The sequence below is a fragment of the Punica granatum genome, chromosome 7 (genome assembly GCF_007655135.1).
Source record: "Punica granatum isolate Tunisia-2019 chromosome 7, ASM765513v2, whole genome shotgun sequence".
NCBI lineage: Eukaryota > Viridiplantae > Streptophyta > Magnoliopsida > Myrtales > Lythraceae > Punica > Punica granatum.
The window spans coordinates 5,734,122-5,795,069 of record NC_045133.1 but is presented as its reverse complement, the minus strand read 5'-3'; the positions used below and the strand labels follow the sequence as shown (position 1 = coordinate 5,795,069).

General features: G+C 39.7%; 4 protein-coding genes and 1 long non-coding RNA gene across 9 annotated transcripts; 4 read left to right on the top strand and 1 right to left on the bottom strand.

The window, feature by feature from the left end:
* The first annotated feature begins 1,597 nt into the window (after nt 1-1,597).
* LOC116215623 (serine/threonine-protein kinase Aurora-1-like) lies at nt 1,598-3,997 on the top strand. 4 transcript variants are annotated; one of them, XM_031551402.1, is made up of 8 exons: nt 1,598-1,797; nt 2,062-2,135; nt 2,247-2,342; nt 2,499-2,594; nt 2,691-2,787; nt 2,921-3,038; nt 3,123-3,195; nt 3,304-3,997. In XM_031551402.1, exons 5-8 carry the CDS (start codon nt 2,751-2,753, stop codon nt 3,403-3,405), a joined length of 330 nt encoding a protein of 109 aa, XP_031407262.1. In that variant the 5' UTR covers nt 1,598-1,797; nt 2,062-2,135; nt 2,247-2,342; nt 2,499-2,594; nt 2,691-2,750; the 3' UTR covers nt 3,406-3,997. The 4 variants fall into 4 exon arrangements, with proteins under 4 accessions (XP_031407262.1, XP_031407261.1, XP_031407263.1 ...); XM_031551401.1 differs by having other exon boundaries at nt 2,062-2,151; XM_031551403.1 differs by lacking the exon at nt 2,062-2,135.
* A 2,471-nt stretch (nt 3,998-6,468) lies between these two features.
* On the top strand, nt 6,469-8,977 carry LOC116213044 (CASP-like protein 5B3). 2 transcript variants are annotated; one of them, XM_031547849.1, is made up of 4 exons: nt 6,469-7,145; nt 7,266-7,402; nt 8,313-8,433; nt 8,538-8,867. In XM_031547849.1, the coding sequence occupies exons 2-4, from the start codon at nt 7,266-7,268 to the stop codon at nt 8,733-8,735; spliced, it is 456 nt and encodes a 151-aa protein (XP_031403709.1). In that variant the 5' UTR covers nt 6,469-7,145; the 3' UTR covers nt 8,736-8,867. The 2 variants fall into 2 exon arrangements, with proteins under 2 accessions (XP_031403709.1, XP_031403708.1); XM_031547848.1 differs by having other exon boundaries at nt 6,478-7,145; nt 8,313-8,445; nt 8,538-8,977.
* Nucleotides 8,978-19,168: 10,191 nt separating this feature from the next.
* Nucleotides 19,169-21,449, bottom strand: LOC116215057 (zinc finger BED domain-containing protein RICESLEEPER 2-like). Its single transcript, XM_031550619.1, has 3 exons — nt 21,270-21,449; nt 19,371-19,683; nt 19,169-19,304 (listed from the first exon to the last, which is right to left on the bottom strand). Exons 1-3 carry the CDS (start codon nt 21,270-21,272, stop codon nt 19,204-19,206), a joined length of 417 nt encoding a protein of 138 aa, XP_031406479.1. The 5' UTR covers nt 21,273-21,449; the 3' UTR covers nt 19,169-19,203.
* A 2,771-nt stretch (nt 21,450-24,220) lies between these two features.
* LOC116213718 lies at nt 24,221-25,711 on the top strand. The gene has a single exon (XM_031548756.1). It carries the CDS (start codon nt 24,221-24,223, stop codon nt 25,709-25,711), a length of 1,491 nt encoding a protein of 496 aa, XP_031404616.1.
* An 18,730-nt stretch (nt 25,712-44,441) lies between these two features.
* Nucleotides 44,442-47,602, top strand: LOC116215722. The gene is made up of 3 exons (XR_004158543.1): nt 44,442-44,778; nt 46,039-46,106; nt 47,290-47,602. It is a non-coding gene; the product is annotated as an uncharacterized LOC116215722 (long non-coding RNA).
* The last annotated feature ends 13,346 nt before the right edge of the window (nt 47,603-60,948 follow it).

Below are 60,948 nucleotides of genomic sequence, written 5' to 3'. Positions count from 1 at the left end.
TAATAAGCTTCGATGAAGTTGGACTAATTAACTTCTTCAATATTTTTAAAAAATATATCCTCTAACAAATTCGATTCATACATTTTTATACTCAATTTCATATGTTTTAATTTCTTTTCACATGCCAATAGTTTATGATCTAGTCCTAGATTTGATCAATTAATTGTTTTTTGATATAAGTAACGTAGTAATATCCGATTAAATATCTTCGTATGATATAATTATAAATTGACCATTTTAATTCTACTAATTATAACAAAGTGGAGTCAATTTTACTATATATATATATATATGGATGGATGTATATGGATATTGACACAATTATTAGCGGGCAAGTAAATTCCTTTTGCCTTAAAAAACAAAAAATTGAGGAACTTAAAAAATACAAAAAAATCATTGCTGCTACCATATCTAATCTTACTTTCCCTAATATTTTCTTTTTGGAAACAAAATAGTACAATTGCCTCTTAAATTCTAGACTTCTTCGTATTACCTGATGGTTCCTGTTGTAATTTCCACTACTACTTATCTTCATCATCTTTGTTATGTGCCTTAGATGCTATTTCCACAGCTATATATAGGTTTTGGTTCCTATGCCTTTTGCCTTCTCTTTATCGTTGGCTCGGTTTCACATATGATCCCTTTTCAATACCAGCTTCCCCCTTTTGTCTTAAATATTAATTATTGAATCGGTTCGCCTTGCCAAAGCAGCAGTTATCTAATCAAGTCCCAGCTGTAGAGTTCTTCCCATGTCCAACAGCATTTAATTGTATGGCGGTTCGATGTGTATAAAGTGTTTCATTTGACGTCAAATGAAGCTTCAGTTGCGTTGGCTCATGGTGAGGGTGACTGCCTGTCACTTTCCTTTTTATTGCTAAATGTTCATGGTAGGTCCAGAAATTAAAACCCCACATTCATAATTATCACAGTCAAGTCCGGGAGATAACATGCCACTTAAGTGCTAATTAATTACGTAAATAATCATATATGAGAATCTTCTGGATAAATCTTTCATGACTTGTTAAAGTAGTTGAGTCTCATATAGAGATCATGTTTTGGACTAATCTCTTCTTCAGTAAGTGGCACCAGAGTAGGTGTAAGAATTACTGACTACGTTGGGCGAATCTTTATACCGTGTCCATGGTTTTATCCAAGCTAATTGTTCATCTTTGCCCCATTTATCGATCAAGGTGTCCCTTGTTGTGGACCATTCTCATGGAGAGTGGAGAGGGAAATTGTGGTTTCATTCTACGTGGGATGAAAAACCAGAAAATTATTCTTCTATTTATCACGAGATCAAGAACTAGACCGATGGGCTTCCAACCATCTAAGGGCATGTTTGGTTCACCGGATTAGATAGGGCACGGTTTAACTATTTCGTACGTAATAGGTTTTCTGTCGTTTGGTTCAATGGAATGCGGAATAGCTATTCCGACTCGGGATCCATATCCGGTTTACATGCAGAATACGAGTGCCACCCATCACGGTCCGGATTGGCTTATCCGGATGCGGAAATGGAGGCGAATGGACAAAAATACCCTCATCTTCTTTCGATAATTACAATGCATGCCATTCCATAAAAGCCTCAGAACTTCTCAGCGATCGGACATTTCCCTCTCGGAAGAAAATTGTAAACCCTAGCAGAGCTCCAGCCGTGTTTCGTCATCGATTCGTCGAGAAAATTTCTGTCGATTCGTCCTTCTCGTAGAGGAAAACGGTTGTGGCGCCACTTCACTGCCGGTGCTTCTGAGTCGAAGGAGAGGCGGAAGCTTGCGGACCTCCTTTCAGTCGAAGCAGGTAGGGTTTGATTCCCCTTTATTCCACCATTATCGACTAAGCTTGAGTCGGAGGAGAGGCGGTAGGGTTCGATTCCCCTCTCTAGGTCTTCATCTCTTGGCCGCTTCCCTCTTTGTTGGCCTTCGCGAACTCGACGCCAGCGGCGGTGGCTGGTGGAAAAGTGGAAGCTCATGTCGATTGTCTTTGCTTGTAAAGCCTATTCTGGTGTGACTGAAGTGCTAGATACTCAAGGTTCTCTTTAAAAACCAACTGCAACAATCTCAGGTTGAGCACCAGCTTCGCCGGGAAGTTGAGATACAGAGCCATCTTCGCCATCCCAATATTTTGCGGCTCTATGGGTATTTTTATGATCAAGTACCTCACTGAAGCATAACTGGTTATAGATCTGCAATCATTGCGTATTTCTCTTGAACTGTCAATGAAATAAATGCGTACTCTCTGTATTGCAGAAACGAGTCTACTTGATCTTAGAATATGCAGCCAAAGGTGAACTATACAAGGAACTCCAGAAGTGTAAATACTTCAGTGAGAGACGCGCAGCAACTGTGAGTAGTACTTTCAATGCAATTTATTTAAAATTTCCAATACTAGCTAAATTTTGACATAGGGAATTTGGATTTAAGATGTACTTTCAAGTAGCATTCATCTCCATCAGAAAAAACTGAGTTCCAGTTCTCCTGTTTTTCTTTGTTGTCAATCAGTATGTTGCATCTTTAGCTCGGGCTCTCATATACTGTCATGGAAAGCATGTCATTCACAGAGATATTAAGCCAGAGAACTTGTTGATCGGGGCTCAGGTAACATGAATGTTCAATCTCATTTCTAGTTCAGCTGTTGAATGAAAACATGCATTGTCTTAAAAACTTAAAATTTCTTCTTTCCTGTGTCATCAGGGTGCACTCAAGATAGCCGACTTTGGGTGGTCGGTACATACATTTAATCGCAGACGGACAATGTGTGGCACACTGGATTACCTTCCACCAGAAATGGGTATATTTTCTGATCAATGAGACATTGTATTACCACAATTGGGATTCCAGCTGGGAAAACCAGTGATGGTTTCCATGCTCATAAGAATTCACTTGACCCCTTCTTTTTATACATTTCTTGCTATTAACTGCAGTGGAGAGTGTAGAGCACGATGCAAACGTAGACATTTGGAGCTTAGGAGTTCTTTGCTATGAGTTCCTTTATGGTGTCCCACCTTTTGAAGCAAAGGAACGTTCTGACACATATAGAAGGTAAACCAGTGGATATCAAGTGGAGATGGTCGATAATCTTTTGGTACTTTAGTAATTATAATCAACGATAACGTCCCTTACCAGGATTCTGCAAGTGGATCTGAAATTCCCTCCAAAGCCGATTGTATCTTCAGCTGCAAAGGACCTCATCAGTCAGGTTTGTTCGTCTCCTCACTCAAAGCAAGCAATGATGGCTAGTTTTAAGTCACTTTAGTACTGGACAAAATGGCTAACTCTCTACTCTTTGTCATTTACTCTTTTATAGATGCTTGTCAAGGACTCTTCCCTACGCCTCCCATTGCACAAGCTTCTTGAGCACCCGTGGATTATTCAAAATGCCGAGCCTTCTGGAATCTACAAGTTCTAATTCCTTTCACTCAACCAGTGTAATTACAAGGCTGCAGATCAATCACATCCTTTTCAAGCAAACATTTGAAGAGCTGGGAACCCGAGAGAAATGATATGGGAAGAAATGTACCTTACGATTACTTAGTGAAGTCTATATTGATCTTTGCTAAGAAAAACATTACTTTGGGAATATTAAACCCTGTCTGCAGTCAATTAAACTCTGTAAACATATCAATTGCTATCATATTTCATTCTTTCTGTTTTTAGACTCACAAAGAAGCCGCTCCATTTAGAATGAGAAGTTTTCCCTTTTTCGAAGAATTATCTATGTAGACGACGAGCTCATCGGGAGTGGCGAGTATCGGCCCAAGAAGGAGATTGCGATCAACAGGGCCGCTAAGAACGCCTTGGAAAAATTGGAGATCTTTTGTATTTTGAAGTTGAAGAACAGTTCTGTCGCGGATGGATCATGATCATCGTCAACGATTATCAACTAATTCTACTTAGATTGGATTAAGGTCGCTTTTTTTTTATTTGTTTAGATTATGTTTAATTATGTATGGAGTTGTACCGCATAAGTTATTGATTATCAAAACTATTGGACTTAACTACGATCGATGCAATTTCTTTTGGTTAAAATAGCAGAAAAGTTCATTTTAAATTGGGTATTACGTGGATAATAAATTAATCATCTATATAGTGAGGCCTGCAAGTTGGAGGACGATATGTAAACTGGTCTTTCGACATTCTAATAATGGATATGTAAACTATGTTTATATTTTTTTATTATAAAAATATATAATTATGCTTATTACATTATTAAAATAATTAATTTTATTAATAAACAATTTTTAGTAATTTTTTTAATTTTTTTAATTTTTAGAATTACCTTTCTTTATATTTTTTAAAATTTTTATTTTTTATTAATTATAAAAATTGTCATTAAAGTTATCTATTTATCTTATAAAACTCATTATATTTATATGAAGGGCATTTCTGTCTTTTTATCTTATTCATGTTCTTTCTATTCCTTATTCAACCCAACCAAATATCAGAATTATAATTCTATTCCCTGTCTATTCCCTCCAACCAAACACAAAAATTTCATCAGAATTTCCATTATATTCCCTGTCTATTCTAATCCCAGTCTATTCTATTCACTGTTTATTCTAATCTTGTGAACCAAAGTGCCCTAAGAGTGTGGACCGAGTATGAGGAGTTTTTTTTTTTTTGGGTAAGCATAGTATATGGAGTTTTCGATTATATGTTTCCCAATTAATCATTTACTTAGGAGTCAGACACTAATATGGCCAAGACATTAACCCGAGAAAGACTCATATCTTTGATGAAATTAAAGCGACGGTCGTAGCTGCCTTAATTACCTGATTCGGGGAAATCAATGAAAGTAAAGTACTGGTGTTTGCTAGCTGGATGCATATTAAGCTAAAAATAACTGACTCCTCCAAAGGAAGACTAAGCTAAAATAATTAATGACATATCGAAAATAAGTAACTGTTTTCAACTACCGGAAATTTTTAAAGAAAAAAACAGTTTTCAAAGTGTGATCAAACTAAATACTGGAAAATGACGCATCAAAGTACGTCAAGAAGTTATCAAAGTACAATAGATCTAACTCACTTCTTGTTTTATCCCGAATTCCATAATTGAAAGGGAATTTTCATAACCGAAAAAAGTATCCATTCCATAATCGCAATAATTCGAGTCTCTTCATTTTCCGGATTACATGCAGAGGAAAAGGGCATAAAATTAATTAAATCAAGGATGAAATAGAACGTACCAAAATGCTAATTCTCATTTTCTGAATAATGTGTACTTATCTATGTCACATATCTACTTTCCCCTGTAATCTAGCAATATCCGTGAACCATACGCCCGAAACCTCCTTCGATTTTCTGGCTGCAAAGACCCATAGGCACCAGGGGATCTTTGATATAAGAGGATGACAGAGTTCGTGCACCAATCATTCAGAGACCTCCATTAATTAAAATAATCAAATGAACTGAATTCCTTCGTGGAGTAATTGTTAATATTCTATAAGTTGAACACCAAAATTTTTCATGAAACTCCCCAAATCTTTTATAATGAACATATAAGTATGCATACATACTGACAGAGTTACACAAACAGAGGTGGTTGGAAAAAATTAAAACACTTGGAATTGCAACAGAGCCCACGCATGTGATATATAAGGCATCTCTTATAAATAGTAGTTGAATATTGTGTAAATTATAACTTATATTATTGTGAGTGTAATTTTCAATTATGAGAATTTTTAGGTTAATTCTTAAGAAGATATATATATATATATATATATATATATATTATGAAGTACCTTTGGTAATATATAATAAATTGTAAGTATCCTGTTTTGGTCCATCGGTACTCGAGGACCGTCAACACATTTAAGGCTTTTGAACTCAGGGGCATCTCTTTAATTTAACTCTAATTTTATATTTTCAAAAAAAAAAATACTCAATGGGGCATTTTCGAACTTTACACGTGTCAAATTCGATTTTCAAAATTTGGAACAAAACTTGGGATTGAAAAATATTTTTCTGCGTAATAGTGATCCCTGAATTTTTCTAAACACAATGGTGGTCCCGAATTATTTTTCTGAAATCCGATTGAAAATACGAGAATTTCTGGCCTACCTGCTTTAATTTTGATTTTCAAATTCGGGACGATACTTGGGACCAAAAAATATTTCTCTGCATAATATCAATCCTCGAATTTTTCTGAACACAACCTTAGTCTTGGATTATTTTTTAGATATCCGATTAGAAAAATTGAATTTAAAAAATAATCGAGCAATTACGATCGACGCATCAGAGGTTCGATGTCGATTTTTATCAAAATTCGATCTCCGTCTATGCGAATTGGAATTCTCGTAGAGCCGATTATTTTTCGAATTTATCGATTTCGAAGTTTTCATTCCAAAAATATCGGCGAATCTCGAGAAATCAAATTTCACCTGAAAGATGCCCATAAGGAAAGGAAAAAAAAAAAAAGAAAACAAAAAGGGTACATATGGCAGAGGGGTCGGCCAAACGGTCAACTTGGCCGACCTCCGTGATCTGTTGAGATGTGTCTTCCTTTCTTTTCTTCATCTTGAAGATTGGTTGACCAGTTCAAGTTTTCTTTCCTTCTTTCTTTCTTTCTTTTTTTTCCCTCTTCTTCTTTGGCTTCCCTTTTCTTCTTCTTCTTGGCAAGAGCTGCAGCCTCTGCTGCAACCGTCATCTACCAACCTAAGCCGAGCATGCCCATCCCTCTGCTTTCATCTTTTCTTTTTGCTTTTCTCTTCTGCAGCCTGCCTCAAGTTGCTCTGATCAACTGCAACAACCGACCCATTCTCTCTCTCTCTCTCTCTCTCTCTCTCTCCCCCCAGCCATTTCTTCCTCAACCTTCCAGCTCCAGCTTTCCTTTTTTTTTTTTTTTTTTTCCTTTCTTTTCTTCTTCTCTGTAGGCGGCAGCTAAGCAAGACCCTTCCCCGCCATTTCCAATTTGATCATTCTCGGCTTCTTCCTCTATCTCACTCACTCTCCAGCTCACTCGGTCCCTCATCTCACTCACTCTCGGTCTCAGTTTCTCTTTGATCATCTCTCCACACACCTCAGCTCAAAAAAGAAAGACAGGACAGATCACCATCATCTCGAATCCTGCTCCTCAAGTCACTTTCACCACCACCTCCCCTTCCACTCAGATCACTCTGGACGTCAGCCATCCTTTCCGGATCACCATGTCGATCTCTTCATTCTCAACTTATATTACAATTTTTTTTTCCTTTCCATTTCAATATTAATATTGACATACTTGTGGCTGCAATGTTTACGGTGTATTCTGAACATTTGTTTTCTACAGATGGACATAGTTGATATCGTTGGAAGGCCTGCAACGCGAATCGGGCTGGCACTTAGGGTCGGCCAGTGTGTGTTTGCTGCTGGCTCACTCTACTTCATGAACAGTGCCACGGATTTCAACGGTGTCACGGCTTACCGGTGAGAAGTGATTTCAACGGTGTCATGATTTCTTTTCATGAGAACTTCTCTTCAGAATGAAAACCTGCAAAATATTCTGTCAAGTTCAGAGTAGGCATTGTCTTAGATGAAAGAGGAAACTAAAGGAATCTAGCTAAGGCATATCAGCACTGGCACCAAAAAAGAAAAAGACAATTAGCATGCAAAATATATTACAACTAACCGTCTCAATTATCATGTGACACTGTATATTAAAACTTAAAATTAGGGGTAAAAATGGGTGAATTGATGCCTTCTCCTATGAAAGATATTTATTAATGATTTTTTTTTCGGTTACAAGGAAAGCCTGTAGAGCTTTTTATTAGTAATTTTTAATTTAAGGAATTTATGCTGGTTTTGATAGTGTTTTTAAGGATTGGTTAGGCAGTTTATTACTCTGCCTTTTAAAACATTCTTTTGCTGGTTTTGATATGATTTGGCAGTCCTAGTGAGGGCATTGCTGATGTGAAAGATGTGTGGGGATGTTTTGTTTTGTTTTGTTATTGTTGATAGGACCTCGGTGTTTTTGGGGTGGATTTTAACCATTTGGGATGAGGAAAAACCAACCACCAACTGATGCGAATTTTTTGGTCCCCGAATTTGGTTAGATAAAAAAATATAGATCAATATGAAATAACAAAATAGATCAATTCATCTCAGTTATCCATCCAATAATAAATATAATGAGTCTGAACAAGTAAAATGTTTAAAATCAAATGAAATTCAATGCATACACATAAAAGAAAGCAATGTCAGAACTCAGTAGCATAATACTAGGGAAAATTTCAGATTTTGGAATTGGGGGATCGGGCGAGCAGAACAAAAACATAAAAAATTAGAATTTTACTTCTCTTTTCAAATACCAATATTGACCGATAACATGTTTTGACAGCCTTCTACTTCATGCCATGATGGCTATCATCGTTTGGAGCTTTGCACTTGCATTCCTCGACGCGTACGCATTGAGGAAGCAATGGGACCTACAAGGTCCGGCTGCTGTATATTTCTTTGTGGTGGGTGACGTGGTACGTCATTTATTTCTTATTATTCAATAATTTATTTTTGAACAACATACAGTAAAGCAAAGAATCTGATAGTTCGGTTTACGTAATTACAGGTCTGTTGGTTTTTATTGGTAGCTGCTCTGGGCTCATCTTCGGGGGTTGCCTCTCTCTACGTCTATGCGCACATGTGCTCGGGTTCACACCAGTGCCTCAAGCATCAGATCTCAGTGGCACTTGGGTGGATCTCACAGGGGCTCCTCACTGCTTCAGTACAGGCCATTATCTACATATTAAGAATGTTACATTATTAGCTGCTGTTCATTCTGTAGTTTTCATTATCTACATATTAAGAATGTTACATTATTAGCTGCTGTTCATTCTGTAGTTTTCAGTGCCTCAAAATTCTGAACTAATTAGTTTTCCATGTTGCTACTCTAATGCCGTAGATTGAGATATTTGAATTACTAGTAAAGCAACCATGTAAGTTGCACGTGGATTGTGCATTTTTAGTTTCATGGTGTATCTTACTTTATGCATCTCCTAGTAACTCATCTATTTTGTGTTGTTTCAATTTTTCTTTGTTGTGTAACTTGTTTTAGCAATCAGTTGGTTAGTCTGATCATCCTTCCAATTTCATTGTTCAATATGATGTATTAAATCCATTCACTCACTACATAAGAAACATGGTTAGATTTGCGATGAGCATCTAAAGACCCAGCATAACAGCAAAATGGCATATGACATGCGCATGATATTGTAGCTCCCAATAACTGTAACTTATTTCCACCGTTCGTGAATCCTCTATCAAGTGGGGAGAGTCTCATTTATCCTATCATAAATGAAACTGTCTATTGAGTGGGAAAATCTGATAAATTAAGCTCCTTATCCTTAGATCCTCACGAGCCAAATGCTTATATATATACACACACACCATCTTTAGCAACAATAGTGAGAAACGGTTAAGTTCGCTATGAAAGGACCTTCTATCAAAACATAATAAAAACCCAATAGGTTATGTTCATTTATTAATAACAGTGATTAAGAAGCTTGAAAGAGGATCATAAGTTATTAACATTAGCTTTACCCCCCACTGTAGAAGTTATCAACATCTTGAACAAGGGCTTCAACTTCACAGCAGAAAATGGCATGAATCTTTGTTGGGTAATCGCAAACTTAATTTCCGTTGCACCAAACCACCCCCTAATGCTTTCTGAATTCTCATGGTAGAACCAGTACTAAAGCTCTCGAGCACATAGAGATTGGCATATCAACAAAAGAGGCTGAATAAATAATTCTTAATAAGCTTTCCCAAGTTAGCCCCTTGAAGGTCTGTTAGTAGTAAAGAAATTCACTGACGAACAACTGAGAGTGAAGCGCAGAGTACAAGGTTGATCACCATGAGAAATTCAGCTTTGCAACAGAGTTTTGTAGCTCTCTCCAACGCTCCCTCGAAGAAGAACTCCAGTAAGAAATCCCCCTCTAAGGATTGCACTCCGAGCTTCCATGATGATGCCCTATAGAATGAAAAAGCATGAAGAAGCTGTTCATCCTTCTATTTAGTACAAGGACCTAGGACAAACAAAAAAATTTGTATTTTGTTAATATGAAGTAACGCATCCCCGCATCCACTCCACGAATCTCATAGGAATCCCCATAGCTTGCATGGATTGGAAGATAAAATCCCAATGCAAAGAGTCAAATGCTGTCATTAAATCCACCTTAATAAAGCATCGAGGGGAAGATAGAGCCTGATGCAGTGTACACACGAGTAACCTATCACAGACCCGTTGATTCGCGCACGAATACCGGAACTACGACCTTCTATACCTGTTGATTCTACGAATACCAGGAAATAGACATCAAACTCGAATCCGAGATTGGACAAAGCACGAAAGCTCTGAATTTTATTCACTGATGAAAAAAACAACTCCTTCAACGCTAGGGCTTACACTTTTCTTAAGTAGAGTTTAAGAAAACCTAAATTGCATAAAAAAAACTTAACTTTTCTAAAATTGCAAAAACACCCTAATTAACAAAAATTGCATGTTTGAAGCCCTAAACGATGGAATTTGCCTTAAATATCGAAAAATCACAGCGAAATAGGGTCGTCAGAACCTATTTTTCTCCAGGTACTGACTTGCCAGGTCTTCTGCTGCATCAGAGCCTCTATGATAACTCTTAACCAGTTCATGAGCGAGCAGCACATTATCTGATATCTTCCTACCCTTCACAAAAGCTGATTGGGAGGGGCTGATAATCCCAGGCAGAACTTGTTTCTATCTATGAGCCAAAACTTTCAAAACACATTTATAAATAGTGTTACAACAAGAAATTGGCCTGAAATTTCTTTCATCTGATCAGCCACGACAGTAGAATTTGCCTCCCTACTCATTCTCCCTGACTCGGAGAAGTACTTAACAGCAGCAATAAAATCATTTTCAACCAAAGTCCAACATGATTTGAAAAAGTAAGCTGAGAAACCATCAAGTGGAGCCTTGTTCCCATTCATGGAAAATAATGCAATCTGTATTCTTTCATAAGTAATATCAGAAGACAACAAGCCAGCCTGTGAGGAGGGAACAGATAGTTTAATTAGCTTCAAAAGACCTTCCAGCGAGCTGGTCACATTCTGCTCTGCATATCCCAGTAAACTTTTATGAAAGTTCGCTGCTTCCTCTTTGATGTCCCTGATTTGCTCCAATTTCCTGCCATCAGAAGCATATAGAACTCGAATAGTGTTCTGAGCATTATGAGCCAAATAAAATCCAAATAATTGGTTTGTAAAACTCGAATAGAGATCTGTTTCACCCTGAATCTTCAATCCACAATCCAAATAAAATCAAACATTATTTAGTCTATTTCTATATTTTTCTCACCATAAAAGTGAAAAAAAATTAGGAACGACATCAGCTCCCTCTGCCTTGTTGAAGACCTGATGATTGAGACTCACTGTTGTTGTCCACATGGCCTTTTCATCTGGTGTCTTCTGGTTTAATTTGCTCTCCCTGCTAATCAATTATTTAGCAATATCATGTTGCTGCAAAAAAATTTAAGTTCAAAAACTTCAAGAGAAAAAAAATGCAAATACCAAGATATATGAAGCATCGTGATTAATTACCTTGACAGCTGATTCAGTGCCCTCCCAACTAAGACAATCTAGAATGATGTTGGATTTTGTTTTCCTATCCCATGTAAACATTAAACAACAGAAAATGTAATTATAGAGCTCACTGAAAATCAATATAATTGGTGAGTAAACTGTTCCAAGCGTAACTCTTACCTCAAAAAGATCGGCTGGCTAAACGGACTAGAAGAAGTCAGCAATGTCGAGCGTTCATTTTCGGCGCGGTTGGTGAAGTATATCGGTGCTCGTGTTGGGACGCTAATGATGTATCCCTTTTCAACATCGATATTGTTTCTCTTCATCTCCCGAACCTTGGTTATTTTCTCTAGTCATGCAATTTTTCAATGAAAAGATCACCCCACAAATGTTAGTCCTAGTAGAAAGAAAAAATTTAGGCTCATCTCAATAATAAAGAGTAAACAGGCAAGCCCATGTCATTATTAGAAATTATGAAAAGAACACGTCAGAAATGATACTTTGTTTGGCATTTGAGTTGAGTTAAAACTCAACTCTATTTTGACTTTGAATATATATAAATTAATTGGGTTGTAATGATTGTGTTGTTGAATTATGAGAAAAAGTATGAATAAGTAATGAATAGTTGAGAGAAAATAATGATTGTGTTGTTAAATTGTGAAAAAAGTAATGAATAGTTGAGAGAATTTAATATTAAAAATTGAATTGAATCTTTTAAAAAATTGAAAAAAAAAGAAAAAAAAAATAATTATGTTGTTGAATTGGAGTTAAGTGGAGTTAAGTGGAGTAAAATTAAAAATAAGTTGTAAAACCAAACAAAGAATGGTTTAGGATGGTGAATGTTTGAGTATTTGGTTTGGTACCTACATAGCATAACATAGAGAGTAAAAGAAGGAAATTTCGTTTGACCTAGTTAAGGCTAAAATAATATTAGAAAAATTTGTTCAAAAAACCTACATATGCATTATATAAGCTGATAACAATCAAACAATCATAGAGTCCAGCATTGAGTTCCTAAAAAAAAAATAGTCATATAAAAATTTTGAGAATTATGAGCAAGCTAAAAGTGTGTATATCTATATATATATATAATCTGAACAGAAGGTAGGAAAGACCATATACTTGAGAGAGGTTCCTTAGAGTCACGAAGCTCATTCAAACGTCAATCAGAGCAGTATGTGCGCATAACTCAAGAAATATCCAGAGAACAAACCTCAAGCAAATGAAGATGGGAATCTATGGCAATTTAGCAGTTAAAACTACAGATCGGCTTGCACATTACCACAAAATAAGAAAATAATTTTACATTAATAAAAGGAAGAATCCAAAGATCCATCTTCAAATTCTTATCTCTACATTCTCGGAGAACGAATCAGAACCAAAGGAGAGAGCATTATCTGATGACTAAGCAAACTAGGAGAAAGGATACATTCTCCGAAACTAAATCCAGTAAAAAGCCCAATTGAATGAATTTGTGAATATCAAAACTTTCCTTTTGAACCAAATCCAGCTTCAGAAGGGCTAGGACGGAAAGTAAATTATCACGAGCCACCAGCAGTTTGCGCCTCCCTCTTGGATAATCGCAGCTACTATGTTCGAGTTCTGTCCCTTAAAAGAAATCAATTTTTTTAATTTCTAAAAATTTCGAAAAAATATAATACAAAGATTATTTGGTCGAAGTTTAGAAAAAGAAAACCAACTTAGTCACTTAAGCACGTCAGTATATAGTTTCATGCAACATTACGTGTTAAATTTTTATAATAAATTGCATCTTTAATTTCTTCTCAACAATAACCGAAACTTTTGCTTTCTTTGTAATTTAGAAAATTAGAAAATTAGAATGGAAAGATTAAAGAAAAGGAAGAAAATGGCTTTTTATAAACGTTGGAAAAGAGGTTCTTATTTTTCAATAAAAACCGTTGGAGCAATTTAAAAATCATAAAGGATGAATATGGTAGTCTAAATTAATTGAATAATAACGTTAGAATTATAAATCGAATATATAGCAATCAATAAAGCTAATTTAAGTTAGTTAGGAAATTACTGAAAGGTAATTAAGTCAACTGCTATAGATAGACGTTAGAAGGGAATTTTGCCCACATCAATTAAGTAATTTAATGAGAAATTTTAAGAGGTTGTTGAGAGTGACTAAGGAAATTCTATGAGCCCCATTTAGAACGGTCTTCCTTTTAAATAAAGGCTTTGGTGGGCTTCCAATTCCGAGGCCTGAAGCAAGGGCTTTCCTTGCCTATAGGTCGGCCGGCCCTAATGCAATCATAACAAAAACTCGATTTATCCGCTCTTATACTAACTGGACCTGGAACAGTACATTTAAGTACATTTAGGCATGTAAGAATAGTAAGGCTGAAGATTAAAAGGAAGGAAGAAAATGAAGCAACAATGTTCGGCCTGCAACAAGCCCGATTGTAAAGACATAAGGGGGAAAAAAAAAGAACTTGCTTATATTTTAAATTTAAATAGTGAGATTTAAAAAAAAAAATGGTGAGAGTCAGTAATCCTGATGTATCATGTCTTCTGATGCACAACAGTGGACGATTTTCATTGATTCCAATTCTTAGATAGAACAAAGACCCAAGCAAGAATTTCACCTAATTTTAAGTAGCACCAGTGTTGAAACTTTTCTGTATACAACAAATTAATCTCTTGTTTCAGTTATAAAAGAAGAATAAGATAGGTTACAAATTTATTTAAAGTAGAATTCAGGTTGATTCTCTAGCAAAAAGCATATTTATGTTTAATACCACCAATGTCAAAAGTTGGCGTGTTTAAAACTAAACATAGGCATAATAAACCGGAATTTGAAACATGCAAGTTGCTCCATTTGGTGGAGTTCAATAGAGGTTGATTAACCGACAACTTTTGAAGTTCAAACAGTTCAGACAATTGAAGTCAAAAACAGGGCATACCGGATAGGAGAGGATACAGGTTGCGACTGGCCCTCCAATTTTCAATAGGAGCACTCAGCAAAAGTAGACCTTGATAATTGTAGGGGAAAGCAAAAAGGAAGAAGCAGAGGGTGTAAACGGTGGACAGCGATGACCCGCCTAAAAGGTTCAATTTGATGGCGCAAATAAGTCCTATGGGGTTCAATGAAGCAGGCTGATAGGAGCAGAGCTCTGCAAGTTTCGTGTCCATTAGGAATGGGTCGTGATTCACAAAGGACGGGGCGATTGGCACATAAATGGTGTAGGGGGGACAAGCAGGTGTCACAAAAAGCTCCATACAATAGCCATCCAGTCGGAAACACAAAATCATGAGATTTGATCAAAAGCGTCTGATGACTCAAAGTAAAAGGTAACCTCAAGTGCATAATTGAAAGAACAAAATTCTAAAATATAAAGAACACTTACACCATTGATCAATGTTACTAAATACTTCCATAATCGTTCCAATATCTGCGAGTTAGGAAAGCAACATAACTGGCTCAATACAACCAGCAAGTCTTTTTAAAACTAGTTTGCTTCACTTCATATATAAGCTATATAGAGTAAAATATAAAATCATCTACTTGTCCAAAGACTTATTTACCTAGAAAAATATCTACCAAAGCACACCTAGCAGTAGTGCTGCTGGGGTAAATTAAATAAGTTTTTTAAATGCTAAATTGAATAACTTATCCACATGTTCAAATGAGATCTCGCAACAGATGAAACAAAAAAAAAAGACACCAAAATGAAAAACAGAGAAATAAAAAGAGTAATTCTTGACTGTACGGGGGGACGCGTGACTAGGGGTAATGGTACACCTAGTTTTGCTAAGGCACTGATTATGCGGAACCGGAAAGTCCAAGTTCGGGGATTCACGTTACGTGCGGACCTATAGCCCGCACGTCTTTTCGGTACTCTATCTTGCTAGGCTTGCAATTTTATTTATTTACCGCGTGAATTAGGTTGGACTCGGCTTACATGTTTTGACACTGAAAATTCAATGAACTAAACGATGTTGGTTGAAAAGCCGAGAGAGAAGTAGGCCCGTATATCGGGGAATCGGTTCACTATCTTTACATTACAGTTCATCAAACCATGATGGTTGAATTCCTGCGTGAATTGAAACCGTGAGATCTTGGGATTACTCTTGTTTGGGCAAGCATTGGACCAACTCGGTTAGTTCGTCTCTCTGACCGTTCACTCACCGACTGGGATTCTTACAGAAATGAATATACAAAATAAATGTTCTCATAATGCTCTCAAAATAAGAAAACAAATTACAAATGTTGAATCCCAGTCGATTCGCGTTCAGTTATTATTTCGCTCCAACTCGCCGTGAGTTTTGGAAAATACCTAAAACTGAAATCAACTGCGCGCTCAGTGAATGGGACGTTGGATCCCGTGATCGATGTTTAGGGCGTTGAACTTAAGTGCAATGCGACCTATTAGTCGGGCTCAACCCACATAGATAAACAAGAGCAGAAAAGTAACAAACAACATGCGGATTGCAAACAAGGTGTTTGTTATTGCCAAGTTTACGTGAGTTAGCAAGTTATTAGCCCGAGATATTTTGGCGTGCAAACATCCTATGCTAAACAAATAAATGCGTACAAAGTATTTCGCATTCGACTTTGTTTCAAGGACCTGACAGACATAATGTCTGTAGTCAAGTCCTTTGTGTCTAGATTGCTTTTAAAGTTGTTTTGTGTTGTGACACTGTCAGCACCCAATTTTGGTCCACCGGCTTCAGAGAGGTAGAATCGTCATTTTTGCCACCCGTGAGGGAAATATTTCCAATTAATTACTTGAGTATTCACGACTTTTTGAAAATGATATTTTCTTGATTTAACATCAATTTTATAAATTTTTCAAAAAAATAATACTATTTGGGGACGTTTTCGAATTTCGCGTACATCGACGTCAATATTCAAAATTCGGGACAAAATTCGAGATTGAAAATAATTTTATCGCATAATATCCATCAACGAATTTTTCTGAGCGTGATGGCGGTCTCGAATTTTTTTTTGACGTCCGATCAAGAAGACATAATTTTCAATTTTGTACGCGCGTCGAATTCGAAAAAAAAAAAGTCAAACTTTGACTTTCCCTTTCCGCCGAATTCTTCCACTCATTCTTCCACTCATCATTCTTCCACTCATCTTCTTCCACTCATCTTCTTTTGCTTTCCCTTTTTCCCTTTATTGCTTTTTCTTCTTTTCTTCCCTTCTATTTCACAGGATGGTCGACGAAGGAGAAGGGGGCTCCTGCTTCTTCTTTCTTCTCTTCTTCTCTCTCGGGAGAGAGTAAGTAAAAAAAAAAAAAAAAAATTCTCCAGCAGCTCGCACGAAAAAAATCCGGAGCTCTTGCTCTCGGCTACAAGGAATCTAGATTTTTCCTCGATAATTCCCACGTCCACAATTCCCGAATTCGCTGGGGCTTATCCTCCTTCTTCGACTCGTTCCATTCTCTCCGTCTTCGGGCACGTCAACCGGTAACCTTGAAGCCGTCTCCAACGACTACCCGGAATTGGAAATCGCGACACTCGAATCACCGGAGCCGCACGAACCGGTGGCACTCGGCCCAAATTCCATTCAATTCGGCCCGATCCAGCCCGGAGCCCAGCCCAGTTCAGTTCCGCAATTCGTTCGGCCCAATCCAGCAGCAGCGGCCCAGTCCACTCGCGTCCTGAGACCCAGTCCGGCCCATTCGGCCCAATTCGGCCCAGTAACCCGGCGGCCCCGCTCCCCGACGAAATTTTCAGATTTTTTCTAATTTTTTATTTTTTATAGAATCACCCCTCAACTTCCCGAACTAGGTAAATCCTCTACTTAGTAGCATGTTTAGGGCTCATTTTCTGAATGTCTATACTTGCTTGGATGAATATGATGCGAAACGAGTGTTATTGGGCTGCGTGGGTGTTCGGATTTGCCCCGAACCCGATTTTACGAACTTTCTATTTTGTCACATTTCAGTCCAGAGGACGTATTTTATTTTTTTAAGATCTGCCCCGAATTTCAAAATCATTTTCAATCAAGCCCCGGTCATTTTATTATTATTTTCAATCAGTCCCCAATTTTTTAGAAATTACAGATCAGTCCCCAATTTTTTAGAATTTTCAAATCGGTCCCCAATCTTTTTAGAATTTCCAGATCAGTCCCCAATCTTTTAGAATTTTCAAATCGGTCCCCAATCTTTTCATAATTTCCAGATCAGTCCCCAATCTTTTAGAATTTTCAAATCGGTCCCCAATCTTTTTAGAATTTCCAGATCAGTCCCCCCATCTTTTAGAATTTTCAAATTAGTCCCCAATCTTTTTAGAATTTCCAGATCAGTCCCCCAATCTTTTAGAATTTTCAGATCAGTCCCCAATCTTTTTAGAATTTTCAGATCAGTCCCCAATTGTTTAGAATTTTCAAATCAGTTTCTGCTCTTTTAAAATCGTTCAATTTAGTCCCCTGGACACTTTCTAAAATATATGGGCCTTTTCTATTTAGAGCACCCACCGGCAATGCATGTGCCCCATTTAAATATTTCATTTTTGTAATTATGTGACCATGTCGAAAATTAGAGTTTATCAGATGGTCAACTAATGGCTATTTCGACGACTCGAAATTCGTAGACCAAAGCATTCGGCAAATTACTAATTAACCTAAAATTCTATATATTGGGTAATCGGGACGTTAAATTTGGCTAAATTAAATCACTTGACTCTTTTAAATAAATTACATGAATTGATTAATAATCTGTAATCGCACCGACAGTTCAAGAACTGTTAGTCATGCCTTTTTTTTTTAATTCACAATTTCAAAATCACCAAGATACGTACAACGTAATCTTGATTTTCATGCACACACATATTTACCGATTCAAGGGCATGATTACCGGTTTTTGTTCTGCCGTTACTTTAGTGCATGTTTGTGTTTAGAACTGGTTAAAACATGGGAAAACAAATTAATCACAAACTCGGCTTAATCAAACATGGGCAAATAGTCAAGTAGAGGGTTATGTTTTGGGTTTTAGGTGAAAACACTCTTAATCTGTAAAAGCCATATTGCCACGATTAGAGCTGGCAATTCGTATCGTGTCGTGTTTATACGTGTCGTGTCTAAACGGATTCGTGTCATCGAAGTCATAACCCGTACACGACACGATTATTAAACGGGTCAGATTTGTACACGACACGATTATTAAACGGGTCAGATTTGTACACGACACGGTTATATCCGTGTCAACCCGTACATAACACGTTTAAATCCGTTTATCAAAACGTATCATAATAGGTATACGTTTACACGACACGTTTATTCGATTAATCCGTTTATCCGGACACGTTTACACGACCTGTTTATCCGGACACGTTTACCCGGACACGTTTATAAGAAAATATGCTGAAGAAAATGGTAAATCCCAGGAAATTAAATACTGAAACCTTATGAATTAGAATTCTCAAATTCCGAACTTAGACCAAAATACCGGGTTCAACGTAGGTCCAGAAAGAACCCATCGTAAGCTAATAATTAGAACATATAGAATGCAGAGAACACAACATATAGCAACGAGGAATGCCGAAAATGAGAGTCACATAATCCATGAATTAGACTTTTACTCTAATCCAAAATACACCAAACAAATCCTACTATGAGTTAGCTCCACAGGTAAGGTCGCGTGAAATATACCAAGAGATATTCCATTTCATATACTTGTTGATATTCCCAAGAGCTAATCTCTCCCTTAATTAACCACAGTATTGGACCCTTGAGTTGATGGCTCCTCGCTAATGTTTAAGTTCATGACATCCTCTGTGAGTTGATTCACGGAGATTCCACAACCATCTACATTCAAAAAAGAGAAAGATCAACAAAAAATCTATAAAAATCAAATATGAAAAGTAAACTTACCGGCTAATCCATAAAGCCAATCTCGAGAGCACATGAGTGCTTCCACAAGGTCGGGTTTCAAAGAACTCCGATACTGATCAAGAACACGACCTCCACAGTTGAATGCTGCCTCGGAGGCAACCGTGGATATGGGAATGCTCAAAACATCACGAGCCATCCTTGCAACTGTCGGATATCGTTGGGAGTTAATCTTCCAATACTCAAGAATGTCCAAATTTGTCTTTCTATCGCTCCTTGTCTCATCTAAGTACTTTTCTAGCTCAGACTTTTTCGAAGATGCTGAATACACATTATCAGCATAATCATCGAACTCCTGATAAAAAATTAAAAATAACAAGGAAAGACCAATGATAAACGTATTCCAAGTGCAACTAACAACAAGAAAGTGAAAATATATAGGGAGAACATAACAAATATTGACAAAGTAACACATAACATCATTAAAACATTTACCTCCAGCATATCTACGGATTCAGACTCTTGATAAGGATCTGGCACCACCTTCTCTGTTAATGCAAATGTTCGATTCTCCCTCTCATGTGCTGTATATTCTTCATAAAATGAGAATAATTTATCTCGAACAGTCTGAAATTCTGAAGATTGAGTACCATACAACTTTCTGTAACTCCAATCCACAAACTCAAGTTTATACCTGGGGTCCAATATCACCGCAATCGATAAAATCACTGAAAATTCATACCAGTATTTTTCAAATTTCCTAAGCATCCTTAACGACATTGATTTCAAATCTTCATCTGTCCCATCACTATACTCCTTGAGCATCATATATGCTTTGAAAGTGGAAGGAAAGAACATATTTGCGGTTGGATACTTACTCCCAGAAAACAAGTTCGTGATCTCAAAAAAAACCCCCAAAAACTTCTTTATCTTCTCAATCTTCTGCCACTCCAATGGTGTAGGACAATTTGTATAATTGGAATCACTTAACTCTAGGTGGCAAAATGCACGACGATAATAGAATGCACTTTCAAGCATAAGAAATGTTGAATTCCAACGAGTAGGGACATCTTGCCTCAAGCCTTTCTTCGAATTCAAAGATAAGAGTTTCACACATTCAAGAAACTTTTCTTTTCTAACTTGAGATCCCTTAACATACTTGACACTCTCCCGCACTTTTTCTACCGCAACATCAATCTCTTTCAATCCATCTTGCACAATTAAATTAATGATATGGGCACAACATCGTTGATGAAAGAATTCACCTTTGGCTAGGAGTGCATCCTTCAAATTTAAATGCGATCTCAACAAGCCCACGAAACTGTCATTGGCAGAAGCATTATCCAAAGTAATAGAAAACAATCTTCCCTCAATACCCCACTCAGCCAACAAAGAGGTAATCTTATTACTCAATGCCACACCGGTATGTGGAGGTGGCATCGGGGAGAAATTCAGAATCCTCTTTTGCAAAATCCAATTGTTATCAATAAAATGTGCGGTCAAAGAGAGATATCCATTAGTAGCAATTGATGTCCACAAATCTGATGTCAAACAAACCCTACCACTAGCTTCCTCAAGCAAGCACTTAACCCGTGACTTCTCTTTCTTATAAACTTTCAACACATCAGCCCTTGCAGTGTTTCGAGATATAACAGATACACTCTCACACAAATATGAGAATATAGACCTAATTGCAGCATATTCCACAAAGGCAAGAGACAAATCATGCATAATAATGGCAGCAAATCAACAGCTCACGAAAGCGTTCAGGATCAAATGTAGTACTTCTCAAAGACATATCATGGTTCATAAGCAGCTGACCAACATCTCGTGTATCCTTACGAATGCATCTTTCACTATGTTTTTTCAGATTTCCTGTCCCATATTGACTATCACAAAGGAAAATAGCGCCACACTTCTTGCATTTACAGTGGCTCTTACCATCAATAGACTTTTCTGCCAACTTCTCAAAGAATTGCCACACAGGTGAGGTCAATCTTCTTTTTCGCTTGCCTTTCGATGCCCCTACCTGAGTTCCTGTTGCAGTGTCTTGGATCTCGTCTATATCGAGCTCTACTACATCATCATCTTCGTTTATTGTGGCCATGGATTTTTCCTTCTCAGAGGATTCCAAGTTTACCTCCAAATTAATTTCTGAACTTATTATCCCTAAATAAAACAGACAATGAGAAATTGGTTAATGCAAAATCTAGAACAAACACAGGCAGAATATAAACACAAAAGCACCAAGGCAAGCCGCCATTGAATGACAAAAGCCACTAGATTTCACGATACCTAGTGGCAGAACAAGAACAGGAAGGAGAATTAAAATAATGCAAAACCCAACTCGCCCGTCTACATTGTTTCAAAAGACAAGCCATTCGCAAGCACAAGACATTAACTTTCTCAGTTCAAGACCACAATCTAGACAGGGGAAATCGCGTTTAATTTTTACCATCCACATAAGCTGGAAGCAAGAATAACATTTCCTCGTACTGATAAAAGAGACTGAACAACATGAAGGACAACATAATTTGCTAGCTCTGGGAGGAAATAACAGGACAGGAACAGAACAGGACCAGAACAGAACACCGATTTAATTAGCAGAAAACACAAGATCCACCAGAAAGATGAACAAAGATGGAGCAAGGTCCGGGAGAGGTGGAACTTTGACAGAGCAATGAAGAAACTTGAAACAACTTCCAGGTAAATCAAGGCCAGATCTACAATGCCCAGAGTGACTGGCTCCGTCTGCGACCTGTCTTCTCGAGAGCAGAGGCAGGATCTCATGGCCAAAGTTACTTTAAGCTACTTTAGCTTTTAGATGAGTTGGGAGATGGTGGCTAGTACAGTGGGGACAGATAAATAAGGATAAATAATGCCGGCACGAACTTAAGGAAGCCGACAGTCGAATACAGTGGGGAAGACTACTCGAAGATCATGGCCACGAATCTCGATTCTGCTTACCATCTTGGACAACTCGCTTACCCTCTTTTGAAAGCATCTGGGTTAGGAAGCATCGTGTTCATCTCCTCTGTTGCTGGGTTGCTGAGCATAGGGACTGGCCTTTAACTGGAGGCTGGAAATTCTGGATGGAAGGATTTCGAAATTAGGGTTAGTGTAACTGTGTAAGGATATTTTAGTAAATTAAGTTAGATAAATGGGTTAACGGGTTACACGATTAAATAACACGATTAAACACGTCTAAATAAACAAGTTTAATCGTGTATAAACGGGTTATACGGGTTGAACCCGTTTAGACACGATTATTAATCGTGTCTAATCGGGTTCAACCCGTTTAGACCGAATATCAAAAAATGTCAACCCATACCCGTTTAACTCCGTGTCGTATCCGTGTCGTGTTATCGTGTCGTGTCAAATATTGCCGGCCTTAGCCACGATACAGAATAATCTAAAAATAACCCACACATTCGAGACTCGATCACAGACGTCATGTCTATCGGGTCCGTTTTAAATAATGCCGAATGCTACATACCCTATCCATCACCCTTTTTGTTTGTTTTAAGGTAAGATTTGTATACCAACATATCCCGGTTAATAATCAGTTAATTCACGTAAATTGGGTGATAACAAGAAACCCCATTGTTTGTTTATTTGTGCTTACTTGTTATATTCTTGCACTTATTTGATATGCGGGTCGATCCCGATCCTTTAGGATACGATTCATATGGGGTCCAACGCCCCAATCGTAGATTACGGGACCTAATCCCCTAAACACCGAGCGCGCACCTTAATTTCAATTTCAGTCTTTTCAAACCACACGGTGAGCACGAGTGGAATAATAACCGAATGCGAACCGACTTGGATTCAGTTGTTGTAATTTGTATTTTATTTATTTGGGAGGACAATGTAAGGATTTATGTTGTATGTTTATTCATATAAGAATCCCGGTCGGAGAGCAGACGGTCGAGTGTTTCTTCGAATTTACGGTGTCAAAACGAGTAAGATGAGCGAAACTTAATTAAGCGGTAATTAAATAAAATGGCAAGCATAGACAAGCTAGAGTACCGATAAGGGCGTGTGGGATATAGGCCCACACGTAATAGAACCCCCGAATTCGGAATTTCCAGTTCCGTACAGACCATATGCCTTAGTAATTAGGTGTACCCCGTACCCCTAGACCGGGTAACTTGCCGGCCCTCGACCTTCGGGTCGTAAAATGGCAAGTGGCGACTCCTTCTCACGTGCGTCCGTCGCGCGTCCCCGGGAAGGTGGACACTCCTAAGCCGTGTTGCATTTAGGCTTCGCGCATTGCGTGCCCCGACGAGACGAAATTCGGGTGCGCACAGCTTGGCGACTCCACTGGGGACACTTAGAGGGTTCGGGCTCGTTCCCGCTTGCTTTGTTTGCTTGTTTATTTACCGCTTTCCGCATTTCCCGCTTATCTACTTGACGCACTTTTATTTCCCGCACATGCATTGCATATCATACTAGCTTCTAGGTACCTATGGGTCGCGTCCCACGACCGGTAATAGGAGCATAGGTTAAATAGGGGTTCCGAGTAAGGGTACGTCGCATGGTTGGACCGTCGATTAGGCCCCCAAAGATCCCCGCTCGATTTCAAGGAATTGACACCCTTGAGTCGGGAGCCCCCATCCTTACGTAACACGGTCCCTGTAGTACCGAAACCATGCATCGTACTATGCTTCCATGCCGTCCTCCAACTCGATTCCGACAACAGTCCATCGAGTCGGCCTGCGTGCCAATTTGAATCTTTTTCTATTGCAAGAGCGATGTACATGTACCTTGTATCATGAATTAAGCCGTGGGCATTTACATTTTCGCAAGCATGCATCATGTAAATTTTCAAAATTAGGATGTCATTCCCATTGATGAGTCTTAAGTCGATCTTCCTTTCATCTTGGTAAGGGATGGCGCACTCATTATCCTGTCAGCGCCTCGATAGAGTCACACCGCCACTCGAGGAGATTGCCCGCATATGGACAGCGCTACGCCCGGTCGACCGCCACTATATCGCTGCGTTCGTAGGAGATGTTCATTTTTTGGCTACCCGACGTGTAGATTGGAATTTCCTCGAGGCCGCCATCGCATTCTGGAACCCAAGTCGTGCCGTCTTCGATATACAGGGTACCGAGCTCACGCCAACCATCGAGGAGTACCGGACACTCATCGGTCGGACTGCAATTGTCCACGACATTGTAGAACCCAACTTCCACACCACCCGACCAACCCTAGTCTCACGCCTACTCGGGGTTCCTACGACCCGTTTGAATGCTGAACTCGCATACTCCGGCAGCACGGAGATTGCAATCGAGAAACTCCTCCTTTTTATTGAGTCCCGAGCACATAGGGTCCAAGGAGATTTTCTTCGAAAGGATTTGTGTCATGCTGTTCTATTGCTAATCTTTGGGACCCTCTTATTCCCTCGCTCGCATAGTCTCATTGATGCGGCCTTGGCCGGTGTTGTCCTCCAAGTGGTCGGAGGGCACGGTTACGAGGTAGCCCTTGTGGTAGAGACCGTTCGGTCCCTCGACCGTGTTTTGAGAACACGCGACCGAAGAATAAGAGGATCCCCCATCCTCTTACAAATTTGGTTTCAAAGCCACGCAAACCCCTTCGGTCTAGTGCGCTCGGTTATGAATTTTAATGGTTCTGAGTCGATCATTTCTCGATTGTTGTCCCTCGTGCGCGTGGAAGAAAGCAAGATTTCCGAGTGGATCAAAATTTTTCGCGAAATACCACCTAGGGGCTTTAAGTGGCGAGCCGCGTGGATGCCACCCGGACCCGCGGCCCTTAGGTGTCCTGATTTTAACGGAGTCCCACTCGTAAGTCATGCGGGGTCCACCGCATATTTCCCGGCGCGAGTGATGAGGCAGTTTGGCATCCTGCAGACAGTCTCCGAGGACACGGCACGGGCTAAATTCGAACACACTTGGCGGGAGGATCAGACATCCGTAGATCGCCAAAGAGACATAGAACGGGTTTTGGACGCGTGGCGAACCGTGGTCATCGAGCGTCCGTATTTCCCCGAGCATCCAACCCTTGAAGAACAGGATTTCCAGGCTACCGAGGAATATGTCCTCCGTTTCTATCGGTGGGGTCCTACAGCACACGAGGATTCCGCCGATTCTCCACGAGCTGAAGATAACGGACCAACGGGAGCGTCTCTCACCCCGAACATGGTCATCCAAGCGGAGCTTGCTAACCTCAGGGCCGAGAGAGATCACTTTCGTTGGGAAGTCGCAGAGAAAGACGAGCAGGTTGTGGATCAGCGGCAATTACAGAGAGAACTCGCCCAGGCCCGCGCCGAGCTGCAGAGGCGCGAGCAGGAGCTGGCACGAGCGAATGTCGCCTTGGAGAGGTTCAGGAAGAGAGCCCGTGGAGGTCCACGCACCCCTTAGAATAGACGCCTCCACCAGGCCCTCACCTGAATCGGTGCTCTCCACGGCAACAGTCACTCGTACCCTGAGCGCGGTGGAAGAACGACTTAGGGCTTGTTTCTTAAAAATTGCATTGTATCTTGAAACTCTTTTGAATCAATGCGAGCGACAGCATTAGTTTTCAAATCCATGCATCTCATGCACATTATCCCCTTATTTATTATTCCACGTTTTTATTTTAAACGAAACTCGCTTGTGCCGCAATTTACACACTTGTTGATACAGGTAACCGTAACTGGCGCCACACCGTTATCTCACCCGTCTGCAATTGAGGATGGCACAAAACAATCAGCCTGCTAACTCCGAGGAGAACACTCCACCAACGCCGGTTTATTATCAACCGTCCATGACTCAAGCGCTGCCACCACTAACCCCTGCGGGCGCACCCTTGGCACACCCGGGAGAAATCCCGCCACCAGTCCCAACACCGAAAACCCAAGCTCCGTCCACCTCTACTGAAGGTGCGGTCCGCATCGTCGCACTGGAAGGCGACATTTCCACACTGAAGGGCACGGTCAATCAGATGGCCGCCGACATGGCCGAGCTCATGGCCCTGCTCAGAGCTCCAAACCGCACTTCCTCGAACTCTACTCTGCCACCGGGGTACGGGCCAACGGTCGACCCAAACCCTTAGGTCCCACCGACCCACACTCCGGAAGGTATTGAAGCGCCTGCAATACACGCACCGACGGGCCTCCCAGCCAACGTCCCTCCGCCATCAGTGACTCTCCCGGCGGCCATTCCTCCTCCACTGTCGAACCCGACCACTCTTATACCGCCGCCGATGTCCATATCGGATCCGGCATCTGTTTACGCGGCTCCTCCGCCGACGGTCTTCCAGGCACAGAGCCCCCATGCTACCGCTCACACATTCGAGCCTCTCCCATTCCAAGCTCCACAACCCCACATCAGCTTTACTTACCCAACTCTACCTCCCCTAAACATTCCCATCCCTGAACCGGGCACGCCAACCCAGGCTGTCCCCATAGCTCCACCGACAAACTTTCTCCCGGAATTGGGGACAGAGCAGGAGCAGAGATTGAAGAAGATGGAAGAGAACATCAAAGCCTTACAATCAGGTGGCCCTCGCCTCGATGCCGGCGATTGCGATTGGAGTCTTTTTCCGGGTATGCGGCTACCCCCAAAGATTAAGGTGCCTGAATTCCAAAGGTACCATGGCACTACCGACCCCCGTCACCATCTCCGTCACTACAGGGGAAAGATGCTGCAGTACTGAGACTACGAAGAGTTCGTCATCCACACGTTCCCGGACAGTTTGGCGGGAGCGGCTCTTGATTGGTACATGTCACTGAAAGCCGCGGATATCCCTACATGGACGGACCTTTCGGGCAAATTCATCGACCAGTACAAGTACTGTGCAGAAACGCCTCCGACCCTGTTGGAGCTCAGTACAATGGAGATGGCCGAGGATCAGGGCTTCGAGGCCTACGCAGTAAAGTGGAGGGCTAGAGCGGCGAAACATGTCCCCCCGATCAGTGAGGCGCAGCAGATCCAATTATTCCACTCTACCCTCAAAGGGGCCTACTACTTGCACCTGTTAGCTCACACATCTTCGTTCTCCAACCTTATCGACGCCGGGAAGAAGCTTGATATCGGCGTTAAGCTCGGCAAGATAGAAGGACCGGCCGAGAAGAAAGAGGGAGAGTCCTCGAAGAAGGTTGCTACTGGGACACCTTCCGCGGGAAACAGGAGAGGAAGAGACGCGTCCGTCAATGCTGTTAACTCAGGGCGCCAAGCCCCCCAACAGTATTCCATCAATTACACGCCCGCACCACCGACCACTCAGGCGTATGCCCCACCTCCGGTGCATTATCAGCAGCAACTCCCAGCGCAACAAGTATATTATTCCGCCCCGCCGGCCTCCTTTCCGCTGCCGGCCCCGCACAATTACGTCCCTATTCCTCCTCCGATCCAACAAAGCAGGCCTCCGGCTTCGAGAACTCCTCAGCCGGTGCAACGGGCTCCGGCCCCGCAGGACCAACAAGGCATTGCGCCGCGGCGCAAACAATTCACACCTCTTCCGGCCCTACTCTCCCACATATACCGGCAACTCCTCGCAGGCAATAGGATTAAATCAGTAGCGCCTAACCCCGATTTCGACCCCACCATTCAGGATCAGAGTCGGCGCTGCGAGTACCATCAGGGCGCACCCGGTCACACCACCGACGATTGTTGGAAGCTACGGGAGAAGATCCAAGCTATGATTGATGGCAAACAACTCACGTTCAATGCCGTCAAACCTCCGAACGTGCAAGCTAATCCTCTTCCCGATCACGGGTCAAGCTCGGGACCCAGCATTAACATGATCAGTGTTTGCGCCATAGGAGAGTACGAGACCGGGCAGGAGCCATCCACCCTGTTCGTAATCGAATATGTGCCTGCGGAAACCGGTATAGGGTACGCGGGGTTTGATGCCACGCCCGCCCCATTCGTGATAGATGTCCCCGCACGAGAGCCATATCAAGATCGCAAGGTTCCGTGGACCTACGAAGGGAGTGTCGGGAACCTGGAGCGTCAATTCAGGGTCATGGGCATGACGCGCTCGGGACGAGTGTATGAAAACCCGGAGGCCGCGAACAAAGGAAAGGCGCCTGCTGCGACATTGGGAATCACCCCGGAGGCTACGTCGATCCCACAAAAGAAGGTGACCGAAGAGGAAGCCGAGGCTTTCATGAAGATCATCAAGGCAAGCGAGTACAAGGTTGTTGAACAAATGGGCAAGTCTCCGGCCCACATTTCACTACTCGCCCTTCTCTTAAGTTCGGAGCCACATCGTGAAGCGCTCCTGAAGGTCCTGACGGCGGCACAGGTCCCCAAGGAGACGGCTCCAGATCTCTTTGAAGAGACCATTGGATCGATCTTCTCCAACAATATTTCATTTTCGGATGACGAGCTTCCCCCCGAAGTATACGCACACTCACGGGCGTTGCACATCGTCTGCAAGTGCAATAACTTCGTGGTGAGCCGGGTCATGATTGACAACGGTTCGGCTCTCAATGTATGTCCTGTTTCCGCCCTGAAATAGATGAATGTGGATTTGAACCGTATTCGTCCGAGCAAGACAGCGGTTCGAGCCTTCGATGGCTCGCGGAGAGAAGTAAACGGATAGATCGACCTTTTGATTGAGGTAGGTCCCTGTTCATTCAACATCACTTTCCAGGTCCTCGACATCCCCAATGCCTTCAGCTTGCTGCTCGGGAGGCCATGGATCCATTTTGCGGGCGCAGTCCCTTCCACCCTGCACCAAAAGCTTAAGTTCATCGTGGAAGAGCGACTCATCACGGTCAAAGGTGAGGAGGACTATGCGATTTATAAGGAGACGGCTGTCCCCTACATCAGTATTGGGGACGATCATAACCTCCCCTTCCACTCGTTCGACACCATCTCCGTCATCCGAGACTACGGAAAGGCCGGTCCGTCCCGCGCCGACCGCATGGTGGGGAAGATCTTGCTGCGCCATAACTACATTCCGGGTTCCGGACTCGGAGCACGTGGGCAAGGGATCAACCGCCCCATCGAGATTGAGGAGTACAAGAACAGGAGGGGACTTGGTTTTCGCCCTTCCTGCCACGAGATTGTTGAAGCCCGTAGAGGCAAGCACCTCCGCCGTCTCACAGCATACTACAGGAAGATCAACAGGGGCACCCCAGTTCCGCCACTCTCCCACTTCTTTTCAGGACCACAGCACATCGTCGGAGGTACTCTTGACGGCCCCTCCTCGGATTCAGACGACGCGCTTGTCGATCTGCCAGGCATATGCGCCGTCACCGAGGAGACTCCTTCAAGGGTCTGCATCCGCCTCGCGCAGGAGTGTGAGGAGCTCAACAACTGGACCTCAGTCCCGCGCTACTCGGCTGTAATCGCCGATGTGTAAGGCTATCTTTGTAGATGATGTTTCCCGCGTGTCGGCAAAGTCATAAGCCACACGACGGAAGAGGGGTTTTTGTTATGGCATCAATGTTCCCACCTTCAATGAAATCCCTACATGCATTTTCGTGTCTCCTTCGTTTCCTTCTCTCTTACTCATTCGCAGCACTTTAAATATTTCTAAGACGACTCGTTTAAATTTCCAGGCTCCACTCAAATCCAAATCTTCGACGCGTTAAATCGAACCCATCCGAAGAACTCCTCGAAGAGCCCCAACCCATATACTTTGGGGAAGGGCTCGACGAGGACGGTCGAGTGCCTGAGATAGAGGAGAGTTTGCACCGCCTCGAGAACCGTCAACTCACCTCAGTTGAGCCAACAGAAGAAATCAACATAGGCACCGAAGAGGAACCCCGCACTCTAAAGATCGGGACGGGCCTCGACCAAACACAACGAGCTCGGATGATCGATTTCCTGAAGGAGTATCAAGAGGTCTTCGCCTGGTCCTACGCCGACATGACGGGCTTAGATCCGTCGATAGTCAAGCACTCTCTCCCACTCGATACAGAGAACTTCCTGCCAAAACGGCAGCACCTACGGCGGCAGCGGGCCGGCCTTCTCCTCCGCATCAAGGAGGAGGTCATCAAGCAGATAAATGCGGGATTCTTGGAAGTATGCAATTACTCTGAATGGGTGGCAAACATCGTGCCCGTGGAGAAGAAAGACGGAAGGGTCAGGGTCTGCGTCGACTACCGGGACCTCAACAAGGCTAGTCCTAAAGACAACTTCCCTCTGCCTCACATCGACGTCTTGGTCGACAACACTGGGCGCCACAATCAATTCTCTTTCATGGATGGCTTTTCGGGATATAACCAAATCCGGATGGCCGAAGAGGACAAGGTCAAAACGACTTTCATCACGATGTGGGGCACATTTTGCTACAAGGTCATGCCCTTCGGTCTCAAAAATGCCGGGGCAACCTACCAATGGGCAATGGTCACGCTCTTTCATGACATGATGCATAAGGAGATCGAGGTCTACGTCGACGACATGATTGCTAAGTCCAAGGAGGGAGAGGACCACCTCGTCAACCTGAGGCGTCTCTTCGAACGTCTCAAGAAGTACAAGCTTAGGCTCAACCCGGCCAAGTGCACATTCGGCGCGAAATCCGGAAAACTGCTAGGATTTGTGGTCAGCGAACGAGGCATCGAGGTCGATCCTGACAAGGTGAAAGCGATTAGGGAGCTACCTCCGCCATCAACAGTGCGCGAGGTACGGAGCTTCTTAGGACGACTGAATTACATCGCGCGTTTCATCGCGAACCTATCAGATAAGTGTCAACCCCTCTTCCGGCTGCTTCGTAAAAATGCAGCGATTGAATGGGATGACGACTGTCAGAAGGCTTTTGACGATATTAAGACATACTTAGTTCAGTCGCCGGTACTGGTCCCGCCCACACCGGGCCGACCTCTCATTCTTTACCTGACGGTGCGCCGGCAATCCTTGGGGTGCATGTTGGGGCAAGAGGATGAGTTCACACGAGCAGAACATGCCATCTACTATCTGAGCAAGAAGTTTACTGAAGGGGAATCCAATTACCCAGAGATCGAGAAGATGTGCTGCGCACTGGTGTGGGTCATGCAGAGACTTCGACAGTACACTCTTTATCTCACTATCCGCTTGCTGTCAAAAGCGGATCCCCTAAAATATCTACTTGGCAGCCCATCCTCCATGAGGAACATTTCAAAGTGGCACTGTCAACTGACGGAGTACGACATCGAGTATGTGCCCCGCACATCAGTCAAGGGGCAAGCAATTGCAGACCACTTGGCGGAATTTCCAATCGAGGATGACACGCCGGTCAACTCCGATTTTCCAAACGAAGGGATCCTCCGAGTAGATGAGGAGGAGGAGGGGACCGCATGGAAGATGTATTTCGACGGCGCAGTGAATTCCACCGGTTCTGGTATCGGCGCAGTGCTGATATCCCCGGACGGACGTTATTACCCGATTGCAGCAAAAGTAGATTTTCACTGCACCAACAACGTGGCCGAATACGAGGCATGCATCCTTGGCCTGCAGGCGGCGATCGATTTCAAGGTGAAGGAGCTAGAAGTGTTCGGAGATTCAATGCTCACAATCTTCCAGACACTAGGGCAATGGAAGACGAAAGACGCAAAGTTAGTACCATACCACGAGTATCTCGAGGAGTTAGCGGAGAACTTCGAGAAAATCTCGTTCACCTACACGCTACGTATCAAGAATCAGTTTGCAGACGCACTTGCGACACTGGCATCAATGGTGAGCATCACGAAAGAAAACCTCATCGAGCCACTTGAGATCGAGATTGCCAAAGGCCCGGCTTACTGCGACACAATCGAGGCGACCGATGAACAGCCATGGTACAAAGACATCAAACATTTTCTGCAAACCGGCCAATACCCGACATTTGCCAACCGTCGGGACCGGAAAACACTTAGGCGACTCGCAGCGCATTACTTCCTGAGCGGAGAGACTCTCTACCGCCGTTCCTTCGACGCCACACTACTCCGGTGTGTTGACGAAAACGAGGCACAACGCCTCATGGGAGAGATACATGAAGGGAGCTGCGGACCCCATATGAGCGGTCTCATGCTCACCAAGAAACTCATGCGCCTAGGTTACTTTTGGTCCACCATGGAGGCCGACTGCGCCAAACACGTCAGACACTGTCACTTGTGCCAGGTCTATGCCGATCAGATCAAAGCACCCCCCAATGAGCTACGCCCGATGGCGGCCCCGTGGCCCTTTTCAATGTGGGGCATCGATGTGATCGGCCCTATCAATCCCAAAGCATCCAATGGACACATGTTCATTTTGGTGGCAATTGACTACTTCACCAAATGGATTGAGGCCATAACGCTCGCTTCGGTCACCGCAAATGCCGTGGCACGTTTCCTTAAGCGTGACATCATCGCCCGATATGGAGTCCCCGAGACAATCATTACCGACAATGCCAAGAACCTGAACAACAGGATCATCGATGAGCTTTGTGAGCGATTCAAAATACACCACCGCAATTCCACACCATACCGTCCCCAAATGAACGGTGTAGTGGAGGCTGCGAACAAAAACATCAAGAGGATCATCGAGAAAATGACGATGACCTACAAGGATTGGCACGAGATGCTCCCTTTTGCGCTCTTGGCATATCGAACGTCCATCCGCACTTCAACCGGGGCAACTCCGTACTCCCTAGTCTACGGCATGGAAGCAGTCCTCCCAATCGAAGTGGAGATTCCCTCCATGAGGGTCCTCGCTAAGTCCAAGCTCGAAGAAGCAGAATGGGTGAAGCAGCGCTATGAACAGCTCAATCTCATTGATGAGAGACGGCTAACAGCGCTCTGCCACGGTCAATGCTACCAACAAAGAATGGCTCGAGCGTTCAATGCAAGGGTTCGCCACCGCGAATTCCGTCCCGGTGACCTCGTCCTACGAAAGGTCTTGCACATCACACCTGACTCTCGGGGCAAGTTTGCATACAAGTATGATGGACCTTTCGTCGTCAGGGAAGTGTTCTCCGGAGGGGCAATTATCTTAAGCGATATGGATGGGACCGAAAACGCGCTCCCGGTCAATGCCGATGCCCTTAAGAAGTACTACCCTTAATGGCCTCTTCGTCATCCTGCAGTTGCTTTGTGTTCTCGCAAGTTTCAGGCCACCTTCCAGACCATTATCTTCCTCTGTCTTCCTTTGGGCTCCGCACCATTTCACCTAATCACATTTCTTAATTTTTCCGCGCACATGCCCTATCCATTCAATTCTTCTCGTCTAAGGATACTTCAGAGAGAAAAAGAATAACTTTCCCGCTAGGTCGAAAACCTCCTTGAGGCGGCCTAGGCAAAAGTTAGGGAATGAGAGGCACGACTTAAAATCCCGCAAAGGGGAGTCGTGGCAAAAGGAGAGCACAAATAATTCCTCGCTAGGCTGAAAACCCGCAAAGGGCGGTCTAAGCAAAAGTTAGAGGAATCGAGAGGTGCGATCGGACCCGAACATGGGTGATCGTAGTAAAAGGTGAGCACTCATGTAAGAAAAGTCAAATAAAATACCCCGCTGGGTCGTTACTCATCCTACGGCCTAGGCAAAAATTAGGGGCAATTGTCGGCTTGACCACGAAAGAACGGCGGCACTTCGCGTAAAGCTACAGCTAGTAGTGGTTCGGTAGTCCTCAACGCAAGCAAACTCTCTTCGACTCTCCAGGCTCGAAACATGCCTCGAAATGGGATAGAATTGTCGTATCCTTGGTTTGGAGAATCCTAAAGATCCCTCCCTTTACCTTCACTCAAAATTCTGCGGGCCATGCCCCATCTTGTAAAAAGACTTTCTTTTTGTCAAGTACGTGTCACATTCGGGGACACGGCCGCCCCTCAAATGGCCACTGTGTCCAAATCCCCGAAGCATCGCTACATAGATTTCCTTCGCACATCGTAATTCCAGCGGTATTGCGTGATTGACAACGACCGTTAGCCGCTATTCCTTGTATGCAGGTGTGAACATTCGGATCCTGAAAGGTGTCTCTTCCTGACGGACTCATGTCTGCCTTATGCGACAAGACGAAATCCCAATCCGAGCGGATGACCCTCGAGGAGACACACAACGCCCAATCCTGCGACAAGCGGCGAAAAACGCTTGCCATGGCACCGTCATAAGCACAATATGAACTCAAATCCAACGGATCATAGCCTTCGCCCTCCGGCGCCCTGCGCCGTCCCCCCAACATTAGTCATTGCTTCTACATTTCATGCACTTTCGCACCTTGTCCATCTTTACTGCTTTTTGGACTCCGTGTCCATCTTTACTGCTTTTTCGGACTCCGCGTCCAGGACTCCGTGTCCATCTTTACTGCTTTTTCGGACTCCGCCTCCATGACTCCGTGTCCATCTTTACTGCTTTTTCGGACTCCGCGTCCAGGACTCCGTGTCCATCTTTACTGCTTTTTCGGACTCCGCGTCCAGGACTCCGTGTCCATCTTTACTGCTTTTCGGACTCCGCGTCTAGGATTCCGTGTCCATCTTTACTGCTTTTTCGGACTCCGCGTCTAGGACTCCGTGTCCATCTTTACTGCTTTTTCGGACTCCGCGTCCAGGACTCCGTGTCCATCTTTACAGCTTTTCGGACTCCGCGTCCTGGACTTCGTGTCCTCATTCACTGCTTTCCGGACATCGTGTCCGCATATACTGTATTTTGGACTTCGTATCCGCACTTACTGCATTTCGGACTTCGTGTTCACATTCATTGTTTTTTGGACTTGCGTCCACATCTACTGTTTTTCGGACTTCGTGTCTTCATTTACTACTTTCCGGACTTCGTGTCCTCCTTTACTACTTTCCGGACTTCGTGTCCTCATTCACTACTTTCCGGACTTCGTGTCCGCATCCACTTCTTTCCGGACTTCGTATGCATATCTACTGCATTTCGAATTTCGTGTCCTCATTTACAACTTTCCGGACTTCGTGTCCTCATTTAATGTCTTTCAAGTATGCGTCTACATTTACTAATTTATGGTTTTTACTATTTTGCAACAGGCCAGACGATCGCCGGGACCAAACAAGGTGCTTCTCAAAGTCTTTGGCTGCATCCTCTATTCGAGCACGCAACCAAAGAGGGGCAAGCTGTCAGCACCCAATTTTGGTCCACCGGCTTCAGAGGGGTAGAATCGTCATTTTTGCCACCCGTGAGGGAAGTATTTCCAATTAATTACTTGAGTATTCACGACTTTTTGAAAATGATATTTTCTTGATTTAACATCAATTTTATAATTTTTTCAAAAAAATAATACTATTTGGGGACGTTTTCGAATTTCGCGTACATCGACGTCAATTTTCAAAATTCGGGACAAAATTCGAGATTGAAAATAATTTTATCGCATAATATCCATCAACGAATTTTTCTGAGCGTGATGGCGGTCTCGAATTTTTTTTCCAACGTCCGATCAAGAAGACATAATTTTCAATTTTGTACGTGCGTCGAATTCGGAAAAAAAAAAAGTCAAACTTTGACTTTCCCTTTCCGCCGAATTCTTCCACTCATTCTTCCACTCATCTTCTTCCACTCATTCTTCCACTCATCATTCTTCCACTCATCTTCTTTTGCTTTCCCTTTTTCCCTTTATTGCTTTTTCTTCTTTTCTTCCCTTCTATTTCACAGGATGGTCGACGAAGGAGAAGGGGGCTCCTGCTTCTTCTTTCTTCTCTTCTTCTCTCTCGGGAGTAAGTAAAAAAAAAAAAAAAAAAATTTCTCCAGCAGCTCGCACGAAAAAAATCCGGAGCTCTTGCTCTCGGCTACAAGGAATCTAGATTTTTCCTCGATAATTCCCATGTCCACAATTCCCGGATTCGCTGGGGCTTATCCTCTCTCTTCGACTCGTTCCATTCTCTCCGTCTTCGGGCACGTCAACCGGTAACCTTGAAGCCGTCTCCAACGACTACCCGGAATTGGAAATCGCGACACTCGAATCACCGGAGCAGCACAAACCGGTGGCACTCGGCCCAAATTCCATTCAATTCGGCCCGATCCAGCCCGGAGCCCAGCCCAGTTCAGTTCAGCAATTCGTTCGGCCCAATCCAGCAGCGGCGGCCCAGTCCACTCGCGTCCTAAGACCCAGTCCGGCCCAATTCGGCCTAGTAACCCGGCGGCCCAGCTCCCCGACTAAATGTTCAGATTTTTTTTTATTTTTTATTTTTTACAGAATCACCCATCAACTTCCCGAACTAGGTAAATCCTCTACTTAGTAGCATGTTTAGGGCTCATTTTCTGAATGTCTATGCTTGCTTGGATGAATATGATGCGAAACGAGTGTTATTGGGCTGCGTGGGTGTTCGGATTTGCCCCGAACCCGATTTTACGAACTTTCTATTTTGTCACATTTCAGTCCAGAGGACGTATTTTATTTTTTTAAGATCTGCTCCGAATTTCAAAATCATTTTCAATCAAGCCCCGGTAATTTTATTATTATTTTCAATCAGTCCCCATTGTTTTAGAATTTTCAGATCAGTCCCCAACTTTTTAGAATTTCCAGATCAGTCCCCAATTTTTTAGAATTTTCAGATCAGTCCCCAATTTGTTAGAATTTTCAAATCGGTCCCCAATCGTTTCAGAATTTCCAGATCAGTCCCCAATCTTTTAGAATTTTCAAATCGGTCCCCAATCTTTTTAGAATTTCCAGATCAGTCCCCCATCTTTTAGTATTTTTAAATCGGTCCCCAATCTTTTTAGAATTTCCAGATCAGTTCGCAATCTTTTAGAATTTTCAGATCAGTCCCCAATCTTTTAGAATTTTCAGATCAGTCCCCAATTGTTTAGAATTTTCAAATCAGTCCTGCTCTTTTAAAATCGTTCAATTCAGTCCCCTGGACACTTTCTAAAATATCTGGGCCTTTTCTATTTAGATCACCCACCGGCAATGCATGTGCCCCATTTAAATATTTCATTTTTGTAATTATGTGACCATGTCGAAAATTAGAGTTTATCGGATGGTCAACTAATGGCTATTTCGACGACTCGAAATTCGTAGACCAAAGCATTCGGCAAATTACTAATTAACCTAAAATTCTATATATTGGGTAATCGGGACGTTAAATTTGGCTAAATTAAATCACTTGACTCTTTTAAATAAATTACATGAATTGATTAATAATCTGTAATCGCACCGACAGTTCAAGAACTGTTAGTCGTGCCTTTTTTTTTAATTCACAATTTCAAAATCACCAAGATACGTACAACGTAATCTTGATTTTCATGCACACACATATTTACCGATTCAAGTGCATGATTACCGGTTCTTGTTCTGCCGTTACTTTAGTGCATGTTTGTGTTTAGAACTGGTTAAAACATGGGAAAACAAATTAATCACAAACTCGGCTTAATCAAACATGGGCAAATAGTCAAGTAGAGGGTTATATTTTGGGTTTTAGGTGAAAACACTCTTAATCTGTAAAAGCCATATTGCCACGATACAGAATAATCTAAAAATAACCCACACATTCGAGACTCGATCACAGACGTCATGTCTATCGGGTCCGTTTTAAATAATGCCGAATGCTACATACCCTATCCATCACCCCTTTTGTTTGTTTTAAGGTAGGATTTGTATACCAACATATCCCGGTTAATAATCAGTTAATTCACGTAAATTGGGTGATAACAAGAAACCCCATTGTTTGTTTATTTGTGCTTACTTGTTATATTCTTGCACTTATTTGATATGCGGGTCGATCCCGATCCTTTAGGATACGATTCATATGGGGTCCAACGCCCCAATCGTAGATTACGGGACCTAATCCCCTAAACACCAAGCGCGCACCTTAATTTCAATTTCAGTCTTTTCAAACCACACGGTGAGCACGAGTGGAATAATAACCGAATGCGAACCGACTTGGATTCAGTTGTTGTAATTTGTATTTTATTTATTTGGGAGGACAATGTAAGGATTTATGTTGTATGTTTATTCATGTAAGAATCCCAGTCGGAGAGCAAACAGTCGAGTGTTTCTTCGAATTTACGGTGTCAAAACGAGTAAGATGAGCGAAACTTAATTAAGCGGTAATTAAATAAAATGGCAAGCATAGACAAGCTAGAGTACCGATAAGGGCGTGTGGGATATAGGCCCACACGTAATAGAACCATATGCCTTAGCAATTAGGTGTACCCCGTACCCCTAGACCGGGTAACTTGCCGGCCCTCGACCTTCGGGTCGTAAAATGGCAAGTGGCGACTCCTTCTCAAGTGCGTCCGTCGCGCGTCCCTGGGAAGGTGGACACTCCCAAGCCGCGTTGCATTTAGGCTTCGCGCATTGCGTGCCCCGACGAGACGAAATTCGGGTGCGCACAGACACTATAATTTCACTGAATATGCCAAACTCGTATTTTGACTCTAGATTTGAAACCTATAGTTCCGCCTAACCATTGTCTAGTGTTTGATTAGGTCGAGTGAATGATTAATCAGGATTTGCATGTTTCGTTATAGAGATAACAGTTCTAGCTACCCGAATCTACGATAAGATGACAAAAACTCATCAATTGGATAAGAAAAGGCTATGCAGATGAACCTGCACCTAAACAGATAGCCCATTCTTATCCTAATACTGTAGTGTTTCTGTCAAGCTAACTCTAGGGGTGTCGCTAAATTGTGAAAAGATTATTTTTCCCCTAACTTGAAAATGATTTTCAAAAAAGGGAAACCATGCAATGTGGGCCACCTCAGCCTGTAGCCGGTGCCGACCAATTCCTTGAATCTTTTAGGGTTATGCGAGAACCCCGAAAAAGTCAAAGAACTGATCGATATAACTGGAAGTGATTTAGAAAGATCTTCTGTATCCCGACCTGAGTTACTTGCAATCAGGTAGAAACTCAAGTCAAGATATACAAGTCCTTTCTAGACATCCATGCTACATCGGATCGCGCGTTTCGGGTTTTAAAATAGACAAGTTTTGAAAAGGGGACTTATGTCATTTGACAACTTATCGACGTGAGTTATCAATTAATGACCAATTCATGCAAGATTTATTAATGTCAAGTGGCTTTAATCATGTGAGCGTCTCGATTAACCCGTTTATGGAATTATAGCTTATGAGTTATTGCCGAATGTAGTAAATGTGTGGGTTACAGACAATCAGACAGATCATGAATTGATCAACTGAATGGAGTCTGAATACCAAAAAAACTTAATTTAATGAAAACGATTCGTGACACGCCGACCAAGATAGTTCCAGGAAGGTCAAGGAGAATTTGGTCAAAATGACCAAAATACAGTCGGAACCCAAATGGACCTGGAAAAGTCACTGATACATGAATCCATGCATTTTGCTTGGAAAATAACATTTTAAAAGGGATTTTAATGCGGGATTTGCAATGATATTGAAAATGCAATTGCACAAAATCCGAGAAATGGATTTCATCAAAGTAAAGAGACCGTTCTTGACCAGAATAAGGTCAAAGAGTTCTTGACCCTTTCCTCTTGAGGATAGTCGTGAGCTTCCTTGACCCGTTTCGGGTTTCAAGCAGTCTCTTTAACCCGATTTTTACTATTTCTCATATGCTCAAACGTTAAAACATAATAAATGACACGTATTTTACAAAATCGGTATCGTCATGATTTAAATAACACATTTAAACATGTAAACATACACAAACATATTATTTATGGAATCGATAAAACCATACCGATTTCATGGATATGGGAAAAACATAAAAACTCGAGAAACGACTTAAATCAAGGCAAGGAAATCACTATTAACCCGAAAAGCTCAAGATAGGTCTCAGTCATCTCCCTTGGAGACAAAACCAAGAGCTCCCTTGGTTCTCTCGGGTCGGAATGGTTTCCTTGACTCCAATTTAAATTCTTCCCGACTTGTTAGCATGTCACACGATGATAAACGTGCATGATATAACGTGAAAATTGCTTAAAAATGTAATCTTGCATGTAAATTGGTTCTTGAACCTACTTATAACCCCACAAACACAAAGAAAATGTAATAGTCATAATTCCTCTAAGTCGGGAATGGTTATACCTAGTCCCGGGATGCGGGATGGGACTGTAAAAGTCGGGTTGAACTACTGCTGGATCGGGTTTCGGGCTGTTTTGGCTTGAACAGGCCCGACTGGAGCTATTTCGACCGGACTGGACACCTGAGAGAAAACAGGTCGATTCGGACAACTCGAGTGGCTTATCGGAGAGTGCTCAACTGTTCTGGAGAGCCAAGATGATGCTTAACATCCCTGAGGTGGTTTTGGGAAGAGTGCACATGTAGATTTTTTGAAAAACTCGAGCAAAGTCGGGTTAGCAAGACAAAAACAAACCCTACTGGGCAGAAACAGACCCGACTGACAGTCCGGAAAGAAACGGCTCTCCCACAGGCTCCTAATGGTATTTTGCTGTAAGGTAGGCGGCTCCCGACTCCTAAGAGACCCCCGGAGGTGGGTATGGTGGTTGTTTGGTTAGAAGAGTCTCGGGTTGACCCGTATATCCTTGCAAAGATTAGACAAAACAGAGCACGCTCAGGAACAGACCTGACTGGGCAAGTCTCGGGTCGGATGTCACAACGGTGGCTCCCAACGGTATTTTGCTGCAAGGTCGGTGGCCCACATTAGCTAAGGGATCCTGGAGGTGACTGTGGTGGTCGTTTGAAAAAAAAGATATTGGGTCGACCCGATTTGCAAGAAAAACACAAGGATACTTAGGAAATCTAACCTGACTGGGTAATCGGGATGAATCTTCTTGCTTGGTTAAAATCAGCGGGTTTTCTAGGGCTCTATCGACTCCTAGATACTCTTAGGTCATGTATGAAGTTGGTTGGTGGGTCATGGCAGCTCAAACCGACCCGCAAGGCCCGAAAACACCGGATGCAAAAATTGACCCGACTGGAGGTTTCTCAGCCCCGGTTCTATGCTAGCTTGGTTCTATCGCTTAGAGGCTTCAAACTGAAAATCTAACTTCGGAAATGGACTGAGGGGGTCAAAAACATGTGGGATATGAAGTTTGGTCAAGTTTGGATTTAAATCGAGATGATGATCCCCATGGTTTCGACTTAAGTTTTTGAGGGTTTTGCTTGGTTTTCTCCTTGCTGAAACTTGCTGGGATTTTCTAGAGCTAGGAAGGAGTTGAGAGCATTTGTTTGAGTGAGGAATGCAAGAAAGAGAGTTCTTGAAGGTGTGTGATTAAGATGATGACCTTAAGGCTATATATATGCAAGGTTAATGAACAATTAGTGAAAGAAAAGTGTAATTAGGTGCATGCTTAGGCTTGGGCGGTTTTGTAAATGAGGATGAGGATGAATTTGCACCAAGTATAGTTGATGTAGAAGAGTTAAGAGCATTAATGGCTTGGAGTTCAAGTTGGAGTGTAGAAGAAGAACACTTAGATATTTTCTTGGGCAAGTTGAGCAAGAGAAGAAGAAGGCAAAGGGAGGGCGGCTAAGAGAGGAGTTGTGGCTGCTAAGGCTGGCCGTGGGTCCCACGACCCTTTGGGGGTGAGTCGGGATGAAGTTCGGGTCTCGATTGATCGCGTGTTTGAGGCTCGTGGCTCAAATGATCGTCGAATTGTCGATGTGCGAGCGAAAACAATTCAAACAAGCCCAAGATTGCCCATTTTTGCAATAAAAAATATTCGTGTCGTTTTGGGGCTCGAAAGCCGGATTTGCTCGTTTCAGGTGATCAGAGCAAAGTTATCCAGTATTGACCAATAAGTCGGTATTGCAAATGTGAAGTCGAAGACGACCTAGGAGCCCACAACCGGATTTCTCATATTGCTTCTTGAGTTGCTTGGAAGATCCGAGGATTGTTGCGATCTCTATTTGTCAATAACAGATCTCGAAGGACCGTCCATGGGCATTTGGAATCATTCTATAACTATTGTGAGGCCTAAATGACTCATGCAGTTCAATTTGAGAATTCCACACTGAGCCTTGAGATGGCTAGCACTATGTAGGGTAGTCATCCAGCGTCAAGTTTTCGCCAAAAGGACCGCCGATTATGGGTTTCCATTAAAAACGGCCTTTTCTACTCTTCGAAGGTAATTCAGGAAACTGAAAGAGATCATGTAGTCTGATTTGCCCAATTGCATCTGTCCGCTGTAGTTTTCGGGGCAATGCATAGCTAACTTCATTTGTTGATGTTTTGTCATACCAGTCTTCGGTTTTTCTTTTTCTGTTGGAAGGTATGCTTCTTCTGTCACTCGGGAGTCATTCGAGAAGTTTGTGTGCATTTTGAGAAGCAATCTGAAGCGATACCCATGATCTGTGGAATTGCGGGGTATGATTGTGTCTGATATTGGACATTAGCTTTTGTCTAATGATCTGACGGTTTTGGACTTCCAATGAAAAGTTGTTTTTATTAAGAAAATTGCTCTGTATAGAGCAAATGATCTGCGAGATGTGTTTGAAAACACTTTTCATCTGTTTGGCACCACAAGAGATTTTTGAAGCCTAATATTGACTATCTGCTGATGGTCAAGTGAACCAGCGGAAAATAGCGCTGTTGGTATTGTATTATGTAAACGTTGATTTGGAAGCTATTTGGGCTCTCTGTTTGCTATATATCGTTGGATGATTCTGGAAGTTCTTTTGTCATATGCTTGAATCATCTACTTGTCTATGTTGACTCGAGGATGAAGAGTGATTTGCTTTTCTGTCGAGCCTTCTTCTGTATCAACGCTCAAGTCATTGGCCGAATCGCTGCTGATGCTGTTGTTTGAACTGGTAGGCCAAAACGGAGTGCTGGCATTGACAAATTAACTTTTTTAAGCTAAAATAAAATCGTTTTATTGAAAGATAACAACAGAAGGTGCAAGCAACATGAACCTGTTCAGCTCCGTTCTATGGACTCTATACTCTACTGGATAAGGCCGTAGCATTCTCTCTTCTATTGAACTAAGGAAGAAACAAAAAAAAAAAACTTACTGATAAAACAGTGTGTCAGAGGAACATCAGGAGCATTTTAGCGAGCACTTGGCATGGATAAGGATAAAGAACAATTATTTGGTACACAATCAAATAATCCAAACACACACGATAGACTTAAATGCATAGTACATTGCATCGATGAACAAGGAAAAATTTTGCAGAAATAATCGACCGGAGGCACAGCTGAGGCAATCAAGCCCGACACTCTGGAGCTGTTGGGTTGGTAGTGGGTTGTATGGCATGGATAGATTTGCTCGATGTCTCCATAGCTCCCTCCCTTCCCTTTCCCTCCTATCCAGACACACCAGTATACAGATCATTTGCTCCATAGATGAAGGAAAAATAGACCATTCTCCAATATCAGGAAGGGCCAAAGAACAATGAATAAGTTGACTAGCCTTCTCGATAATGAATGAATGAACGGTAAACAAGAGTGGACGAAGACATGTGGAAGGCAGAGATGAAGCTGCACGTTAGCACAGTTAACTAGCACCGAGAAGAACGGAAATCAGTGAAGTAAAATTAAGCTGATTACTTATAAAACTTTTTTTTCCCCTTTGTCGCTTTTTTAACTCCGCTACTAAACTCATAAACTTTTATTGTAACCTAAAATAATTTTTTCTAAAGAAGATATGCTATTTCAATAAAAAGAAAAAAGTGTCGAAAAAGTTTTTAAAAAAGGGAAAATTATAAAAAAAACTCAAGTTTTGTAAAAAGTCTCATTTTTGTCCTAAATTTTGTTTTGTAACAGAAAAACCATAAGTTTTCTGAATTGTCTCAAAAATGGCATCCGTTATAAATTCCGTCAATTTTTGCCTAAACTTTGTGGGTCTCTTAACGGTCCACGTAGGTCACACGTAGGCAAAAAATAACGGAATTGATAATAAAAGTCATTTTTGAATCATTTTAGAAAACTTATGATTTTTTTCTGTTACAAAACAAAATTTATGACAAAAAATGAGACATTTTACAAAATTAAACTTTTTTTATAATTTGCCCAAAAAAATGAAGAAGGGACATAATTTGTGAAATTCGGCAATTTTAATCCAAATATAACTAATTATATACGTTATGTGTATTTTATATGTATATATATTTATATATTGCTGCTGGTTGACTCCGCTGACTTATGTAGGTATTGATATATATCTATATTATATATACATATGACTATAATGCAGGTGTCTTGAAATGGAAAAAAAAAAATGCTAATGGACTGATATGCTAGTGTAGACTTGGAATTAGTAAGCCCACAAGGCCTACACTATTCTCTGGGCCCATAATATTTAATTTGTAATTATTTATTTATTCTTCCTTCTTGAAGCTTCCCACGTCTCTTTCATTTTTTTTGTTTTGTGTTGGGTTTTAATTTTCAGGGAGGGCTCTGTTCTTTGACAGAAAGGAGAAAAAAAACAGGGCACGAGAGAGAGAGAGAAAGAGAGAGAGAGAGAGAGAGCTCCATTCGAGAGCAGAGATAGGACGGACGATAGAGGGGTAGAGAGGATAGCCGGGAGCTCGGGATGAAACTCATGCAAGAGAGGGTCGAGTTTCAGCTCTGTTCACGGGAAGAAGAATAGAGCAGACCCGATTAGAGAAACAACGCGAGGGAGAAACGACGGCAGAGCAAGATCGAAGAAGAAGAAGAAGAGTAAAAGGAATGATAGGTTCGGGGAGTCTTCCAACCTAGCTTGCATTCGAGTAACGGGTATGTTTAGGTATTTTGCTGAATTGCTTTCTCTGATGTCATGAGCTTTTCTTGTATTTGATTGTATTATTCTTGTCGTTTCTTTGGAGTAATTAAGCTAGCTGAGTTATTGAATTTGGGAATTGGAAAAATGGGTTGATTTGGGGGTTGTGGATTAATGGCTAATTGAGGTAGAAATACTGAGTTTCACTGTAAAATTGCTTGATTTTCGCATTTTAATTTGGGTGGGTGACGGACTTGATAGATATACATATATATGTATATGCATGAAACTTTTTCTTTCATTTGTTAGGTCTCCCTTTATTTAGTGTTAATTGTTTTAATAAATTAGGAAATAGGAAGGGTATCTTGAGTGTGTAAGTTTAGTTACAATGGGCTATATCGATATTAGGTATTATCTTGTTTGCTAAGGAGAAAGATCTCTTGGCTTGGGCTTTAATTATACTAGTATTTTATTACCTAAGTGGATTGTTTAGAATGAATATGGTGAAGTTGATTGGCTATAGTGAAGTTGAATTTTAGCTTGACTTGAAATTTGATGAGAATAGACTGACTTAAGTAATATGTTTTGATGCGTTATTACGTTAGGATATGAACCTGGTTGGTGAGGTTATAGAGGAGAATTTTGCTGTTGTTTTGAAATATTTAAAATTGGGTTTGAGCACCTTATTATCAGTTGCTCTTATCGTTTGAGTTGCAGATGCGGAATTGATTTTCTTAAAAAATAGTTTCAATAGTGGCTAATTGAATTGTCATATAGGAGTTTTGTCTAGTGGATGACTTAGGGAGATATACCAAACTAGATGATTTGTATTAAAAGTATTGTATGAGTAAGTGTTATTGGTCGATTTTATTTCTTATTAGAGTCATTGAGCTGCCCTGTGAGTGCTGATCTAAACATTTTGTTTAGGTTAAATGGTATTACTCTATCGATTGTTCGTAGCCTTTTGATTTATGTTGCTTGTTGAAGTTGGTTAGGGTGAGCATTTTGTAAAGGATGATTATGTATCTTTAAATTGGTTTTAATGAGGTTAAATTCTTAATTAGGGATGTAACTCGTAACTGGTCAGTGTGTGCTTTTAGAGCGAGTAGATTTCAATGAGGTTAACTTCATAATTAGAAATGGACATAATTAATACAATATACATAAACTGAACTCATTGGAAATAATAAGTTTCTAGTGAAGATTGTGGGAGATATTGGAAGTTCCTGTGATGTTGCTATATGTTTATTATCTAATCAAAGGTATGCGAATAATAGGGATCGCGGAGACTGAATCCTAGCACTAAAAGGGTCGATCCAATGAGCTCTATTTCTTGGAATTGTCGGTGAGTACTTCATTCCACTGTGAAATGATATATAATTATATGTATGTTATGTGAATACTCTATTTCCTTGTGAAATTATGTATTATAATTATATAAATTATTTAAGATGAATATAGTGGTAGTGAGATTAAGGAATCGGTCTTACTATGTTGTGGGGAAGGATATGAGCAATATGGTTTTTTTTGTTTCACCTTGATTTGAGATGTGTAGTGTGACTGAATATGTGGATTGCGTAAGAAATATATAATGATAATGTGATTCTTTTGGAATATGATTGGGATTATATTTGTGCATGCGGAAATTGCGATAATTTGGGAATAAGAGTTTGATGTGGGTATATGATATGAGATGGCGTGGTTACCGTTGATTGTGTTTGTGATTGTTGTTTGACTATAACCATGGGACCGCTGGACCCGGCGATTTACAAAATGGGCCAGATCGGCTGCTGGATTCAGCGGAATACAAATAGGGCCTGGTCGGCCGCTGGATCCGGCGGAATATAAATAGGGGCAGGATCGGCCGCTGGACTCGGCGGAATATAAACAGGGGCCTGATCGGCCGCTGGATTCGGCGGAATATAAATAGGGGCCTGATCGGTCGCTGGACCCGACGGAATAGAAAGAATAGAAAAATGGGCTTGATCGGCCGTTAAGACCCGGCGAAATATAAATTGAGGTCAACTCTTACAGCCAGAGGTTAATAGGCGGCCCCCGCTTACGAGATATGAATATTAAGAGTTGAGGATGATATGAATGAGATGTGAGGGATCACGGTACCGTCACAACTCTGTTGCGAGGAAATGCAACTCTATGGTTATATTGACTTTGGTTGTATTGTCTATTGTTTGTTTAGTTTGATTGCTATAAATATGATGATTTTTATGATTGTCTGACTTATTCTGTGGAAGCCGTGTTGTTTGCCAATGCGATTTAGTTAGGCTATGAGTGCAAGGTGATGTTGAGCTAATGGTTAATTCTAAGAATAGTTTTATATGGTTATAAAGATAATTGATTGGTTACGAATGAGTTGGATAATTATTTGTATGTATTGTATAATATACCGTGTTGGTAGATTAACTGATAGACTTGGTTATGCTATTACTATCTATATGAATATTATTCATTTTGCTTTGGAATTTAGTACTTAATGAGATGCAACTCACACTTTGCATATGTTTTTCCAGATAAGCTCCCAATTGTGCGGATGAACCACTTTTTGATATCGGGGATCAGCTCGAAGAACTAGGTAGGAATCCTTAGTTAGTTGATAGATATTCTTCTGTATAGAAGGGACTTGAAAATGTTACGACCTGAAAATTTTGTTTAGTTGTATCACTGATGTGAGAGTGAAAAAGAAATTTCCGAAAAAGTGTGTCTACATATTAGAGTTAATGGATTGGTTATATACTTCGGAAATTTATTGGAAATCAGGTTTCTATGTGAACAGTTATTATATGATAATGGATTCGAGGAAATATAGCAAAAATTTTATTGTAATTTCGGGTCTGACATAATTGTAGTAAAATTAAGCCGATTGCCAATGAAACTTTTTTCTTCCTTTATTTCGCTTTTCTAATACTTATACTAAAATCACAATCTGTAATGGTAAACCAAAATAATTTTTTTAAAGGGGATGTGCTATTTCAATAAAAAGAAAAAAGACCCAGAAAAGGTAAAAGGGAAATGAAGAAGGGAAATTAGTGTAGTAAAATTAAGCCGATTGCCAATGAAACCTTTTCTTCCCTTTATTTCGCTTTTCTAGTTCTTGCACTAAACCCATAAACTCTTATTGTGATGCAAATTTTTTTTTGAAATAAAAGGTGCTATTTCAAGTAAAAAAAAAGTAATAAGACAATGAAGAAGGGGATTTAGTGTAATAAAATTAATTCGATTGCCAGTAAAAAAACTAAACTCATAAACTTTTATTGTAACCCAATTTTTTTTTTTTTTCTAAAGAGGATATGTATTTCAATAAAAAGAAAAAAGAGCCAAAAAAGGTTAAAAAAAATGTGGAAGTGGAATTAGTGTCGTTAAATTAAGCCGATTGCTGATGAAACTTTTTTTTTTCCAAAATTCTGAATAATTGTTGTAAAAATCTATATCTATATCTAGATTAAGTAAAGTTGAAGCCAATCCACATGTTTCTCCACATTTTTATTTTTTGAGTACTAAAGTGATGACCAATCCAAACTTCAAGGATCGTCTGATAATTTTATTCTTATGGTATATTAATTGCTACATTGGGCCATACAAATTCCATGGCATCAGGTATGCAACAAAGTGTAGCAATAATAATACAATAACATGCTTAAGCTATATGCATGGTTATTGTGCTCTTTGATGATAGAATAACTTGCCGAGTATATGTCCCATTGTTTGATGAACAAGGAATTCAATACATAGTTAAATGGATGAACTTATCATATTAATAAGAAAACTATAAAATAGATATAAACACAAATACATAACTAATCTTATATATGTCACAATTGTTCTCATATAATATTCCTTCTACTGTACATAAAATGCCCTTATTATGTCTCTATTTCAAATAATTAAATTTTGGTAAGAAAAATATAAAATTCTTTAACTATAATTATCATCAATATTTTGTAGTACGGGTGCAATGTATCCGCGTATTTACTAGTCATCCATTAAAATAAAACACTACCCGTACTATTAAAAAAAAGATATGAATATAACATTTTCAGAGAAATAGAGCCCCACCACCTATACACACGAATGACTTAACAAAAACTTCCAAAATAGTTCTTCGGATTTGTTATTGTGATCAACTAAGTTAAATTAAAATTTGTCCAAATAGTCTCTTCTTTTTTGTAACTATTTTGTCCTTTACATTATGATCATGGTTTAATTTGGTCTTTCAATAATCAAATAGTCTAATTACTGATGTGGAAGATAATTTCGATTCGCACGTACATATCTTACATACATGGCAATTTTAGAATACATTTATTTTTAACTTCAAACATACAAAATATAATTTTAATAATAATAATAATAATAAATACTTTAGGGTAAAAATAAAAATATTATTTTGGAACATAAAAATAAAAATATAAAACTATATATTCTTTTTTTTAAGGGAGGCCTATGTACTTAGTACATCGAAATAGAAATCTTAACTATTTAATAAAAGGAGCACGGATAATCCTACTGGATATCGAATCTGGGGCCTATTGGTCACTAGGCGAGAGGTGCGTCATGGCACTATACTTTCTCTTGATAAAAATATATCTTCTTTTATTTATATGTTGCGTATATTTTGAAATAAAAGATAAAACCTTACACGAATTTGGGTATGTCTCCAATACAAAAGTTTAAGCTTTAGATTGTGATATCTAAATCAAATATAAATCCTTCTAATTATACTTCACTATTTGGTGCGAGATATTTGTTTCTGCACCCGTCCCCTCTTTCTTCTAGCCGATTGGGTCGGGGGAGCTCCCCTCCTGGCTGTCCCCGGAGGCCAGTGGGGTCTCCAGCAAGGTTGTCTAGGAGGTCGGTGGCCGGAGGGGAGCCCCCGACATTGCCCAATCCGTCGTAGAATTTAGCACCTGAGAGCTGAAAGCCTTCATTGACCTCAATCTGGTGTTTGATCAGTCCTGTCCAAAGCTCATTCTTCAGTTCTATCTTGAATTCGAAATGAACGAAAGTCTGGCACATGACATGGGTGGGGACCGAAGTAATTAATTTCATCAAATTATTCCTTCCTGAGTTTGGTTTTTTTTTTAAATTTAATTCTATCTAATAGCCAAAGCGAAAAATAGATCGAGAAACCAATAAAGCATTGGTTGAATGGTAAACACATCAAACCCCGTAAAGAGAAGATCATAAGTTTGAGTTCCGAGAAGTACACTTGTTGAGAAAAAAATAACTTTTAATACTAGATCTTTCCTAATTGAGAGAGCATGTCTCCCACAATTTTCCCACCGAAATGAAAAGATTGAGTAAAGTAAAAAGATTTTTTTGTTCTTTTTTCACTTTTTTCTAATTCTGGTAGCCAAAGCTGGCGTGTTTTAGGACTTGCTTCATGAGATTTTCTCCCGTTGATTAATCATACTGTGTATTCCAATTCTTAATAGATGATTAATCTACATTTTAATAATGACCCCTTTGCTTTTATGTCTTAAAATTAAGATTTTTCAAGGTATGTTTTATAAATCCTCGTGGGGTTCTAGCAATATTTCTGAAGAAGATAGGAGAAATGAAGAGATTTTTAATGCATTGATATCATTTCTATATTTTTTTTTCTCAATCAATAATTATAATACTTCATACATCGGCGTAACATGGCTACATATGTTGTGGCCCCTTATTCAGACAGGTACTCCCTTCGGAAAGACTAACTCAGTTATGTACCCCGATAGCAGGGGGATAGGGAGGACAGTTGTTCAAGCACGTTTGTATGTCCCTAAAGCACCCGCGAGAAGGGTCTGAATCACAACACCATTCTGAACTAGGGACATTCTGAGCGCACGGTTTAATTTGTATACGCTTCTCGCCATAATCATAATAACGTGAAGTAGCACCTGTTAAAATTGAAAATTTATATTCCATTAAAAACTCTAATAATTTTAGAGAACTAGGTACTTTTTTCTTTCTGATAATATTGTAACTCCTTTTTCTCCCATTCTAATCTTTAAAATTTAAAATTTTTAATTATTTATTTTTTAGAGCTACTAAAAGAAAAGAAACAGAGGGAGAAATTATTCAAAAAAAGAGAGGGAGTTGTTGCTTCTTTTTCTATTCAATCGGATAACGACTGACTTCGGAAAGATTAGACGATTGACTGTTAAATGAGAGAGAGGACGACAGGCATTTACTAACATTGGAGGAGAGCAAAGAGAACAATTGCAACGAGAATGAAACGGGACTTGGACATTTGAAGTGCCATGTCGTACCTGTCAAAACTGACAAAAGAAACTTTTTAGAAGAATAGAATATTATGGAAAAAGACCGCAGTGTTTGTTATCGCAATAAAATTTAACTCAACTCAATTCCATTTATTTTCAATTCAACATCACAATCATTATTTTTTTTATTTTTTAAATATTTTTAACCATTCAATTCAATTTTTAATATTAAATTCTCTCAACTATTCATTACTTTTTCACAATTCAACGACACAATCATTATTTTCTCTCAATTATTTATTACTTTTTCACACTTTTTCTCATAATTCAACAATATAATCATTACAAACAAATTAAAATCAAAACTCAACTCTCAATCCAAATACACTCTTAGGGTGCGTTTGTTTTTTAAAATTTGTTTAACTCAACTCAGCTTCACTCCACTTATCTTCAATTCAACATTACAATCATTACTTTTTTAACCATTCAATTCAATTTTTAATATTAAATTCTCTCAACTATTCCATATATTTTCACAATTCAACAAAACAATCATTACTTAATCATTACTTTCTCTCAATTATTTATTACTTTTTCACACTTTTTTCTCATAATTCAACAATGCAATCGTTACAAACTAATTAAAACCAAAACTCAACTCAACTCAACTATAAATCCAAACGCACTCATATTTACTTTCTCTTTAACTGCGTCGATCATAATTGAGAGATTGACAATAGACTTCTACAGAACAAAAGTTCTGCAGAATTATATAACAATCATAATAATAAGGAAAAAAGACAAAAACTCCCTTGTAGTTTTGGATCGGGACAAATCGCACCATATTCTTTTGTTTGGGATAATTAGTCCTCATGTGGTTTGTTCCGTTAGACATAAGGGGCTACGATGACCGGCGACCCCTCCACCAAGGTCGCTGGTACCCACGGAGGACAACGACGACCTCGGGTCGTCGATTAGCGGCCCCAACCCCGAATTGACCGGCGACCCCGACTCCTCCACCGAGGTCGTCGGTGTCCTCCTTGGGTACCGGCGACCTCAGTGGATTGGCTGCCCTAACCCCTTCTTCCCATTCGATTTTCTTTATAGGATTAAAATGAAATAAAATGAAAAATTGAGAAAAGGAATGATAAAAGGAAAATATTTAGAACCAAAATTATTAAAAGGCTAAAGATAAGACTGAAAATGAAAAAAAAAAAAATAACGCCGTAAGCCCCTAGATCTAACGGAGCAAACCACAATGAGGCTAATTGTCCCAAACAAAAGAACATAGTGCCATTTGTTTCGATTCCAAACCATAAGGGAGGATTTTTGTCTTTTTTCCTAATAATAATAATAATAATCCAAAAAGCAACTGAAGGTTTTTTTTTTTAAAGACAAAGCTACTCTAGTTGGTCAATGATGCAATTCAATACATAAATCGATTCAAGAACTGTATCAAAATAATGCATTGGAAACTCACCTAGAATTGTTCTGGATATGTTCTTCAGGACGAAGCCGACTTCCACAAATTGAAATGACAGACTACCTGTATGTATATATATACAGGTATATATATATATATATATTTATATTACAAATTCTCTCTATCTTAACTTTATATGCAATCAGAATAATTTAATTTTGGTAGTCACAAAACGCATATATCGATTTTTATGGCAATCCTGAGAAAATATGGGAAGCCACGATAACACTTAACGTCTCAATGTCATTACAAATTCTCTATCCGTATCACGTTTTATATGGAATCAAAATAATTTAGTTTTGGCAGTCACAAAACGAATATCGACGTTTACGGCAATAGAATTAGTGGTCTTGTGAAAGTATGGGAAAAAATCATGACAATAGGTACTACTCACTATCCTTTATATAGATGTCCTACCATCTATGATCAAATACAATAATATTACTTGCCTAATATTAGATTTGTGTTAGGGCATGAGTAAATATCGCATAACTGATTTCATGTGTGAGTTGCCGGGTGACAATTAGGAATTTGGAAGGCACACGAAGTCCCTCAAGAAATGACTTCTGGGCCGGACTCACCCGATTAGCCTCATTTTTCTGGGCCCAATCATGAGAAGCCATCATTTAAGTTGTTTGTCGCTACTCTTTCAAGGCCGGTCCCCAATAAGTACGGGTGTAAGGAAAATCCCTAAAAACAGAAAATTCGAATAAAAAAAAAAAAAGAGCCCACCCTAACTAAAAAAAAACCCGAACCCGAATACTTTATGAGTGGTTTTTAAGGACATGAAAAATCCATCCAGATATAACGAGTCCAAAAGACCCTGCGGTACCCTAATCCATCCGAAAATTCATGTATATACACATGTTTGTATATATTTTCACTAAAATCATTAATAGATTTTTAAATTTTTCGAGAAATAATTATGTTATACTGTTATTGTACATCTTGATTCATTTATGCGGAAGAAAAGCAAGAAAACTTCTATACTTTCTTTCGCGATTCTCAACCGTATTTGAAACTTTTCGATTAGTCTCACTATTTTTCCACTTTCAAACCCAGAATAAACTGAAACAATGGAGGGTGGTTTTCTATACTTCCATATAGCTTTAGGGTGGTTTATTTGTTCTAAGGAAACCGATTCGAACCAGACGGGGACCAGAATATTTTGAAAAGATCCATCCATACCCAGCCATTTTCTCCCCTGGCACTAAGCAGCCATCGTAATGCAACCAAGCCCCCACTGAACCAGATATCTCATCAGTTGCCAAAATAAAAAAGATATATATCATATTATCATATTATATTTGTATGAGAATTCAATTTTCAAAAAATTATTTAAAAGATTATCACATATTATGAATTATATTTATTTGTAAACTTATATTTTTAAATTAATAATAAAAATAGATAAAATAACTGAGAAACAAGAGAAAACTCCGAGTAGCATTTGGAACATATATTATAGACCATCCGGCCAGACTCTTCTTAAGATAATGGTGTAAATTACCAATAATATATATATATATATATATATATATATATCTCATCTTACATATAACTAGCCTACTACACATGTCATGCACGAGTTTTTAATATATCTGTTTTATTCAAAGTTGTACCAAAGTACTTTTAGAGTATAAAACCATAATTGAGGCGTTTTATATATGATAGATTCGTATCCAAGTAGATTTAATAAAAAAAAAAATATACATAACTAAGGTCATTACACTAACGTTTGGAAGGATTATTTAAAACTCGACTAGGAAGTGATTTTTCTAACGAACACATAATATTTTCAATTAGAAATCAAACATGTTGATAATTGAACCAATTAAATTATAGATTATTTTATTTTATAAATATTTTATTTTTAAATGAATAATAATATAAATAGATACGCCTAATACATTTTTCTAAAATTAACTCTTTTATGTAATGTTTAAATTACAATGATACTTATGGATATATAAATTTTATAAATTTGAAGATATCTACAAAAATTTATAATCAAAATCACAGTTAATATCTAAATAAACACATGCAAATTTGCTATTAAATTATTTTTCATAAATTAACTTTTTTTTATAGTAAACTATGAGGACAATATTAAATAGATTATGAAATATATGAATTTCTTCATTTGCAGTGATTGAGTTAAAAATTATTCGTTAGATATACTTAAATTGTTTGCAATGTTAATAAGAGCAAAATACCTACATACAACAATTTCTTTTAATTATTTAGAGCATCATACTATAACAAAAACTTATGTTCGCTTAGTGTATAGAATTTTTAAGATTCATGTTGTTATAAATCATTTCCGAGAAAACAAAATTGAAATTCAATTTTATAGAAAAATAAAACTAATTGATTATATTAATAAATTTAATGCATAATAAATTGGCCAATTCAACATTACATTATGTACTAGACTTCTCTCTAGTGTAATGCACGAACTTTTTTCAAATATTAATTAACAACTTTGTTGCTTTCTGTAATTAAGTTGAAATATTTCATTAATATAATTTTATTATAATTAATTGATAAATGTCACCAAATTGCATGCCTCAAACTTTCAAAATTCATATTATATTTATAAATAAGTATATTCTTAAGTAATTAAAACACATATAGCATAGAAAATTAAATTTTGCTAACTCTTGAGTTGTTGAAAGTATTTTATTTCATATTTTGATGGCAATTTTTTATTCTTATGTACTTCATTATAATTTCAAAGTCATTTTAATGGTAAGAAATAATTCTATGAATCTAACTTAATTAAAAATTTAAATTTATTTTATAATTTCTTTTGTGATTAAGTTTTTTGTTTTATATCTTCAAATTTTAGTGGTAATTAATTGTCTTTTTTTTTCTTAATGTTGTGAATACAAATGCTACATTCTCTATGAAACGATTATGGCTTATTTCTTGTTTTCTCTGTAAGTATTTTTGTTATCACATATAATGGTTGAAGTCCTTTTAATTTTTTTTTATTTATAATTGGGTTTATTGTATCATATAGCCTAACGTTGACAGATATTTTTAGATCTATCCCAACGTCATTTTTTTGCCCGAGGTATTCCAACGTTGCTATTTTTGTTTTATCATCTAGCCCCCTAGGGGTAGATGGTGACATCAAATTAGCAACGTTGGAATAACTCAAGCAAAAAAACGACGTTGGGCTAGAACTAAAAATTCATTCAAACGTTAGGCTATATGGTGCAATTAATCATTTACAATTATATTGTAGTTCATTTACTAAAAATTTAATTACCATTTGTCTCTAACTTTAGAAATTGATCATCATTTATTTTTATTATTAAATATATTTAATTATCGTTCCGCTTTTTTAGAATTTATTTTAGCTAGGGCAAATTACCAAAAAAAATCTAAATTTTGTAAAATGTGTTAGTTTTGTCTTAAATTTTATTTTATAACAAAAAAATTACATGTTTTGATAATCGTCTTAAATTTGGCCTCCGTTACTATTCCATTAAGATTTCCGTCTATTTGCTTACGTGGACTTTATGGGACCCACCAAATTTGCACATCATTTGATCATCTTCTATTTTCTTTACAAAAATAACTTAAATTTTCATAAAAGTCTCATTTTTGTTCTAGATTTTGATTTGTAATTTTAAAAAAATACATATCAGCACCCCATTTTGGTCTTCCGATTCCAAGAGAGAACATCAACAGCATTTCTAACTACAACCTGGAAACTATTACAGAGGAAGACTCGGCAAATCCCGCATCACTATGCAGAGTCGGGTCAGCCGAGTTATTTCCCACTGATGGATGACAGAGATGACGATTTTGCCCTTCCTCTTTGTGATCATGCTAGGTTGTTGATTTCAAATTTTCCTCATTATGCAATCCTTCGTGCATCGCTCTCGAGGCCATCCGATTGACATGGCTGACCCGGCTATGAATAGTAACCCGAGATTTACTGGATCTTCTTCTGTAATAGTTTCCGGATTGTAGTAAAAAAAGCTATTGATGTTCTCTCATGGAGCCGATAGACTAAAATGGAGTGCTGACATATATTTTTTTAAAATTACAAATCAAAATCTAGAACAAAATTAAGACTTTTATGAAAACTTAGGTTATTTTTGTAAAGAAAATAGAAGATGATCAAATGATGTGCAAATTTGTTGGGTCCCATAAAGTCCACGTAGGCAAATAGACATAAATTTTAACGGAATAGTAACGGAGGCCAAATGTGAGACGATTATCAAAACATGTGATTTTTTTTGTTATAAAATAAAATTTATGACAAAATTGAGACATTTTACAAAATTTAGGTTTTTTTTTTTTGTAATTTATCCTTTTAGCGATTAGAAGTTTAGTTACTTATAATATTGTATTTATATTGCCCTCAAATCAATTTCATATACATCAATATATATATATATATATATATAGTAAGTTTTAATTCCAAAGTTAAGATTATTCAGTAGGAATTAATTTGCCTTATTTTTACTCATTAAATATCTTTAGTAATCAGTCTTTTTCTTATTTTTTTTATTATTGAGGAAATTAACTATTTATTTGTAATGCTACATTTGATTGCATTCATTGCACTCGAATTAGTTTTCAAACACACATACATAAGTAGTAATTTTTAAATTCAGAATATTACAATTATTCTTTTTTTTTGTAACTAAAATGATTTTTTTCCAAATAAATGAGTTAGGGCACACACACACACACACATATATATATATATAAATGAAATGAAATGATTTAGCTCATTCACGCACAAACATATATGTCTCGGGCTTGCTTGAGCCCATACAAGGCTTTCTTCAAACTATAAATCTTTTCTTCTTGGCTTGCAACAACGAAGCCCAGTGGTTGTTGGACATATACCTTTTCTTCGAGGTTCCCGCTCAAGAACGTCGATTTCACGTCCATCTGATCTTCCATCTCCTTTGGGCTGCTAGAGAGATCAGCAACCTCACTGTTTCAAGTCAGGCTACTGGTGCAAAGACTTCTTCGGAGTCAATCCCGTTTTTCTGCTCGTATCCTGTGAGACCGATCTTTACCAAATACACATGTATAGGCAGACACATATACATATACATATCCATATGCACATGCATGGTTACATAACATACATGTATATAATATACCACAATTTGTGGCTGGATCTTTATCTATATGAAAAAAAAAAACGAAAAAGTGAAAATCAGAGAGAGATAAGTGTAGAATGGGCCAAGTGGCCTCATTTTCAGCAACCATTTTTCTTTCCACCGCCTTTGACCATCTTTGACCACCTTTTTTCTCCTTTTCTTCCTTATTTAAGCCATACCCTCACTTGCTCTATCCCTAGCTGAGAGAAAACGAAAATGAACCAGAAGAGAGAGAGAGAGAGAGAGAGAGAGAGAGAGAGAGAGTTATAAGTGAGCTGAGTTGAGAAATTCCGGGAGAAGAAGCAGAGGAAGAAGGCTAAGTCCGAAAATATTGATTGTAAGTTGATTGTTTATGATTTAAACATTCATACTCACTAGGTTTGGCATAGGTTATGGCTTTCTTTGCATTTATTCCAGTTGTTTAGATTGAGAAGTTTAGTTGCTGAGATTGGTAGCTTCTGCTAGCTGATATAGGTTGAGTTGGATATATATTTGGAGTTAATCTTGTGTTGTGTTGGGATGAGTTTGGTCACCTATATGAGTTGAATAATTCGGTTGTGGGGCAGGGAGCAAAACCCTTGGTTAAATTAGTAGGTTTCTAATGCATATATCTATGTCTCAGCGGAAGTGGATCGTATTGACGGAAATTTGTGTGCTCTTGACTAAATTGAATTGTGGTGATTGAGAACATGGTAGGTATGGTGTTAATTTGGGGAAATTTCCATGCATTATGATGATATTATGTGGTGGATTGAGTGATTAAGCTTTTGCATATTAGTGTTTTAGAACGAAGGAAGTACTTAGAATTCCTCGTACTCTTTACTTGAATTTGGCTGATCGAATTGGCCCTTTGTATAATATAATTGCTATTCTAAGCTGATATGATTTGAGTTATGCATAGCATAACATTGAAATCGTTATGTCATTGCTTATATTTTAGTTATATCAATCAAATAATACGGGAGTTAAACCGATACCTATGTGTACTCTTATTCAGCATATTATCTAACCTTTGTGCTTGAACTGAATAGGGGCTAGGGAGACTGAGACTATACCTCCGGAAGGCTCGACTCATTAAGTGGTCATTTCAGGGGTGTTTGTGAGTACTTTCTTCCATCGTAAAATGATAATATATATATATATATGTACAGTTATAGAGGTGATGGTGGTTGAATGATTGCGGAACATAGTTGATTTGTATATTGAGTATGCTTGTGATTGTTTGATTATAGCCATGGGACCGCTGGACCCGGCGGATTATAAAAGGGGCCTGATCAGCCGTTGGACCCGGCAGAATATAAACATGGGCCCAATCGGCCGCCGAACCCGGCGGAATATAAATAGGGACTTGATCGGCCGCTGGACCCGGCGAAATATAAATAGGGGCCTGATCGGCCGCTGGACTCGGCGGAATATAAACAAGGGTCTGATCGGCCGCTGGACCGGCGGAATATAAATGAAGGTCAACTCTTACCGCCAGAGGTTAATAGGCGGCCCCCGCTTATGAGATTTGATATGTGAATGATCAGAAAATTTCTTCGAGATATGCGGGGTCACGGTACCGTCAGAACTTATTGTCGCAAGGCAATGTGATCCCATGGCTATATTATTATTGTTTGGATTTGGTTGCCATATGAGTTGTGTGAAAGTATGATCTTGGTATTAGATTCTATATCTGGTGGAATATGTACATAAATAGATATATGATTGATTATGGTGAATTGTGATGTTAACATATTAGTTCATTTTACGTTGGAATATAGTACTCACTGAGATGCAGCTCACCCCCTGCATACATTTTTCCAGATGAGCTAGAAGCTAGACTAGCCACACAGGAGGACTTTTGGATAACGGGGATCAGCGCGAAGGATTTTTGGCAAGTAGGCCCACCCATAGAATAGGTAGTAAGTTCTTGTAAAATGTTATAGTTATGTTACGACCTGAAACTTTCATTTAGTTCTGTTGCGAGATGGTTGCGACTGAGTACTCTCTTGAGCGTTTTATGCATATATCAGAATTAGTTAGGTAGTTATATGTTTGTATAGAGCTTGATGGGTTGGTTTAATGTGTTGGGAGTTATGGAAACAGTTTATACATATATGAGTTGCGTAAATGACAATGGATATTAAGGAATAGAGAGGAAACTCTGCTATATGTTTCGGGTCGTGACATATCCCTTTACGACCAGCCTTGCTTTATGCCTCTCCACTTTTCCTTTTGCGTTTCTTTTTGTCTTGAACACCCATTTGACACTGATAGCTTTGTATCCCTAAGGAAGAAGTAAGCACCGATCACGGAAATCTGCGAAAAGAAGATCCAATTCATCAACTATTGATCAGTTGTCGAAGTATGCCACATAAATCAAGTATCTTAATGAATCAAGACTATGCTGAAAGCTTTTCAAGAAGATTCATCTTATGAAAACAACATTTGCATCTCGACTTACTGCTTTTTTTGAAAAACTCCTGTGAATTTGACTGTGCAGAAGAACCACTTTGATTGATTATGCTAGTGAATTTCCACCAGCACCTTTGTCCTCCATGTCCTGTAACAGAGAACATTAAATTTGAGATATTACGAAATACAATAAAAGGAACTAATAAAAATTCTTTCTATTTAAGTGCTACTTACAAATTGAACAACATCTTAAGCCAAGAGTTGGAGTGTTTGATGGACATATACCTTCAAAATTCTTATGAGTTGTTCCCTACTCATCTCGTCATCAATTAAAATTCGCAGCCAAGGAACTACACCAAATGGTATGCCACCCAAGAATTCCCTAGGCTTCATACATCCACCTGCATAAAGATTCCATACTGGCATATTTGTTTATAGATATGAATGAGAAAGTACATCAAGGAAGGGACACTACTATGTCTTTGGGCATCTTGCCAAGCATTATGGCATGGGAATGAGGCATTTCCATCCAGAGGAACTGGGAAGCAAGAGGGCTGCTTCAAACCTGTCAAGAGCCCTAAGGGAGTCAAAGAAGCCAACCAGGGGTCGCAAGGATCCCCAAGCAAGGGTGAGATGGAAGCACATCCCTCACGATTCATGAATGTGAATGTATTCACAATCTGATCAAGCAGGCATGGAAAAAGGTCTAATTATAGGCTAAACTATAAGATGCCACCTAAGCAAATTTAAGTAATTATGGTGATCAATAATTGATACAAATCTTAATGATACCCAATGACTAGGAAACAATATCTAGCAAGCAAAAGGGCCGTCTACGAAGATGGAGAAAAGGCATGTAATGTACTAAGCACCTAAACAGGTCTCTAATGGCGTAAACAATAGTAGTGCATTTATTTGAGAGGTTTGCTCAATCTGAACAGATTGTTT

Excerpts from the sequence above, each read along its gene's own strand:
- LOC116215623 (XM_031551403.1), top strand. The coding sequence starts at position 2,751 with ATGTGTGGCACACTGGATTACCTTCCACCAGAAATGG. Across the intron at positions 3,039-3,122 it reads CGTTCTGACACATATAGAAG|GATTCTGCAAGTGGATCTGA; the intron begins GTAAACCAGTGG and ends GTCCCTTACCAG. Across the intron at positions 3,196-3,303 it reads CAAAGGACCTCATCAGTCAG|ATGCTTGTCAAGGACTCTTC; the intron begins GTTTGTTCGTCT and ends ACTCTTTTATAG.
- LOC116213044 (XM_031547848.1), top strand. The coding sequence starts at position 7,266 with ATGGACATAGTTGATATCGTTGGAAGGCCTGCAACGCGAATCGGGCTG. Across the intron at positions 7,403-8,312 it reads AACGGTGTCACGGCTTACCG|CCTTCTACTTCATGCCATGA; the intron begins GTGAGAAGTGAT and ends ATGTTTTGACAG. Across the intron at positions 8,446-8,537 it reads TCTTTGTGGTGGGTGACGTG|GTCTGTTGGTTTTTATTGGT; the intron begins GTACGTCATTTA and ends ACGTAATTACAG.
- LOC116215057 (XM_031550619.1), bottom strand. Across the intron at positions 19,305-19,370 it reads TTGGCTTTATGGATTAGCCG|ATGGTTGTGGAATCTCCGTG; the intron begins GTAAGTTTACTT and ends TTTTGAATGTAG.
- LOC116213718 (XM_031548756.1), top strand. The coding sequence starts at position 24,221 with ATGGCGCACTCATTATCCTGTCAGCGCCTCGATAGAGTCACACCGCCA.